General features: G+C 39.2%; 1 protein-coding gene across 1 annotated transcript; it reads right to left on the minus strand.

Moving 5' to 3' along the window:
- Positions 1-11,008: 11,008 nt before the first annotated feature.
- HAS2 (hyaluronan synthase 2) lies at positions 11,009-39,092 on the minus strand. Its single transcript, XM_023223072.1, has 4 exons — positions 38,800-39,092; positions 26,043-26,669; positions 14,159-14,260; positions 11,009-12,087 (listed from the first exon to the last, which is right to left on the minus strand). The coding sequence occupies exons 2-4, from the start codon at positions 26,667-26,669 to the stop codon at positions 11,158-11,160; spliced, it is 1,659 nt and encodes a 552-aa protein (XP_023078840.1). The 5' UTR covers positions 38,800-39,092; the 3' UTR covers positions 11,009-11,157.
- Between the last annotated feature and the right edge of the window lie 32,997 nt (positions 39,093-72,089).

The raw sequence follows: 72,089 nt of genomic DNA on the forward strand, positions 1-72,089 counted from the left end.
GGACTGAAATTCAACTAATGTCAACATCATGCTTTTCCTACTGACCTACCTACCATATTTTAGACATTCCAAAGCGTTTATTTTATCAGATGTAAAATTTTCTGTATTAAGTGTTATTCTGGATGTCAGAAGATACTAGACAATTAGATGAGTTTACCAGCTCTGTGTCTGAAGAGGGTGGTCTCCTATTCGGAAGAAAAAAAAAATATCTTAAGTATGTATAGAAGCCTAGAAATGGGTGACTTAACATGCAGTTTTGAGGCATGGGCACGGTGGCTTATGCCTGTAATCCCAGCACTTTGGGAGGCTGAGGCGGGCAAATCACGAGGTCAGGAGTTCGAGACCAGCCTGGCCAACATGGTGAAACCCCGTCTCTACTAAAAATACAAAAAATTAGCTGGGCGTAGTGGCGGGTGCCTGTAATCTCAGCTACTTGGGAGGCTGAGGTAGGAGAATCTCTTGAACCTGGGAGGTGGAGGTTGCAGTGAGCCTAGATCACACCACTGCACTCCAGCCCTGGCAACAGAATTAGAGTCCTTCTCAAAAAAAAAAAGCAGTTTTGAGAGGTAACATTCCTTAGTATTTGAGTTATATATCCAAGTCCTCAGTCTTGTGTTTTGATGAGTAAAGAAAGCATAGGAAGAAAGGAATATTAATGAAGTTAGTTGTTTATGAGAGAAGGAAAAAGTAAAATTTTGTTAAACTCGTATGACATGGTAAGTATTTTTGTTATGTATTTTTCATAGGATATTTTGATTACACAATAACTCTGAAAGGTGAGTGTCATTTCCTTTATTATTCAGATAAAGAAAATAAGGCTCAAAGTGGTGGTGTAGTTTTCTCAATTTATACAGCTGAAAAATAGCAGAGCCGCAGTTTGAATACAAGTCAATCTGCAACCAAAGCCCAAGTACACAATGAGTCAGAGCTCCAAACTTGTCTGGCCTTACACACTTCCAAAATGGGTAATATGGCAGCAATTTGTTTTGGAGCAAGAGCTTTAGAATCTCCACTTTTTTTATGTGTTATGATATTTCCTAATGGAGCTGAACATTTCAAGTACTGTGCTGTACTACTCAGAGTGGTCTTATATTTAAAATCTAAATATCAAAGACCTGTAATCCTGAAAGCGTATAATTTACAACTCCTTTTGAAGGGAATGGACTTCAGCATAGCCTCAATATGTCAGGTTTAAGATTAGAGAAGCTGCCCAGAAATGGCATATTAGGGGTTTTCTGCATTATAAAGCAGGCCTCAAACACTTATCTGGATGAAAGAGAGCCAGATGCTGGCTCCAGGGTATGTAACCCGTTGTGAAGCTAGAACCCAGGAGCTAAAATTCAAATGGATTGCAGGGTACTTACTTGAGATAAGGAGCTTGAACTTTTTCTGCTCTCTCTCTTTCTTTATACCTTGCTTCATTTCATTCCTGAAACATTTGAAGCAGCTGAATTGACCAAATGACTTTTAAGTTATCTATCTACGGTGATTCCACTAATAGCTTCATAAAACAGCCATTCATTTTTGATTCCCAGAGATCCTTCTTCCAGGATTTTTATTTTTGTAATACTTGCATCTATTTTTTTAAATTAGAGACACATTACACTTTGGAGAGACTAATTGTTTACTTAAATGACATACCAGTGCCTCCGTTCATTCTGAGAGTAAGGCATATATACTGTGATTCTAGCCTCACCTGGTAAAAAAAAAAAAGATTGTATTTGATTTTGTTACTCAATAATCAACACAATCTAAGAGAATAAAAAGCAAAATTTCCCTTGGTTTACAAAGCAATAGTGCTTCTTTTCCGTCAGTGCTCTCATAGATTGCCAGAGTTGTTTCAAAGACTAGCTAACCCACTAATTGTACATTTTCCCAACATATAAGGATTAAACTCCTTGTTGCCCTAAAAAGCAGAATTAAAACAAATCACTTAGGTTTGCCTAAGCCGTAGTGTGGAGAGCTTTCTGACAACAGGTGGGTACAGTGAACTCTTTAGAGAAGAGCCTGTTTCTGTAGCTGGTAGGCTAAGCCAAATGAACCTGAAGGTTTCTGTCTCTTCGCCCTGTGATCCCCACACCTGGAGCTGATTACTCAAATGAGAAGGTGGTTAAGCTCTGAGTGATGTTTCTAGAGGGTGAGTGGAAACAAATTCAACTTGTGATGTCAGAAAATACATGCCAGTGTCGCCTGAACTATGTTCTGCAGAATAATAATGTTAATCCAGATGTTAACCGACATCCCGGTGGAAAGAGTATCATAGTCATGTAAGTGTGGGGATTTCTGTATGTGATGGGCCTTTCTTGTAGATTCGTAAATCTCATCAGCATATTAAAAGTTTCTGAGAATTTCTACAGTGAAGAAATACGGTGTTTCTTCAACATGCCTGAGATTAGAACTCTTTTAATTAATGAATGGTCATTCAATACCTTGGAGCACTGATGTTGCAAGCACTCACTGAAGCAACAATTTTTCCTTTTCCAAGCACAAAACATATATATAGTAGACACCTAACAAATACTTGTTGAAGATTAAATAACTGCATGAATGAATGAAATCATATAAAGTAAGGATATATATGTATATGCATACACTTGTAAATCATTTTTTTCCTATAGAAACAAATTTAACATGATCCAACCCATGATTACTGAACTCCTGCTTTTGGGGAGATCCTATGCTAGGTGTGGGGGAGCCCAGGATCTAGGACAAGATGATGATCACACCATGTCATATGTGGAAGAGAGATCACCAGGGGTAAAGAAAACATGCTATGCAATACAGGTGGGAAAGGGGGTCAGGGAAGATTTCTGGTGAAAATGATATCGAATTGAGTCATAAATGACAAGGTAGAGTTAGCTATGTAAAGAGGTGATTCCATGAATGTATACGATATGCATGTATAAGAAAAGCTTCAGATGTACTGCATTGTAATACAGCTTGATAGCATATGAAATACACATTAGTATTTTATGATTTGAAGGTAAAACATTGTATCAGAAATGCCTTTGTTCAAGGAGAAGTCTAGGTATTCCAGGAAACCAGATAATAAGAGAACATGTGTCAACAGTACTTGTCCAAATTACATCAAAGAAAAACATGAACCATTAAACGATATAGGAAATGTAGTACTTAGCATTTAAATTAGTAAGTTAATAAAAAATAGTTTTTTAGGGAGGGATCTGTGCATCCTCATTATAGGAATTCTAGTGAAGTCTACTACTTCACCTTTCTCACAACTGAAGACCAGCCTCCTGCCCATACATTTTGCTTTCCCAACACTGATGCATTTCTGTTTCTAGCTTCTCTTCCTATCTTAAGTTATAAGTCGACCCAGGGATGAAGGAGTTCCTTATAGCCAAAAAGCTAAGATTTTGACTTAAAAGAAAAAAATAACTCTGACTCTGTGGGTGTTTCCCAACCTGTATTGGGAGCTTTATTTCCTCACGCTTTTATTCTGTTCACAAATTTATATTGAGTTCCTAACCTGTGACATACTATGTGCTCAGATCAGAGCATGCAGTGCTGATACGATTGAACACAGTTCCTTTCTTTGTTTCTTTTTTTGAGACGGAGTCTCGCTCTGTTGCCCAGGCTGGAGTGCCCTGGCGCGATCTCGGCTCACTGCAAACTCCGCCTCCCGGGTTCACGCCATTCTCCTGCCTCAGCCTCCCGAGTAGCTGGTGCTACAGGCACCCGTCATCACGCCTGGCTAATTTTTTTTTTTTTTTTTTTTTTTTTTTTTTTTTGCATCTTTAGTAGAGATGGGGTTTCACTGTGTTAGCCAGGATGGTCTTGATCTCCTGACCTCGTGATCCGCCCACCTCAGTCTCCCAAAGTGCTGGGATTACAGGCGTGAGCCACCGCGCCCAGGCTCACACAGTTCCTTTCATCATCCAGCTTATCCTTTACTGAAAGAGACAGATGTTGAACAAGGAGTCGTAGAAACAAAACTAAAAAAATAAGCACTAAGAAATTTCATAAGAGAGAAACAAACCTGGCAATGGTAGTCATGGAAGACAGGAAGTGAGGATTGAGCTGAGGCTGAAGGGTAGAATAGGAATTCACTATACAAAGGCTGCAGTGGGAGGAAGTGGGGTCAGGAAGAGCTTCTGGAAACGACCACAGTAAAGTAAGAGCATGGCTTACTTTGAGTTCCTTTAAGTAACTTTTTGAAGGAAAGTATAATTTCTTATTTCTGATATCCCAGCAAAGTCTGGCAAATCATCACTACTCAAAAACTGTTTGTCCAATGAATGCTTTAACTTGATAGACAGTGCCAAGGTACTCTTTTTTTTTTTTTGACAAAAGCATCAGCTCTCTGGCCAAAGCAAAAAAATGTGTAGCCCTCACACCCCAAAGCTCATCCTGCAGCAAAATGCCTGGAATACTATCAACTTTCCTAAAAGAAGATTTATTACTTGAATCCATCCATCCTTCCTGGTTCCTTCATGTGTCCATGTGCTCATTTACTTATTCACCTTTTTTTTTTTTTTTTTTTTTTTTTTGAGACTGAGTTGCTCTGTCACCCAAGCTGGAGTACAGTGTCATGATCTCGGCTCACTGCAACCTTTGCCTCCTGGGTTCAAGCCATTTTCCTGCCTCAGCTTCTCAAGTAACTTGGATTACAGGAGCCTGCCACCACACCTGGCTAATTTATTTTTTTTGTATTTTTAGTAGAGATGGGGTTTCACCAGATTGGCCAGCCTGGTCTTGAACTCCTGATCTCAAGTGATCTGCCTGCCTTGGCCTCCTAAAGTGCTGGGATTACAGGCGTGAACCACCACCTGGCCTATTAACCAAGTTTTAATGATCACATGACTATGCTAGTTACCATGGAGGATTCAAAAATGATAAAGATGAAGACTTAGCCTCAGAAACCTTTTCGTCTACCAGGTTGTTATCATGTGCACTAATATTCATGAAACAAGACAGAAGAAAGTCTGGACTGCATGACTGAGATAAAAATAGAACACTAAGAGTGAAGGTAAATAAATCATTTTAAATTGAGGTATTGGGTAAAGGATATGCTAGTAAAATGAAGAATATGGAAGAATTTTGACAAATATATATGGGAATGGGGGAAAGGTGAAAAGCCATTCAAGATTGAGAGCAAATACTAACAAAGGAGAAGGGCAAAGTGTGTTCAAGAGGGAGCAAAAAAATCTAGTTTAGTAGAACATGAAAAATAGTAGGAGAAAAGGACTGCAAGTGAGAAAATAGATAATCATCAGCCTTGAATAATTTCTTATATATTTAATGCTTTTATCTTGTTGACAATGAGGTGAAGTTAAATCTTTGTATTCAGAACTGGGCCTTACAATGGTAATTTTAACAGAAATGCAAAGAATTCATTGGATAAAACAGAAATGGAGAGTAGAAATGTAGTCAGGAGGTATTTTCTTTATTTTTTTATTTTTATTTTTATTTATTTATTTATTTATTTTGAGACAGAGTCTCACTCTGTGCCAGGCTGGAATGCAGTGGCATGATCTTGGCTCACTGCAATCTCTTCCTCCCTAGTTCAAGCGATTCTCCTGCCTCAGCCTCCCAAGTAGCTGGGACTACAGGTGCCACCATGCCCAGCTAATTTTTGTATTTTTAGTAGAGACTGGGTTTTGCCATGTTGGCCAGGCTGGTCTCGAACTCCTGAGCTCAGGTGATCTGCTCACCTCGGCCTCCCAAAGTGCTGGGATTACACCGCGCCCAGCCGTCAGGAGGTGTTTTCAACAGTTCAGCTAAGAGATTTTTAAAAGTCTTAACAAGGATGAGAGACGAATTTGAATGACATGGCAAAAGTGGGATCAAATGACTGTAATAACTAGCTGGTTACTGGCTTCTTATACCAAAACAAAAGTTGAAGAGAGTGCTTGGGTAATTGGCAAGAGGTGATGACCTGAGAATGTAAAGCAAGAGGCAGCCTGGGAAGAAATACAATGAATGTGGTCAGGTGCCTGGGAGAGCAATACCAGTTTATTAGAAGCATGCTCAGGCCAAATTGTAATTATAAACACAATTGTTTATGTGAGATCTTAGAAACCAAACCATCATAAAGTGCCTTATTTTATGACAATGTTAGAATCCTGTCCAAAAATTCCATGAGTGTGTCATCTATCAAAAGTAATGTAAATACCTCAGTCTAGTATTTCTCCCAGTTGTGTTATGGTCTTCTATCATCCATCTTCAAATTTACTTGCTTTTTTTTTTTTTTTTCCTGAGACAGAGTCTTGCTCTGCTGCCCAGGTTGGAGTGCGATGGCACAAACTCGGCTCACTGCAACTTCCGCCTCCTGGGTTCAAGTGATTCTCCGGCTTCAGCCTCCCGAGTAGCTGGGACTACAGGTGCCTGCCACCACGCCCAGCTAAGTTTTGTATTTTTACTAGAAACGGGGTTTCGCCACGTTGGCCAAGCTGGTCTCGAACTCCTGACCTCAGGTGATTCGCCTGCCTTGGCCTCCCAAAGTGCTGGGATTACAGGCATGAGCCACCACACCCGGCCTTCAAATTTACTATCTATAATCACATCCCACTTAACTACAACTTCCACTTTAATTAAATTTGTTAATTCTGTTTAAAGCACCACATATTAAAATCACACCACTATCGTTGTATTTATGTTATTTCTTTTACCTGAAAAATCCTAAATTTCCATCCAAGTTTGCACATCTTTAAAGAATCAACCTAAATCCCAGGCTGTCTTAAAACCTGCCGTTATGAGGATAATTGTACACGTTCACTTCCACTTTCTTTTTACATCCCATGCCACTCTTTATACCTCTATTATTCTGTTTTGCATCAAATCCTAGTGTAACTACCCTCTTACTTACAGTGTAAATATCCTTCTTACTCAATTGTAAGCTGTTTGAGTATAGACACAATGTACACCACTTCATTTCTTGCCCGTGACAGGAACTTTTTTTTTTGTTTATAGACAGAGTCTCACTCTGTTGCCTAGTCTGGAGTGCAATGGCATCATGTCCACTCACTGCAACCTCCACCTCCTGGGTTTAAATGATTCTCGTGCCTCAGCCTCCAGAGTAGCTGCGATTACAGGCATAAGCCCCCATGCCTGGCTAATTTTTGCATATTTAGTAGAGACAGGGTTTCACCATGTTGGCCAGGCTGGTCTCTAACTCCTGACCTCAGGTGATCCACCAGCCTCGGCCTCCCAAAGTGCTGGGATTACAGGCGTGAGCCACAGTGCCCAGCCTATAACAGGTACTTAATAGACTTAGTGAAAACCAGATATCTGCCAACACCCATAAATTATATTAAAGTAGAAAAGTTCAATGGGAGAATACAATATTTGAATGAATAACTATCTTAGAAATGGCACGCGGTTTGAAGGGAACAATATAAAATACTAGATTAGGACAATGCTCCTCAAACTTTAATGTGTGTAAAAGTCACCTGGGTGGGAATCTATTAAACAGATTCTCCAGAGAATTTGATTCAGTAGGCCTGGGGTAGGGCCGTGAACTTGCATGTCTAATAAATTCTCACATGCTGCTGATAGACAAAATACTGAGTAGCATTAGTTGAAGGGGCAAGCTTGATGTCATAATGCCTGGACCTAAATTCCACCACTACAATGTACTGGCTTTATAATATTAAGTTACCAAATTTCTTTAAACCTCACTCAGCTTCCTCGCTTAAAATGGCAATAATAATGGAACTTCTTGGGACTGACATAATAACTAATCCATAAAGCATGCTTCCGGTAGTGCCTAAAACGTAGTATGTGCCCAAAAATTAGGTGTCAGTGTGAGTACTTAATGGTACAAATAAGTCGACAGATTCCTAAAGAGAAGGGGTCATTAAACTATGGGCTGCAGGATGATCTGGGTTGTTGCCTGTTTTGGTAATGCTGGTGAATTAAGAATAGTTTTGTGGTTGTTTTTTGCTTTTTTTGTTTGTTTTTGTTTTTTGAGACAGTCTCACTTTATTGCCCAGGCTGCAGTGCAGTGGTGCAAACACAGCTCATTATAGCCTCCTTGACCTCTGGGGCTAAAGCAATCCTCCCACTTCAGCCTTCTGAGTAGTGACGACACCACACCGGGCTAATTAAAAAAAAAAAAATTGTTTGTAGAGACGGGGTCTTGCCATGTTGCCCAGGCTAGTCTCTAAATCCTGGCCTCAAGCAATCCTCCCACAGTGCTGGAGTTACAGGCGTGAGCCACTATGCCCAGTCCTAAAATGTATACTTTAAGGCTCTTTACATCAAAAGATTGTCACCAAGTGACTTCATCAGTGAATTATTAAGATTAGAACCATCAATATTTCTGACTTATCTGACAGTAATGTTCAGTGGCTGCAGTTTATAATGGAGCAGTACAAAAGTAATGAAGGATTCTTAGAAAACAGATAACACAAAAGAACTGGGAAATAAAATGAATTTGAGGGATAAGAGGTAAAATGAGGTAATTACTATCAAAGCTCCTCTGATCAGAAAATGCTGTTAGATGTCCCAACCCACTTTTTAAAAAGTCCATATTTATTGTCTTTTATTCTGATTATAAAAACATTTATAATATTTGGAAAATACAAAAACATACACAGAATATAAATCAGTCATTCCCAGTATTAGAGATAGTCATATTTAAACATCTTCACTTTTATAAAATTGGGACGTTACTGTACAAAATGGGTATTTTTTAAATGTGACGTTTCTCCAAAACCCATGTGTTCTCTGAGAACATTGTCTTCAATAGCTAAGGGTGTCCCATTTTATAGAAATGCCATGATTTATTTAATTATTGCCCTCATCATTTGATTTTAGGTTAAGGTTTTGTTATTATTTCTGAATAATGCTGAAATAAACAAGCTTGCTTATAATATTTCTGCATATCTGATTTTTTTCCTGCTATAAGTTACTATAATAAACAAAATTGTCTAAATTTGTGCTGCTTTCAAGGGAAGCAGAAGAGAAAATTATAGACAAGGGTAATGATAATTAAGCAGTCCCTCTCCTCTCTCTCTGGTTTTCCAGATTTCCAAACCACACCAATTTTGGGGATTTCTACCTAATAATAAGTAACATTAAATGACATATTCTTTTTTACCAACCATCATTTTTTTAAACCCCCCCTTCCTAAATTCATACCATTATAATCAGGAAAACAGAGTTCCCCCTTCCCTTAGAAAAATAGGCAATTATCTTATCAAAAATATTTTATTTACAAAAAATTAATTATACTATACATCCTATACTGGAAATACATTGAATAATTGCTAAAATAAATACAGGCAATTAATTCAACTTTTTATAAGAATGAGAGAATTTGACATTTGAATGTTATCAAAGCTTAACTTAGAACATAAATAGTTAAAAAGGCAAACTCAAGTTTTCGTCTCATTTATTGGCATGGTGTGATTGTTTCCCACAAGCTCTCCAATCAGTGAGAGTCTTGAGTTTCAGAAGATGTACCTTTTTGTACTCTGAAGGTAGAATGTGCAGCTTTTTCTTAGGCAGGATAGATGTAACATAGACGACTGCATAAAAAAGAGGCAGACAGGCAGGAAGCCCATTTTTTTTTTTTTTTTTTTTAACACTTCTCCATGTGTCTCTGCCTCACCATAATGCTGTTTATTCAATTATTCATATATTCCGTTCAACACAAGTCTACACAGCACCAGCTACAAGGCAAGGTCAATTGTGTAAAAACTAAAACTGGATAATGGAGGCCTTGTAGTAACTAAATTAGCCAAGTTCAGAGTATTTGGTTCAATAATTTTTATATGTGCCAATCATTGATATACTTATTAAACCTTGATGTCACTTCTACTGTGTAGACATTTTTATACCGGTCCAGAACAGGAAATAGGAAGTGATGATCTGTATAATTCAGAAAAACAAAATTCCTCATTTTAAAGTAAAAGAGGATAGATACTTGGTGATTCTATCTGCCAATTTTGAATTTATGTGTTTTATAATTTATCCAACTCACCTGTGTAAACATTATACTAACATGTAAAGTGAACTGGTAAGTTGAAAAAAAAAGACAGGCAAAACATGTTCAATGTATAGGTAGGACCTAGTAAATTCAGGCCACAGAACAAAACCTTTGATAAACTGCATTGTATGTGTCCAAATTATACAGATAATTTCTCCACTTTCCACTCGAGTTGGTCTGGGAAAACAATGCCAGAATCTCCAAAGATTATTCATCTTTGATACCCATGTTTCGTCCAGTGCTGGATGCCTACTGTTTTCTTTCAAAGACTATCATTCCCTTTTTAAAAAAATCTTATGAAAAAATTGCACTGCCTTTGGCCTTGATTTTCAATGATTTTTTTTTTTAACATACACACGAAAGTGTGTATTTTTACTTCCAAAGTGTGACAGGTATATTGGCCTTTTGTAAAAGAAATAAAAACAAAAAGTTAAAATGTTGAAAGTTTAAATACTTTTTTCACAGAAATAAACTATTCGATTTTAAAAGGTAGAGAGAGAGAAACATTTTATTCTTTCTATCATAAACATCAGTCAACCAAGCTTCACATTTTGGGCAGGATTTTTTAAGTATAAATTTTTTTAAGAACTTATTTTATTTTTAAAAAGGAAGAACAGGTTTATTTTGGCAGAGAAGTAAAATATAGAATATGCAAAATTTGTCTTTAAGATTGGCATACAAAATTTAAAAACACAGTACAATTATATCAAAATACAGCACAGCCAACGGCCTTTAAAACTTCCTTTGGCATTTCATTTGGTAAAGTTAAAAAGAAAATTCTTCCTAAAAAAAAAAAAAAAAAAAAAAATTATCTATCAAAACAGTCCATAAGTTAGGTTGTATAGGTTGAAAGAACTTTTCCTTGAGTTTCCAAAATCCTTTTCTTCCATGATAACCCACATAAAGCACGGCTAGTGAGGTATATAGGGCAAAACACTTTCAGGCGGATGCACAGTAAAGAAAAAGTGCATAAACAAAGAATTCATCCCATTTTCATAGAAATAACAGGTTAAATCTGAGTTTCTTCTTGTTGATGTATTGTTTTACTTTGGCAGAATGAAAATAAACCCACATAAATGTCTTTGTTCAAGTCCCAGCAGCAGTGATATGTCTCCTTTGGTGGCATTATCTGATGCCACAATACTGTACAGCCCCTAGAGGAACTAAGGTGTTGTGTGTGACTGCAAACGTCAAACCATGGAAGATCATACATCAAGCACCATGTCATACTGTTGTCCCTTCTTCCGCCTGCCACACTTGTTGATGAGAACAACATACAGCGTCAAAAGCATGACCCAATAGCATGCATAGAGCAACGTTCCAACAATGAGAACTGTCTGTTTGGATTCTGAAAATGGCCTTTTAGATTCCTTATAAATGGTGAAAATCACACCACCCAGGAGGATTGTAAACCAAACTGACACTGGAATGAGTCCTATGAAATTAACCACAATGGTTTTCCTTCCTGATGTGCCCCACCCAGCTTTGTTTATTGTTGCAATTGCAAACATCTTGGCGGGAAGTAAACTTGACATGTATAACACTGAGTAGAGAGACATGAAGACCATGACGATATTTCCTCTAAGGCAGCTGGCAAAAGATGATTTTATGAGACCTACTAGCTGGACAGTTAACAAGAAGAGGAGAATGTTCCAAATTTTACCCCGGTAGAAGAGCTGGATTACTGTGGCAATGAGAAAGAAAGGAAAGAATCCAGTGATAATCGCTTCATAGGTCATCCACAAGTGATGTTTGTGAAACCACATTGCATTGTACAGCCATTCTCGGAAGTAGGACTTGCTCCAACGGGTCTGCTGGTTTAGCCATCTGAGATATTCTATAGGTGTTTCAGTAAGGCACTTGGATCGAGCTGTGTATTTTGTTGCATAGCCCAGACTCAGCACCCGGTTCGTGAGATGCCTGTCATCACCAAAGCTACACTGGTTGCCCATAAATTCTTGATTGTACCAATCTTCCACAAACTCATGCAACAAGGAGTTTCTGTACATTCCCAGAGGTCCACTAATGCACTGGACACACCCAAAATAAGACTGACAGGCCCTTTCTATATTAAAAGCCATCCAGTATCTCACACTGCTGAGGAATGAGATCCAGGAATCATACTTGTTTAAAATCTGCAAGAAGAAAAACATAAGTAAAAGGTAAGCTTTAGCCAAAAATTCCAGCAAAACCTGTTCCATCCTGAGGTAACTACCTGGAGTAAGATTTGTTATTTTATCCTATTTTGGCTTCCTTCCTCTTTTTGGCGTGGTTATTTTATGTTTTCTCTGATTCTCTGATTCTGTTACTAATTTGTTACGTTGTATGCATGTGTTGCGATTCTTTGTTGGTGAATATTTTTTTCTACTTCATCCTCTATCCTCTTTCTGCTATTCTTATTCTGTTTGTTGTGTTACCATATTGAGATATTTATTTATTTAGAGATGGAGTCTCACTGTGTCACCCAGACTGGGGTGCAGTGGCGTGATCTCGGCTCACTGCAACCTCCACTTCCCTGGTTAAAGCGATTCTCCTGCCTCAGCCTCTCCGGTAGCTGAGGACTACAGGTGGGCGCCACCAGGCCTGGCTAATTTTTGTATTTTTAGTAGAGATGGGGTTTTGCCATGTTGGCCAGGCTCGTCTTGCTTCTGACCTCAGGTGATCTGCCCACCTCGGCCTCCCAAAGTGCTGGGATTACAGGCGTGAGCCACCGTGCGCGGCCAAATTGAGATTTTTTTTTTGGGCTTTAGTTCTCAATTCCTAAACTCTTTTCTCCCAGGCACTCTTTCATAACATCTAAGATATGAATGTTTTTAGGTCCCAGTTCCTCCTGTGCTGGTTAATTTCAAACTGATCCTATCCTTGGCTATTAATTTTCCTCTCCTTTATCCATGCTTTTTGGCAATACCAGCAATAGGAGAGTTTCCCACGGCCTTCCTGCAAAATTTGAATCGTGAAATAATGCTTTATATAAAGGCTATTGAAAATTATCAGCTTTTTTGGCAATATTTCTAAATTCTCTCCTCTGTCTCAATTTGGTTCAGTTTTCATCTGGATTTTGCAAGCTTCCTTTTCTTTAAAATCACCAGGCTATTTTTTTGTTCCTTCTAATGTAATTTCTTTGCCTTTGCTATCAAACTACATATCTAAAATGGGTTATACAGCCAGATAATATCTAAATTTTAAAGTCTATTTTCCATGTGCTTTCTTACCTTTTGCTAAAGTCTAACCTCATATTTGCAAGGCAATTTTATTTTAATCTTCACATATTTTCAGATATTCATTTTTCTAAATGTCAAATTACCTCCATTAATATTTGTTTCATTGTTTCTTCATCAATAACAAATGATGAACAATATTGGAAAACCACTTATCTGTTCTTTGCCTCTCTTACTAGTATAAATTTGAGTCGCTGTTTTTTTTTTTTTTATTTCTTTTTGACTCAGTTTTTTTTTTAATCAACCACATATTGATCATCCTTTAGGTATATAGGTATAAGATATATATCAATTTCTTACCATACTTCTGTTTCTTTTTTCTTTTTTTTTTGAGACCGAGTCTTACCCTGTCACGCAGGCTGAAGTGCAGGAGCATGATCTCGGCTCATTGCAACCTCTGCCTCCCAGGTCCAAGTAATTCTCCTGTCTCAGCCTCCCAAAGAGCTGGGACTACAGTCATACACCACCACGCCCAGCTAATTTTTGTATTTTTAGTAGGGATAGGGTTTCACCACATTGGTCAGGCTGGTCTCAAACTCCTGACCTCAGGTGATCCACCTGCCTTAGCCTCCCAAAGTGCTGGGATTACAGGTGTCAGCCACTGCATCTGGCTCATACTTCTATTTCTTAATCCTTGTAATGAAATAATTTTTAGCAGAACATGAAATATTAAGTTATAGCCCAAAGATATATGGTGGAAATCATTACACATTTATTTTAACTTGCATATAAGTTATCAGCTACTACAGAAATGGGTTATACCCCAGGACTAAGCAAGAAAGTTCTAAATTATTATTTCAATTTACGTAGGAAAAGAGGCAGTGAAGCAGATCCAAGGTACATTTCAATGTGTCTCAAGCACCAAGAACAACGCCTGGCACAGAGTTAGTGTTTCATAAATGTATGTTCAATGAGTCAACGAGTAAAAGTGCTCTTAAAAGTATTTCATGCAAAAAAAAAAAAAAAAAAAAAAAATGAAGCCATGTACCTGGACATCTCCCCCAACACCTCCAACCATAGGATCTTCTTCTAAAACTTTTACCATCTCCACAGATGAGGCTGGGTCAAGCATAGTATCTGAATCACAAACCTGCAAAGAAGAAAATGAAAAATGAGTTAAAGAACTATAAATACATGCCCTGTAGTCAAAATTTCGCATACATACTGTGTCCTCATCTTACTGTCACAAGGCCTCAGTAATAGAGATACGGTGGTGATAACAGAGGCCTTGTTATATCATGGCCAACACAAAGAGCCTATTTTTCAGCAAACTCAATATTTAAGTTAATGGCATTGCTGGGTAGAACAGCTGAAGTGATGTGCTAAGTATGACTTGTAGCGTGATCAACTTGTCCCAGTTTGCCATAGATGCTCCCCATTTTGTCAATGAAAGTCTCACATCCCAGGTAACCTCCAGTCCTGGCAAACTGTAATGGGTGGTCCCCCTAGAGGTCTGTTTAAGGGGAAAAAAATGTTTTTTAGTTACCTTCAATAAGGCTTTTAGGCTTTTTTGTCTTTCAGGTCTGAATGATAAGAAAATTCTATGACGTTATTGAAAGGGAGACGTATTTAATGATTTTACCTTTCATTTTAATATGGTAAATAAATGACAGGAGAGCAATTCTCCTACATAGGATTGTGTAATTCTAAAGCAATAGTATAGCTCTAAAGACTATATAGTTCTAAAGTTCATATGACCCGGGCTTAGCAAATGACATTGCATCAGGAAGGGGATTTGCAGGACCTTCAACATCTTTTTATTCTAAAGTATTATTAAGTGTTCATCTAGCCCTCTGAATTTAAAAGTGGATATAAATCACTTTAAGCTGTTCTGGAAATGCCCATTATTGTTTTTAAACACAATCTTTCTATGAGCCAAACAAAAGCAAGTCTGAAACCAGACCAACCACAACTTCAAGACAATTGTTGGAATTAGTTTATAACTGTGTATTCCTAATAGACATTTCTATTGGAGGCTCAAGGGCACAGGGCTATAAACTGTGCTTTTCTTTCCAGAGTGATTTCCAAATCCATTGAAAAATTAAACAGAAGAATAACAAAGCAAATGGAAAACCAAACTATTACCTGTACACTTACAAAGCTGATATGGAGAATAGGGCTTTATATGTGGAAAAGTGGGCTTCATAATTCTGTTTCCCAGAATTACTCAGTCCTGGAGACTTCACTCAGTCCCAGAGAGGCTCTCAGTGGGACTAGCCTCCTGCAGATACAGTGTATGTCCCTTCAAAAGGTACAGCTGATACCTGTTCCTGGGGGATTGTCCACTCCCAAAAGCCAGGGAGAAAGAGCTGGGCTTCCCCTTATTCCTTCCACACTCACTAATAAGATTAAGTCATTCCTTTTCTCTTAGGAAAGGAGTGAGACAGCTGGAAAAGGTTGGTGGGTTATACCTGCCAATGGAGCTTCCTCCATATGATCAGAGAAAAATCAGAAATAGAAAAAAAGTAGGAAAAAAAAAGTCCCCATCTCTCTATCCCTGCAACATTTACTAATTGGACATACTATTTTCTGCTGAATGCAGTGAAGTTCTAACAAATATAAATTGATCAGAATTGTCATGTGATTAATCAGCCTGACATCCCCATTCAGACAATGAATGGCATGATTGGCAGAGACTGAGTATTTATTATCTGCAATTCCCATTATTCTGCCATCAAGTCTGACTGTATTTGTCGGACTGAATCAAGATTTAGCCAATTTTTAAAATATCAAATAAATTATTTAACAGTTCTGCAAACCACTCTATAAACACAGTATTTCAGCCTGAGCAACAAAGTGAGGCCCTGTCTCACAGAAAATAGTGTTTGATATACCAGTTTTCAATAAAAAAAAAAAAAAAAGGAAATTAACCAATTAGTAGAAGCATAAAGTCTCAGAATTAAAGGAGACTCTAGATAATATAGCATGAGTCCCTCACATTAGTAACTAAGGAATCCCAGCATTTTTAAAAGCATCTAGGCTGGGTGCAGTGGCTAACACCTGTGTTAGGAAGAGAGCAGTGGGAAGCCAAGGCAGGGGGATTGTTTGAGCCCAGGAGTTTGAGACCAGCCTGGGCAACACAGCAAGACCCCATCTCAAAAAAATAATAAAATAAAATAAAAAATAAAAGTATCTACCTCAATTTTACTAATAGCTTTTTTATTTTTCTGAAAAGGTTTCATGTTAATGAAGAATGCTGGTGAAAACAGCAATTTAAATGCGTTATTGGAAATTATAATGTGTGGAGTATATGGGGCATCAGAAAGTGAACCTATCACCCTTCTAGGTTTAATTATAGCAATTGTGGCGTTAACTTCTGAATTTTTAAAACTTTATTCTCCTTATTTAGAAGCACTCATTTTCTAAATGAAACCCTATTGATTATTTTTGTCATTCCATTTAGGTTCAGCATAGTCTCACTTATTTTAAGAAAAAAAAAATCAGAAGCTAGGCATTCGTTTTTCATTATAAAAAAACAGGATTTTACTGACACTTGGGTTTGTATCCAAGCATCCCAAGTCTCCAGAACCTAGAATAATTCCCCCGAAAGTAATGTTTTGCCTCTCCCGTGCCCTGTCTATCCCTGGTTTGTATGTGGCTACGAGCTGGGCAGGAGGTCTGTGATGAGGCTAGAAAAAGGTGAAGGCAGAAAGTCTAACTCATCTTTAGCCTCCAGCATCCTGATTTTATGACCACACCCACCTCTGTTGACTCAAGCTGGAAAAGGTAAAACCAGGCTAAAATAAGACTAAAAACAACAGGAAGGGGGCAATCCAGAGTTAATGTTCAAATAACTCCCTCTGCTTGTGAGCACAAGCAAGCCAGGAGAACTGCCTCTTTGAAATGACTACACTGGAACCAAATTTATGAGGTTCTGCATATTTAAATTGGTTCCTGCCCCTCCCAATTTCCAATAGCAAAGTGCCAGAAGTTCTCTGAGAGAGATTGTTCACATGGTGAATGTAGCTGTATCAGAAAGAAAAGCTCAGAAATCTCTTGGGAAAGGGTTTATTATCGTGGGATTTAACAGCTTTAAAATTTTTCAACTTCTGGATGCTGTTTGGTGATAGAATGCCAGCTAGAAAGTCATGGTCTTTGACAGTTTGTGAAAGCATGTGTATTCACGGACACAAGGGAATTTACTCAGTAGGGTGTAAAGAGCATAACTTTTGCCCTTCTTAATTCCATACAGCAAGAACAGGCTTTCTAGCCATCTCCTCACTCATCAATAACAAGTATGTAGTTTCATGAATCTCAGCTAGTTAGTCCTGGATTAGAATCTGTGGGAGACATGCACCAGTTCAAGGAGAACTGAACCTCACATAAGGAAAAACTACAGGACAGGATTTGCACACAGGAAAGAGAACAAACTGAAACATCTTTCTGGCCACACCAAGTGCATCAGTGTAATTTGTTGAAACCACATGATCACTAGTTATAAGATTTCTCACTAGAAGATACAGAAATGAAGCAAGTCACCAACTTTTGAGTAAATGAAACATGTCAAGACAAGAACATATTATTTAGAAGAACCAGCCACCTCAGTCTTAACCACAGAATCATCCACTAAATTGCATAAGACCATCACTCTTCGTGCCTCACTACTCCAGCCAAGAGTTAATTCCCTCCATTTCCTCCCTATCTAAAACAGGGATTGGCAAACCAAGGCCTACTGGTCAAGTCTAGACTGCCACCGGTCTTGATATGGGTCATGGGCCAAGAATGGTTTTACATTATTCAATAGTTGAAAAAAAATCAAAAAGAATATTTTGTGACACATGGGAATTATATAAAATTAAAATTTTAGTGTCATAAATAAGCTTTTATTGGAATTCAGCCTTTCCTGTTCATTTACTTACTATTTATGGCTGCTTTTCATCCTGCAACAGCAAAATTGGCTAGTTACAACAGAGACCATATAGCCTGCAAAGCCTAATATTTACTATTTAGCCTTTTATAAGCAAAGTTTGCCAACACTGGGTTAATAACTGGTTACAGGGGGAAGGTTCTGCTTTCTTAAAAATAACAGTGAAGTTGAGATTAAATATGTTTGAAGCCCAATTTTAATTTAGTAGATTTTGCAAAAGCTGTCTCCATCTCCCTATGTTAGGAAAAGCCTGAAATACAGGATATTAATGAATTAGATTTTCTTCAGCCAAGAGTTTGCCTATTATAAGAGCAAGTACCCATGAAATCAAGAAGTCTTAATTAAAGTCTGAGGCCCTGTAACTTACTACTTCTATGACCTTGAACGAGCCATTTGCCATCATCATGGGACATTTGTGAGACACTGCAAATAAAAGTACCTTGTGAATTACAAAGGACTGTATTCCATTAGTATAAGGTAATAGTCTTCAATATTTTATACTTTCTAAGTAAACCCACACCTAAAGGATTATGTCAATTATGATCACAAATAGATGGCTCAGTAGCAACGATCACTAATAGGAACATAGGAATTGATTACATATAGAGAATCTCTTACCACAGGAACAAACTCAAATTTATCTGGAAGCCATCTATAGCATTCCTGTCTGTTCTAATTTATCTCACTAATCTTAGAGTTAATTTATCTCACAACAATCTAAATAAAAATCTCCTGCAGAAATACTATTATCTATTCCACCAGATGCCTTTCAAATTTTAAGATCCAAGTCTAAAATGCCAAATCTCCATGTTTTACTTTTAATGTCTTTTTTTTTTCAGACTGACGGATCTCCTCACTTCCTCCCATACCACTTCAAAGGGCATTGACAGCTAACACAGCAAGAGAGAAATCTTAATTACTCTGGCTGCCTTCAATGAGGAAACAGGTTGAAAATAAATCAAAACTTTTTCTTTGGCTACTGGCTTCACCTTTTTCCTGCTTGTAAGGCTTAACCCTTCATCTTAACCTTCACCCTTCATCTTAACCTTGACCCAGTGAGACTATCTCTAGAATGTGTAGAATTTGTTCTTGATTCCTCCCTCAACTTAACCCGAAAGTAAATAGAAATTTTGCATCCCCCCCCCCACCGCAGCCCAATTTCTCTAGTAAAAAGGGGTAATGGCAGGAACAAAAACTTCCACAAATACTTACTTAGTAAATACAAGATGTTACCATTCCCCCTGAACTCCTACCAGTACAACCTCAGAGCAAACACACTACTGAAACAAGCAACAAAAAAAGTACTATATAAGGCCTTGGAATCAAATTCATCTGGATCCCAATCCACATTAACCAGTTATGTAAACTTGGACTGGTTTCTTCACTACAGACTCCTTACCTCCTGAGCTTCCATTCTGTAGGTGAAAAATATGGTTAATCATACCTACCTCATAAGTTTGTTGTAATGGTTAGTTAATAAGATAATGTATGTAAAGCTCTTAATAATGGCTAGCTCACAGTAAATGCTCAATAAATGAAACTCATATATACTAAAAAGTAGGCCACAACACATGCAAGATTTGGGTGAAACAAAACAGTGAGGATAGAAGTTGACTTTACAAAGGTGGACTATTATACACAATTTAACATTTCTCATACAACCAAAAAAAAAAAAATCAATCCAAAGCTCTAGTGTATGTTCATTAATTATATTACAGCAAACTTCTAAGACTTTATCAAGATTGTATAACTTTTTTTAATCTTGATTTTCTATTTATATGAATTCTAGATGAACAGAATTTACATATAAACATGGCTAAGTTAAGCAGCCTCAGATTTTTTTTTTTTTTTTTTTTTTTTGAGATGGACTCTCGCTCTGTCACCCAGGCTGGAGTGCAGTGGCCGGATCTCAGCTCACTGCAAGCTCCGCCTCCCGGGTTTACGCCATTCTCCTGCCTCAGCCTCCCCAGTAGCTGGGACTACAGGCGTCTGCCATCTCGCCCGGCTAGTTTTTTGTATTTTTTTTTAGTAGAGACGGGGTTTCACCGTGTTAGCCAGGATGGTCTCGATCTCCTGACCTCGTGATCTCCTGACCTCGTGATCCGCCCGTCTCGGCCTCCCAAAGTGCTAGGATTACAAGCTTGAGCCATGCAGCCTCAGATTAAGCAGCAAATACAAAATCATAAAATCTAAACATTTCAGAGCTATAAATCTTTTTGAAATCAATGAATAAAACCATTGCAGGAAAAAAAGAGTCCTCAATGAAAACATCATCTTTCCTTTGTGTAGGGAACACGGGATGGGGAGGAGGTTCTTCTCTTATAGTAATTTGGTTTATGGTACAGGATCTCAAATCTAGCCAACAGAAAGCCTTTACATTATAGACACCTATGCAGTTTGGCACTTCTTTGTAATTCTTCTTAAAAGGAATTAGGAATATACAAGCATTCCTTAGTAGAATGAATTGTCCAAATTATTATAAAGTAATTCCTGCCTTCCGACAACCAATCTCTTCCAATTACTAAAGTGAAAAAAAAGGAGTCATTTGGTTATTCTCTTTTCCTTTCTAGGAAAGTTGAAAACGAGCGAAAGTTATAAAGGTGCAAAACAAAGGTGACGAGCCAGCTGGCAAAGTGAGAAACCAAATGCTGTCACCTCTAAGGCTTAAACCATGAAGGACCCTTATTCCAAATGTTTGGAATTCTCATTCTAAAGAAGAGAATCAGGAAAGCTCATAATGGTGCCCTTAAATCAAGATTTATATTCGAGAAGAAGCAATCTGGGGGAAAAAGGCAGATTAAAAGTGAGAGTGAGAAACATGACAGTAACTGACAAATGAAAATTCTGATATCGCTTTTTCTTTTGATCTTGCTCTAGCAGAGCTTCAGGATGTTGCCAGATATAATTAAGACGTCAGAAGAATTACACCAATACTGACTTAACAATCTTGAGCTGAAAGAGACCTTAGAGATCATCTGGTCTACTACCTCAATTGATGATTCATTAAGGCCATGACCATAGCAGGTAAACAACAAAGTTGGGTACAGAATTCAGATTTCCTCATTCCTATTTCAGCGAGCTCTTAGTCTTATCCTCCAAAATGAAAGACACAAATAAACTTACTATTCTCAATACTGGCCCGCAGAATATTTCAGTTGCTCAGGCTTTCTATACAGAACAGAACAGGAACCAGTCAAATGTTATACACAGTTGATTATCATTATTTATGGTAGTTATATTACATAAAGTTGCCAGGAACATTGAACTGGAAAATACTGAAAATGTGCTTCTAGCAGAAACACAGGGCTAGGTTCCTCCTAACCTCTGGCCACAACATTTTTGACAACACATAATCTTGTTTTACCTATGCTTCTGTTTATATGTATCTTATTTAATATACATATAGTTGGTTCATTAATATTGAACTCATGTCCAACAGCACGGTATCTCATGCCTAAAGGAAATTCATCTCCACGAGGTGTATCACAGTCTTCTTGTGCTTAGGAGCGCTAGATAGCATTTCAGCATTACAGTTCGAGGCCATGTTAAACAGCTATGCCGCCAAGGAAAAGCACAAAAAAGGGAAAAATGTGGCACTAAAGAGACCATGAAGAGGATAATTGTTTACAGTATAAAAGCTGAAACAAGAAGCCAAAGCATCACCTTGTTTGACCTCAGCTGGAACATGCACATTGGACGAATCAAATTTTTTGCCACTGTGTGCTTGTTAGCAAATGATCACCTAATGACTGCAATTATTGATTTTAGGGTTACAAGTACATTTTACCAAGTAGACAAATTTACAAATACAGAATCCAGTAATAATCACAGTCAACTCTACTTTTTTTTTTTTTTTGAGACGGAGTCTCGCTCTGTCGCCCAGGCTGGAGCGCAGTGGCCGGATCGCAGCTCACTGCAAGCTCCGCCTCCCGGGTTTACGCCATTCTCCTGCCTCAGCCTCCCGAGTGGCTGGGACTACAGGCGCCCGCCACCTCGCCCGGCTAGTTTTTTGTATTTTTAGTAGAGACGGGGTTTCACCGTGTTAGCCAGGGTGGTCTCCATCTCCTGACCTCGTGATCCGCCCGTCTCGGCCTCCCAAAGTGCTGGGATTACAGGCTTGAGCCACCGCGCCCGGCTCAACTCTACTGTTATCAATAATAAAGCCTTACTTTTTTTCTGACTCAAAGAATTCTGGATATGTAGAATGCTATGAGATTAAATCAATAATAACATTTCCTCCTATAATCTTCCAGCTTAGAAGATGTTCTTATTTGTTATATATTTTCTACCTAGAAAGTCCCTAATGCACACATCCGGGGATTTTTTTGTTTTCCTTTGTCTTATAGACTGGTGGCCACTTGAATTGTAATATGCATGTTCAGTAAGAGATAGGAATAAAGCAATTATATAATCAAGACATCAATATATTTTAAGTTTTCTGATAACATTACATTAAAAAAGATATAAAAAATTAACATAATCCCAAAGTGTTCTAAAAGCAAGGGAAAAATAGAAAAATATACATTGGAAAGTGTCAATTGGTTGGGTATTTGTTTAAGATAACTTTAATTTTGCTTATTGTACTTTTTTTTAATACTTTTGAAACATGCTGCCATAAGCCTGTGTTACTTTTGTAAATAAAAAAAGCCAATATAAACACTACATCAAAGAGGTATATCAAACTTTTGTCCAACATTAAGCCATACTCAGAACAGGTCAGAATCTACCCATTTTTTAAAACAAAGTTTCTCTAGAAAATACACTGACTATGAATTTTAAAAATCTTGCTCACTCTCCTTTAAAAAAAAAATTCATTCCCTTTAACTTTTTTTCCTTTTCTTGAGACAGGGTCTTGCTGTGTTACCCAGGCTGGCATGATAATGGCTCAGTATAGCCTTGACCTCCTGGACTCTAGTAATCCTTCCACCTCAGCCTCCCAAGTAGCTAGGACCAGAGATGTGTACCACCACGTCCAGATAATTTTTTTTTTTTTTTTTTTTTTTTGTAGAGATGAGTTCTCCCTATGTTGCCTAGGCTAGTCTGGAACTTCTGGGCTCAAGCAATCCTCCTGCTTTGGCCTCTTAAAGCACTGCCCTTATAGGCATGGGCCACCACACTGGCCCTCTTTAACTTCTTTTCTCAATTTATTTTTCCCTTCCTGTTTTCTATCTTCATCTCTGAAAGCACCCACGAGCATCATCAGATAAATTTGCTACCACACTGGGTTTCTCCTTGACTAGTGACTCCCTCACTGTTCTATGTCAGCATTAATTATTTGAACAGCTACAAGGCTGAGAGAGCAGTCAGTAGAGAAGACTAGAGATGAAAGCTGAGACAGATAGAGTTAGAGCTGGTAACTGAGAAAGCTTTATTCCCAAGGAGACAAGAGGAAGCTGGTCCAGTGGTCTCAAGGGCATAGATCAAAAGTATAACCTTGAAACAAGAAGTGAGGTTGGATACTCTTGAAACAGTTTAAGAAGAGAGTAAAGATGATCTTGACAGCATTCAGAATCAGTACTTTTGACTTTCTCCTTAATAGGAGGCAAGGTCATCTGTTAGTAGTTAAGCAGAGAGGAGTTTGGATAGGGTTTTGGGAAAGTGGTGAAGGTATGAAATAATAGGCTATGAGAGCAATAAGCAAGACATCTATTCAAGACCAAGTGAAAAGAGTGCTGAAGAGTGCCAAGGATTTGGCTGCAACTGGAAACCAATTCTTTTGGCCATCTCTCTCCACAGTTAAGCGGAATTCTCCAGCAAGTTTGTGAGCATGGTCAATTTCTCGCCCAGCCCCCATTTTCTCTTGCCTATTACCACCTGAACTTCACTTCCTTCTTTCCCTAACCAGCCTGCACTCCAAGTTCCATCACTTGTAATGCTTAGCAGCCAACATCCTCAAACCCTTTTCCCCTTATTTGTCTTTCTTTGGTTTCTGCTTTGTAATGCTCAAACCCTGGGTCAGTCAGAATACAAGATGGGAGTGTTTAGTGTTGTGGATTGAACCTTAGGAAATTGCCATTTTTACAGGTCAAACATGGTTAAATATCGGGGGATTTACTGAGGGATGGAAAGATGGAATTACCAGTTTCAGAATGCTAAGACATTTGTACTCCTGTGTGAGTGCTTGGAACTGGCTGAGAGGGGTTCCTCCTGTAGTCCCAGGAGGCATCAGGGCCCAGTTAAGAGCCGCTGGTCGGGTCAGTATATCTGGAGACTTCCCCTATCTCAGCCTGGAGGAAGAAAAGTTCTCAAGCCTAACTAGGGCTCTAGCAGGAGGCCTACTCTAATATTTCATATTTTGTATTATTTTTTTCCTGGACAGGCACAGCATAAAGTTGTCAAGGATACAAACAAAATTCAAAACAAAAATGATGGGAGAAGAGGGTTTGGGAGGAGCAGGTTTAAAGAAAAGTAAGAAAAAACCCGTACAACGAGGCCTTGATTAGAAATGACAAATGTGGCAATTGTTTTAACTAAAAGACAAAATATCAAAACAGATGTTTTCTCATTTAAAGCCCAGAACTTCATTTATCATATCCTCTATAAGTTCCCATCATCCTTTCCCGTTGAAAATAGGCTATAATCCTCTCATCCAAGCCCAAAGTTATACTATGCAAATACCAATGTCCAAAGATAACTGAAACTACCTTAACTTGAAAGTTTTACCTTTGAGAAATTAGGAGAAACTTGACAGAGAAATGCTCCCAACTGTCTAGAAGGGAGATTAACATAATGTCTAAAATCTTCAGATATCAACTGAAATTAGTCATATGGTGGCAACTAACAGGTACTATAATTTGAGTAAGGACTAAATGATAATAAATAACAATATTAATATAAAAAGCTTTCATTCTATCAATGATAATATCATAACTAACTTTTGCCAAACTCTTGGCATACATTAATTTATTCTATCCAGAAAACTGAGACTCAGAGAGGTGGTCTGGCCCGTGGTCAACCAGCTAGTAATCTCTATGATTAGAACTCTGGTCAATTGACTCTAAAGCCAATGTCCATTCCTATCTCACTACGTGACAACCACTAGGCATGACTCTGTGGCCGTAAAGGACCCTAAAGAATAGGATGGGTTTTCTAAAAACTAGAATTTCACTAGAAATTCTTGAGGAGAGGAAGACCATCCCAGTGCCTTTCTTAAACCAGAGACATTTTTCCCCTCTCAATACCACCATGGCCAAAATCTAATTATTACAAAGTATCTGCAGAAAATTAAAACTAGAAACTCACAGGGACCTACTAATGTTCTAAAGAAGGAAGCTTCAGTGAGAACCAGGAGAGGAGAACCCGTGTAGTGAGCTGTCAGGAAATTAATGGGAGACACAGCCTGCCTAATTTTCATGCAGGCAAACACCATCACAAATGCTTTCAAAGGTCAAGTTGCAGTGAGTGAGGTAATGCTGTTTGGAGAGTGAAATAAACATTACTTTGCCTTTGCTCTAAGATTTTTTTTCCCATTTTTTGTTTTCCTTTTCCTTCTCTCAATTTTATTTTATTTTTTTTGTTCTTTTAAATCAAAATTGTTCTCACCACCCGTATTTTGCCCAGTCTCTGCGAAAAACATTTTATAGCCTCCCTTCAGCCTGCAGATTTTCTCAAGACCCTTCTGCTCAGGCAGACACTATATTCTTACAAAGCTGGAGAGTTTCAGAGTGTGGAAAATGACGTTGGATTTGACTTGGCAGAACCAAGAGGGCAAAGAAGGTAAGAGAGGGGGAGAGAAGGGAAGGAAGGGTCTCCTGTCAAAATAATCCTGATTTTTAACCAATAACATGGCACAAATTAACCATTTTCATAGATAGTCTCAACAGTTTTACAAGTTTTTTTTTCTCTTTTTCAAAATGTGCTTTCAACAGTCATGCTATTTTCAAATGAACTGAAAGAAGTACTGTGTTCAGAAGGGACAAGGATGGGCTATAGCATATGACTGGACAGATACAAAAGCTGCTTTATTTAAATGTATGTTTGCCCTGGCAGGAATTTGGAGACCTACCTGTACATAATCCACACTTCGTCCCAGTGCTCTGAAGGCTGTGTACATGACTTCTCTTTTTCCACCCCATTTTTGCATGATGCAGATACTTTTGTTGGACAAGACCAATTGCGTTACGTGTTGAGAGCTTTCTTTATGTGACTCATCCGTCTCACCGGGACCCTTTTCGTGGAAGTTGTTCTTCCAGATATAAGTGGCTGATTTGTCTCTGCCCATGACTTCACTGAAGATGTCCATCATGTAAAGGTCATCTTCTGAGTTCCCATCTATGACCATGACAACTTTAATCCCAGGGTAGGTTAGCCTTTTCACAGATTGCAAACATTTTCTTAAGTAGTCTGGATCTTCTTGATAGGCAGCGATGCAAAGGGCAACTGTTTTGTTCAACTTTATGGGGGTTTCTAGGGATTTTTTCATTTTCCGGTGCTCCAAAAAGGCAAACAGGCTTTGGATGATGAGGTGTGATGCCAAAAAGGCACCATACAGTCCAAAAGAGAAATAGTAATTATCCGTTTGGATAAACTGGTAGCCAACAATATAAGCAGCTGTGATTCCAAGGAGGAGAGAGACTCCAAAGAGTGTGGTTCCAATTATCCTCAGGATACATAGAAACCTCTCACAATGCATCTGTAACATAATCAAATGATACTTTGGTTAACCATGATTGTCCCACACTTGTTATATACCTAGTATCACAGGGAGAGTGTTGGACTAGAAGCATTCAGGAGTTTTAACACTCAGTTTTTCACCCAACTCATTGTGTGACTTTCTGCACTTCAGTTTGCTCATCTGCAAAATAGCGATAAGGATGCCCTTCTAGCATACCTCAGGGAGTTATTTCAAGGGTCAAATGAGATGATGTACAGGATACTACTGAAAACCAATGTATTAAACGAATACTGCATACATTGCTTTAATGTGTTAGATCACTTGCCTAAGGCTGTACTCTATATATGTGGTCATAGCCAGGCGTGGACCCTGAAGTTTCTAACACCCAAAGCAGTCATTCTTCTATATAGTCCCCTCACCCCTTGATACTGGCCAGTGAAAAACATCCACTGGAGATTTTGCTAAATTTCTCATGTGTAATTTAATCTCACCTCCAAAGCGTATTCCTCAACTTAAATCTTTTCCATGCAGCCAGCTGAGATTGGAGATCAGGATACTGGATTCTAGTACTAGCTCATTAACTAACTGTGTGACCTTGGGTGAGTCCCCATACCTCTCTGGGTCTCAGTTATTGTTTTGTAAAAAGAACTGTTAAATGAGGATTTTAGAATTGATTATTTCTGAAGTTCCCACTGATGCTAAAAATCTTCCATCCCTAAGTACCTTGCATAGATATCTATCAAAGCCCTCATAATTCTGAATTGTACTCCTTTGTTCCAATGTCTATCTCCTCCATCCACCATCACCAATACTAGATGATTAGATCCTGAGCATCACGAACCTTACTGGAACACAGTAAACACAATAAATGTTTATGGAAATAGTCAACACATTAAAGGACAAATAACATCATGATTTATTGCAGCAAGTGAGTTTCCATCCTGTTAAAAGCTATAGTACATTAGACCTGAAACACATTTCCATTCAATAATAGTCAGTTTTATAGTCATCCCTAAATTTTGTCTATCTCCTGAAAAAAGTTTTAAACAACTCAGGGACAAAAGGACCATTTTTCCTAAAACATTTGTATTTCTCAAAGGATTTGTATTCCCCAAAGCATTTCTGATGCTTACATTAAAGGGGTGGTTGGCAACCCTTTTTATTTTATTTGTTTCCTCCTGGAGTTTTATTTTCCTCCTTTTCCAAGGATGAACTATCAAAGAAGATATAATTGGTATAAATGTAACATCTTCACCTTTAGTCATTTGCATCCATTTTTGGGCTTTTCTCATATTTACACATATTTAGTGTTTAATCTTTTTCTTTAATTAATTTTTAAAAGCAAAATAAATTTATTTTAAATAGAAACTTAGACTAAGCAATTACCTTTGCAAAATCTTTTGCTTGATGTGCTATTTATAATTTCCCAATCCACATGCAAACTTAACACTGACTGTTCACACAGTATCCTCTAGGCTATTAACAGCTGCATGGCCACCACGTTGCTCAGCTCCAAGAGGCACCATTCACCTGCTATTCCCGGCAATTGTACATTGAGACGATCCTGAGGGGATCTGCACTGTACTTTTGGGAAACCTTAGTGTGGCTTCTTACCAATTGTGTTACCTTTCCTTCCTGAGCATAGACTTGGTGTGGCCAAGGCATTCCAGGCTTTGGAAATCTGAGATGTGCCACTTCCAGCGAGATCTTTTCAGAAAGATAATATACCCCTTCTCATCTCTCTGGCCCTTCAACAGGCTTGATACACATGTCAACAATGTTTTAGGGAATTGGAAAGCCCCAAGATAGATGGAGCTTGGTCCTTGGACTGCCATATGAAAGGGAGCCACCCACCAAACAGGAATACCTGCCATGGGCGCTTACATTAGCACCAAATAATTTCTAGATTTTTGTTTGTCCATTATGCATTTGGGGCTCAGTGTATTCAACTAGTAATAACTTAAATAATGCAAAGCACCCTGGAGATCAGGATTCTAGCTCGCGGACGTCACTTTTTTATTGTTGTTAAATGGAAATAACAGAACTTGTCAAAGACCCCACAGGGCTGTGGTGAGGAGCAAAATGGAACAGTGTTTATGAAAGTGTTTTTAAAAACCAGAAATGCATTGCAGCTTAAAGGATCAGTTAACTAGGAAGCGAAAAAGCAAACATAACAAAAAGAAAACTGGTGTTCCACTTCTAGCAACTATGTGGGACACCATAGCGTGTAATGTTGGAGTCTGATAAATGTAACCTTAACCCAAGTGGAAAGTTTAAACTGTTGGGGAATGGTGAAATGCTGAGTTTTCAGTGAAAGGCAGGCAAGTACAGCATCTCTTGTTAATTAACACAGCTGAGGGGATGCTGAAAACTCCCACGTGGTACATTAACCAATGCCTAAAGGTGCTGGGAGCACCAGACTTGGAACTTGTCATTTCCAAGACGTGAGTCATTCTCACAAGAGTGAAAAATTTCAAGGGGACTAAATCACTTTGCCAGGGAGAAGCTTAAGTGTGTATTTAGCTTGTGTTTAAAATCACCATAGCCAGCAAAAGAACTGCCTGCCATTCTTTTCCATTATTCACATTTTCCTTGCTTTTATCAGCACACGTGGACACAGAGAGTGTTGACATAGCATCTGCTGGCCACAGCTGAAGTGGGAACACCCTCTTACATCATAAGACTCTACAGAATGTCCTTTTAAAGCTTGGGAAAAGTACTTTACTAGCATACTACAGCAACGTGGCTAGAAGTGAACCTTTATATTTCTGTGAGATATCTCAGTGTTGTCTAGTATTGCACACACAGCATCTTGATACAGGCCAAAGGGCAAAAGGCATGTTTTAGAGCCAGCTTTGCTGAGGGAATACATTGATCTCAGGGAATGACACACAGGACGTGTTTCTAATTTCCCCTGGGCAACTGCATTGATATGGGCACCATATGTGTTAGACTTTCTGAGACAATCCCCAATTCAAATACTGTTTCATAAGCATACTCTCATTGTCAGACATATGGCTTTATAGTTAAATTGGAAAATAGTTCAAGCCTAAATTATAAGTACTTGCTACTAGGTAGAAAGATGATTTAGAAATCTATACTCTCTAAATATTTAAAATTAAAAACTCAGATTTTTTTCCCCCAGTATGAGACTTCGGCCTATTAATTGATACCAAATATTTACTAACTTGTATTCTCCAGAGAATTAGGCCAAGCCAAGTATTAAAGAACAGCTTGCTATACTATAATGCATATCATTATATATATCTCCAAAAAGTCAGTGGAGATAATCTGTTTTCACTAAAGTGTCCCAAGGACATAAAACACTGCCCGGCTTATAGCTGGTGTTCAGTAAATATTTGTTGAATGCATGAGTGCAAATGTATTCATCATCATCTTCATTATTATCATTATTATAATGGCAGCTAACATTTATTCATCATTTATTAGGTTTCAGGCAGTGGGGCAAGTTTTTTTTTTTTTTTAAGCATAATCTTATTTACTCTTAATGACTTTGGGTGGTAAGCACATTATTAATCTCATGTTACATATAACTATGCATGTAATAAAGATACCAAGACTCTGGGTATTTAATTAACTTGTCATAGTCAAAAAACTAGGAGTTGGATCCACACAGTGGCATAATGCCAGATAATTATTCTCAATAAATTTGCTGAATATATTTGAATCCTCATGACAAAATAGGTGGCATTCTTTTGTTTTTGGCTAATAAAATGTCATCATATAAGGAAAGATTAGAAACAAACTTTGAACATTGTTTCCCTACTTTTTTTTTTTTTTTTTTTTTGAGATGGAATCTCGCTCTGTCACCCAGGTTTCCAGACTGGAGTGCAGTGGTGCAATCTCGGCTCACTGCAACCTCCCCTTTGCGAGTTCAATCGATTCTCCTGCCTCAGCCTCCCGAGTAGCTGGGACTATAGACATGCACCACCATGCCTGTGTTAATTTTTGTATTTTCAGTAGAGATGAGTTTCACCATGTTGGCCAGGCTGGTCTTGAACTCCTGACCTCAGGTGATCTGCCTGCCTCGGCCTTCCAAAGTGCTGGGATTACAGGCGTGAGCCACTGCACCCGGCCCGAAAATTATTTCCCTACTGTGATAGAAAATGGGAAAGTGGCACTCACTCAAGTACAGACACAAGGCTAGCCAACACTGAGATTTCGGGCTCATATATTTTCTATGTGGGAACAACCTAAAGAGACATGAAAAGTGGTTGTTTCAAAGGAAGAGCCTGGTTCCATCTATGCAACAGCAATTCTGCTCCTCATGCCAGCAGCCAAAATCCTGTCTTACCATAGAAAAGGCACTGGTGGGCCGGGAGCGGTGGCTCGAGCCTGTAATCCCAGCACTTTGGGAGGCCATCATGGGCGGATCACGAGGTCAAGAGATCGAGACCATCCTAGCTAACATGGTGAAACCCCGTCTCTACTAAAAAAAAAAAAAAAATACAAAAAACTAGCCGGGCGAGGTGGCGGGCGCTTGTAGTCCCAGCTACTCAGGAGACTGAGGCAGGAGAATGGCGTGAACCCGGGAGGCGGAGCTTGCAGTGAGCTGAGATCCGGCCACTGTATTCCAGCCTGGGTGACAGAGCGACACTCCATCTCAAAAAAAAAAAAAAAAGAAAAGAAAAGAAAAGGCACTGGTGTTCCCACTTCTTCAACCTGTGGAGCAGATACACAGCCTTGCTGTTGGCTCATATACCCCTGTGGGACTCTACAGGTCACTAGACCTCGAAGCCATTTCCTCTCACTTGACCTTTTTGTATTAAGCAGAGAGCGAAATGCTGAATGAAAGGAGAATAACATCTACTCTCACTGCCCCAGTTCAACAGTGAGAATTGAGTTCAATGGAGTTACCCTAGTTTTCTTTTTCTTTCTTTTTTTTTTTTTTGGTTGAGATGGAGTTTCGCTCTGTCGCCCAGGCTGGAGTACAATGGCACGATCTCGGCTCACAGCAACCTCCGCCTCCCGGGTTCAAGTGATTCTCCTACCTAAGCCTCCCGAGTAGCTGGGATTACAGGCACGCACCACCACACCCGGCTAATTTTGTATTTGTAGTAGAGACAGGGTTTCTCCATGTTGGTCAGGCTGGTCTCAAACTCGCGACCTCAGGTGATCCACCCGCCTCGGCCTCCCAAAGTGCTGGGATTACAGGCATGAGCAACCGTGCCCGGCAGGAGTTACCCTAGTTTTCATAAAATGGTCCTTCCATTTTGGATCTGGGAGAAGCTAAAATGAATTCAAATTTATTGAGTCAACATCTGGGAAAGAATACAATTAGGTCTGATGATACCTCTTCTGGGAGGCCTTAGCTTATCTGTCCTTCTAAAGCAACTCCTCCACCCTTGCCCTCTCTTCACCCCCTGCCATGCTCTCTCCCCTTAACCTGCTTGATTTTCTAAGTAGTATATACATATATATATGGTCATAGAGTATATATGTACATACTCTGTGGCCTTGGGGGCTTGTGTAGTTCAATGATTTCATTTGTCCTTGCATGAAAACCAGGGCTTGGCTCATAGCAGGGACTCAATAAATACATTTTCAATAAATAAATAAGCCCATCTGGACTCAGGCAGTCAATGTAGATTGACAGATACAGGTCCTACCCCAATCTTTACTGCAGACGCAGTGAATATGTGATAGAGACAACCAAACCCTTAAGGGTACCCCTCAAATAGTCTTTTTTTTTTTTTTTTTTTAAGAAATCATCTCTATAATTTTTCACCCAGATGTCTAAAGGCAATGGTTACAGGGATTCCCAGACCAGGTCTAGAAGGCCTTTGGAAAGCAAAGATAGAAAAGGCAGATGGTCCCCAAGAGCATTTACAGGGATTGTGAGTTGCAGTCTGAGCTATCTTATGAGCTCAGGGGTCAAGTTTGGGGCATCAACTTTTAGTATCTTGAATTCCAGTACCCTTACACTGTTTATTGTCCATTAATCCATATGCTGCTCTATATTTTGGCTCTAATGACTTGTGAGCATGTGTGCATGTATGTCTTGTCTATTCAACTAAATAAATTATCTAGTATTAACCAGATTAGCAAATATTTTGAAATCAGTTATACTAGTATTCAAATCCCAGCTCTGCCATCTACTATCAATTTCAGAGAATTTGACCTCTGGAACCAGACTGAGTTGGGATAGAATCCTGGCTCTTCCTTTTAGTGGCTGGATGACCTCGAGCAAGTTATACAATACTTGTCATATTCAGTTTCTCCATCTATAAAATGGAGCTAATCATATTGACTCATAAAATGGATAAGATTTTGAAAAGGAATCTAAGTACATATTTTAAAAAGAAATTATCGGGCCGGGCGCGGTGGCTCAAGCCTGTAATCCCAGCACTTTGGGAGGCCGAGACGGGCGGATCACGAGGTCAGGAGATCGAGACCATCCTGGCTAACACGGTGAAACCCCGTCTCTACTAAAAAAAATACAAAAAACTAGCCGGGCGAGGTGGCAGGAGCCTGAAGTTCCAGCTACTCGGGAGGCTGAGGCAGGAGAATGGCGTGAACCCGGGAGGCGGAGCTTGCAGTGAGCTGAGATCTGGCCACTGCACTCCAGCCTGGGCAACAGAGCGAGACTCCGTCTCAAAAAAAAAAAAAAAAGAAATTATCAACAATTAGATCTTAGTGATGTTAGCTTCCTGCCAGTAACTACCTAATAACCTTGACTCTCCTTGCATTTAACTCATTCATTACTTATGGGTTAACAAGTAGTAACTATGGCATGATGAAAAGGAGGACTGGGAATCAGAAGAAATGGATTCAAGTCTGCACTCTGCCTTATATTAGCAACCTGGCTCAGACAAACCACTTGAAGTTTCTATGAATAAGTCATGTGTCCTTGGACAATTCAATTAGTATCTTTGAACCTAAGTTGTAAAGTACACTTGCATCTCTTCATCATTATATTTGAAAATCCACTCAAGACTAGGTTCAGTGTCTTTTTAACTTATAGCCAAGTATTTAAACACACAAAGGCACAAAAGATGATGCAACATTCAAAGAATGTTTCTCTAATGAAGGCGTGAACTGGTTCTAAAACAGGCTGTCTTTATGCATAAACTCATGTTGTATGGGAGAAGGGGCAACAGGCCCTAAATCATATGCATGATAATTAGAATAGGGAATATTAATCTAGGCTGGTGACACTAGCAGGGATAATAGAGATCTGCTTCTAAGCAGACATACTCAGGTCAGGTGGTAGCTATCCGCTGGCTAAGAGTGGATTAGGAAGGTATGGTGAACAGAAGGTTAAAAAGTAGTGGTTCCCAAATTTTGCTATATATGCAGATTACCCACAAATCCATAAAATTTACAGATCTGTGGCTCCCACATTTTGAGTTCATTGATATGGGCTGTGCCCAGGTCATCACAAGTTTTAAAATCTCCTCTGGTAATTCAACTATGTAACAAAGTTTGGCAACCACTAGGTTAAAGTAAAATAAGACTTTCATGACCTCATTCACATTGATACCCATCCCTGATGTGTATTCCCTCTGCTACTGTCCCTAAGTAGAAATCTGAGACAGGAGGACCCAAATGAAGTCTCCCCCCAGCAGTCTTCACATTTCAACACATTCCCCCCTGGAACATAAAGGATAAACCTTCCCAACTCCCCCTCCCAACCTCCCTTCTCCCCTTCTGACCTTCTCTTCTTCTCTAGCTTTGAAGTCTGCCTTTTTCTCTCCAGTCCCACGGCAGTTATCCTAGCAAAGACCCTTGAGCCAAGCTTCCAGGGTTATGATACAAGCCTTTGTTACAGGACTTGTCACCCCAGCGGTGTCTGGGTTCAGAACTGTAGGTTTCAGATTTCTTTTCCTTTGTACCATCTGTATTAATCAACTCTTTCTAGGATGTGTATTCTTCCAACTGCTCTACTGGTTCCTGAACTTCACCATCCTAAACTTAGTTCACAGTGTAGGGGGAAAAAATTACCAAATGACATGGAATCTTAGTTTTATACGTACCTGCATTGGCTCCTGGGAATTATATCTATAGGTCAAAACCCTACTTACAGAGCCAAATGTAGCACAAATGCCAAGTCTCTTTAGGAAATCTTTACTGATCTCTCTCAATCAGATGTGATTTCTCAATATGAACCCCCATAAAACTTGACTAGTGCAGCTACAGCATAAATTAGCATGAATTCAATTCAAGGGCATTATATTCCAAGAATTCTTGAATTAAATTCCATCCACACGTCTTACTAATTAATTTACTTTGAGTGAATTGCTTAACTTTTCTGAGGCAAAGTTCTTTTACTTACAAAACTTTTTTTGCAGATTAGGATCAGATAGATGTATGTAAACCATCTAGTTGAGTGCCTGAAACATACTAGACATGTGATAAACAATAGCTGTTGTTTCTTATGGGCCAGATCATATTTTGTCTTACAGTATATTTTAAAATTTCATTAAATAAACTTTTAATTAATTTTTAAATTATCTGCAGCATAGATGTATTCAGTTAAGAGGCATTCATCAATAAATTTATTTAATTTAAATAAGAAAATATTTAACAGTGTGACCTTGTTATATTTGAGTCTCATCAGTAACATTCTCCTAGATTGTGGGAAAGGCAGCATATATATGAACTCCACATGACTACCATTCAAAATATACTTTTATTTTTTTTGAGATAGAGCCTCCCTCTGTCGCCTAGGCTGGAGTGTAGTGGTGAGATTCAGCTCACTACAACCTCCACCTCCTGAATTCAAGAAATTCTCCTGCCTCAGCCTTCCTCAGCTGGGATTACAGGTGGCCACCACCACACCTGGTTAATTTTTGTATTTTTAGTAGAGACAGGGTTTCACCATGTTGGCCAGGCTAGTCTCGAACTCCTGACCTCAGGTGATCTGCCCTCCTCAGCCTCCCAAGGTGCTGGGATTACAGGAGTGAGCAAAATATACTTAAATAATTTAAGGCTGTATGCAGTAGGATAATACTTACTCTACATAGATCCCTGCTAGAGGGGAAAGGATAAAACAACAAGTTGGGGTGATGGAAATTAGTTTTCTCTACAGGTAGCTGTCCCTCCACTCCGTTGATATACCAGCTGCCACCAACTCTGTCACTGACAGGAACACAGCCTGGGTTTGCATGGATACAGAGGAGAACCCAGAAGGAGACATAGGGGTTATGCTCTGTCCTCCCGTAACTTTAACTCAGGGATCACACTTCATACAAGAGCCAGGAAGCTACTGATGCAACAAACTACTTGTTCTTAGACTTTGAAAGTAACTGTGTAATATAACGTTGAAAAAGGGTATGTCTACCTTGATCCATTGACAAAGGACTTCCCCCAGAGTGCCAACAACAGGAAATAAATGAACGAGTGAGAAGTGTTTAAAAATTCAAGAAAAAAAAATATTAAAAAAAAATCTTACCTGGTAAGGAAATCATGTATGGGAAAGTACTTATGAAATTCAATACTATGGGACTATATTCCACAGACCTAACAAAAACGAGTGGTTCCAACTAACTTACTTTCTAGTAACAGTTTCTTACTCGCTTGTTGCACAATTCCCCATTTCCAGGAAGGTAGCTGACTAAATATCTTTGCTCTGTGGAGAGTGACATTAGAATTTAATGCTAGTCACTGATTTGTTAAGTCCTTGAATTTTTATAAACTGCGTAACTTTCTTTGATAAAGGGATTCGACTCTGGGTACAGTACAAGCAACTCTGGTAATATGCATTTATCAGCAAGTCTACAGTATATTTTTCTATTTACCAGACTCAGGTGATATCTAAGAAAAAAGAAATAGGGGGGATGATACTTTAGCTATAATATTTTATTCTAGAAATGTCCACTGAGAAATCAGAATTATCTGTCCCAGAATTGGAAACACATACAAGACATAATATATCAACGCAATAGGTACCTTAAAGGGTTAAATTGTCATTGAAAATGTAAAAGAATCCTGAAACTATTGGGAAAACTTTTGGTGGAGTATGATGGGTACTCAAAATACGGTACCAGCTGTGCTGTAATCTTATTAAGCTCTAGAAAAATGTGGTGAAAACTAATTTAATGAATGAGTCAACTTGCACACATTGGAAGGAAATAAAAATTTAGAATTTAAAAGTTCTTTTCAATTCAGTAGTCACAGAACTATAAAACTTAAAATTGTATCTACAAAGAGGTTGACGGACTTGGATCTATAGAAATACATATTTTAATTTTAAATCTAGTATCGTGAATGTAAATATATGTTGACGGTTAAAAACTTTATTCTTAAAATAACCTTTTTAAAAAATAATAACCTGACTTAATACCGCCAGAAGTACTTATCATATGCCTTAACCGCAGTGAGAAATCTGAGCCAAAGTCTTGGAATGTACAATGAGCGGTGAAGTTGTCTTCCTCTTAACAAGAGGCCTCACTCCTTCAGCAAAGGCCATCTACCAACTTCCTTCGCTTTATTCTAACACTGAGCTGATGGTCTATATATACTCAGGCCTCCAGTTGGGGGAAGCCCTTGGTGGCCAATCGGGGCTTCCCTATCTATTGCGTCACACCTCCCCCCCTGCGTGTGACGTCAAAGGCAATCCCAGCCCAGACACGTGGGTTGGAGCAGCGTCGCGTTTCTGGGCAATTGCTCCCGAGACCCAACAGGCAGCAACGGTCCCAAGGGTGAGGAAGTGGGCAGGGAGGAGCTGATGGGGCTTCTACACGTTCCCTCCCGGAGCGCGGCTGCAGCAGCTCGTTCGCCCCAGAGGCGCGCGGTGTCTCTGAATCTAAGTACTCAGCGCGGACGTTTCGGGGACGTAGGGAGCGGAACTGGGGGAAACTGGCACCTAAGACTGTGTAATAGGACCTGGGTCTTGCAAGCCCTCCTCCCCAGGCACCGCCCCTGTGCTCCCAGTGCCTCTTTGCAGCCTTAATTATCCTTTTAGCGCCGTTCCCCCGCGGCTGCGTTTCCGTGGTCAGAGCAAAAAGGCTTTCTCGCCTCCCGCTTCTCACCCTCATACAGACCCTCCTTTCAGACCCGCCCTCCTGTTCACAGGGACCCATTTCGGAGCCCTGGCTCACGCTGGGCGGGAACTGGCGTGACGAATTCCGCCCAAGGTGTTGATTATCCATCCCAACCCAGCCTCTAGCTTCCCTCCCACCTCCACCCCAGCTCCCGCAGGCCCCTCGCCCCCTTCCTGGGCTGGGCGCTCGAGACGGCGCCCCCAGATCTCCCACCGGGCAGTGTCCCCAGCTGCAACTGAGGAGAGAAGCGCCGGCGTGCGCTGTGCCACGTCGGAATTGGCTCTGGGGACGTTGCAGCTGCCGAAGCGCAGCGCGCGGTCCCCACGCACGCCCTGCCCCCGGGCGGCCGGAGGGTGGCCCGGCGCGGAGAGGAAGGATGCGCGCCCTCCTCTCGCTCCCATCTGCGGGTGCCACTGCCTGCGTCAGGGACCCCTGGCCCGAGTAAAGCTTCCGGAGCCGAGCTGAGCCCAGACTGACGAGCCTGACACTTTAATGGGGTGCGGGAAGTGCAAAGGAGGGGAGGCCCGGGAAAGGGGGGAGTGGCTGAGAGGGGGCCGGTAGCTGCGAGGAGGTAGAGAAGGACCCTCCTTCTCCAGGGTCCCAGCTTGTCCGAGCTGGAAGCCCAGATTGCTTAACCCTTTGCATTCCCAGCAAGAAGCGAGTTTCTCACTTAAAAGTAAAACGCGGTGGGCTATTTCAGTTTTTCTCCCCACAGTGTGTGTGGTGGGGGAAAAAAGGAAGGGAAGGGGTGGGGGCGGCTGTGCAGAATGCATTTTCCTTACACATTGGGAATTCTTGTTTCCTAACTCAGGAGCCCCTCTGCTGCTCCGGAAGATGCAAAATGGAAAAGTACATCTGGGGACGTGCAGCCTTCCCCAGGCAGAGAGGTTACCTGTGTCCCCAGAAAGGCAGCGGATTTCTAGCGAGAGCCGCAGAGATGGGAAAAGAGGGCTATGCTGCTAAGCCTGACAGTGACCTGAAATATTCCCTGATCTTCAGTCTGTTGGAAATTTTTAAACTTCCAACTTTTCTATCGAAACTGGCTTAAATTTTTTTAAAACAATTATATGGATAATTTCTTCCTTCTCCCTGGCCTATTTGAGGACCTTCATCCTTCACCAAAACGCGCCAGTGTAACATACCTTGTTCAGCTCTTGGTCATAAAGTCGTCCTCAGCCTGTCTGTGTGGTCCTGGAGGGTCGGTGGCGGGCAGTTTCCAAAATTGAGGTAATAAGAGATCAGATGAATTTGAGACGACCGGCCAAAAAAAATAAGAAATTTAAAAACAACATTTAAAAAGGATAGGGGAGTCTTAAATGTTTGATTCTCCCCCACTTTAAAAAATAATTTCACTAATATTCTCTTTATTTTTCCGTTGCACTTCAGTCTAATTCTTTAAAAAAAATTATGCTTTAAAAATAAATTAACTTTTCTTTTTTTTTTTTCTGCCCCCGATAACAGAAAATCTCTTTTTCGTCTTACAGAAAAAAAAAAAAAAAAAAAAAAAGACTGTGGAAGACTCAGCAGAACCCAGGAAGCGCAGAATCGGGAGAAAAGTCTTTGGCTGGGGCTGTTTCAAGCCTCTGGTTCAATGGGCTGCTCGAAGCCAGGACTGGGTAATTCTTTCCAGACGTCTTGACTTCTCCTTCCTCGCCGTTGTTGCCTTTCTGCCTCCTCCAACTTAAGGGGGTCTTAACAAGTGAGCTGGTGGGTGTTTTAATAGGGCGGCGGAGGGAGTGGGGGGGTGAGGGAAGTGGAGAGGGAGGTGTGGACTGGGGAACCCTGAGGGGAGGGAACTGGGAGCGCGGGCGGGCGGGCGGGCGGGAGGCGGGGAGGGGGAGAGGGGAGAGAGAAATTGGCCATTCAAAGCCTTCTCCGAGCTAGAGGCCCGTTCTAAACTCCAATGAATTCAATTAACTTGATTGCTAACGTGTGCAGAGAAATGCAAGACACATAGGGGGCCACCACCTGATTCCCTGCTCTCCTCTGGCGGCGGAGGTGGGAGCCCTCGCCTCTTGGATTTCCCTGAACTCCCGCGTTACAAGTTCCCTCCAAGCGATAAACTCCCTGTTGCGCTTAAGTAATTTGTTTTAAAGCCAAATGGTGCCCTTCAGCTAAGTAACCGACCCGAGGAGGAACAGTAGGGAGGGGTGTGTGCACGTGTGTGTAAGTGTGCGCACGCGTGTGTGTGTGTGTGTGTGTGTGTACCTGGAGCCTTCGACAGCCGGCTGGGACTCTAAATAAAGACCGCGCTGGTCCACCACTTGTTAACCCTTTCTTCCCGCCAACTCAAAAAGTTTCTGAGCTGACGTCAAGTGTCAAAGCCTTTCTCATAAAGAGGTTTCTACCGTGGGTGGGCGGAAAAAAATAGAAAAATAATTATATGTATATTTTTGCTCAACCTGGTCCCCTAACGTAAAAGTACTCAAACAGCGCGCATTAAAAATACAATAATAAAAATTGTTTTCTGGATGACTTGTATTTAGCCATCTCGAAGGAAATGGCTTAAATGGCTTTTGGTTCTTGCAAGCCTTCTGCAAAGTTAACGAGTAAAAATACGTCTTGCGTGGAGATGGCCTTTCCTCGTCGTTTTCACAATGCCCCAAGGCTGGGTAGAGTTCGTTTTTTGGTTACTCCTCCCCCCCCCCCCGCCCCCTTTCTTTCCCTTGGTCCTTGCCAACAAGCCTGCTGATGACTTAAATTGGACAGTAGGTGGCACTGTTTAGGAAAAAATGAGAGTGAGTTTACAAATGAACCAACTTGGTCTTCGGAGATTGCGCTGAAACTGTTACAGGATAAAACAGATTTTTCTTTCTTTTTTCCTTCTTCCCCTTCCAAGGATCTTCTGAGGGTTGGACTTCTTTGGAACTCGATAGGACCTTGAAGACTGGGTTTTTAGTCCTTATCACATATATGGGCTATAATAATGAATAAGTCGAAACAGAAAAGTCGAATAAACTGGAAATGATGCTTTCAGCACGTCGCACAAGATGTAGTGTTGGGGCATGTGATTAGAGGTCAAGCATTTTACTGCAATACCAGGTAGTCAGCCATCCCAGTCCCCAGGGGCTGACCTGCAAAGTACTGTGCGTTTCCGCCCCCCGCCTACCCCCACACACAGCGGTTACACCTCTGGGAAGCATTACCTTGGCCTGATGACTTCACGCTGCTCAGGGGAACCCACTGATTTCCCCCAGCAAACTTTCACGCTTCAGCCTTTGTTTGAATTCTGTCTTAGGTGGTTCAACTCTTCAAGAGACTGGCTTAAATTTCAGAGCACAATTTCATACCACTTCATCAGACTTGAGCTTCCTGATTCAGTTTGTCGGTAGTTTTCAAATGGTAAATTATAATTTTAAATATATCACCTAACTTCTGTACTCTGACGTATAACGTGGTTTAAACTGATTTAGAGGCAGAGTGGAAATTGTGGGGTGCCAAGTGTCTAGCTGTGAGACCCCAGGGGGACACTTAACCTTCCAGCTCTAAACTTTCATGAATATGATACATAATGCGGGAATACCTATTATTGCTTACTAGCATTTAACTGTGGCTGTGCTAATAGTTCAAGCAAGAAGCACATTTGCTAAAACTGGTTTTCTTTTTTTTTTTTTTTTTGAGACGGAGTCTCGCTCTGTCGCCCAGGCTGGAGTGCAGTGGCCGGATCTCAGCTCACTGCAAGCTCCGCCTCCCGGGTTCACGCCATTCTCCTGCCTCAGCCTCCCTAGTAGCTGGGACTACAGGCGCCTGCCACCTCGCCCGGCTCGTTTCTTGTATTTTTTAGTAGAGACGGGGTTTCACTGTGTTAGCCAGGATGGTCTCGATCTCCTGACCTCGTGATCCGCCTGTCTCGGCCTCCCAAAGTGCTGGGATTACAGGCTTGAGCTACTGCGCCCGGCCTGGTTTTCTTTATTATAGAAAAACACATTTGTTGTTTCTCGCCTCTTACTTGTAATTCATTACCCATAAAACAAAAGTAAAATGTTCTCCGAATGCAAATGGATGAAAAGCTGATTATACAGCTAGGCATTTCTGTCCTCCTCCCATCTCCACCCCAAAGAGGTAAGAGACTAATACAATGTGAAGCCAGAGGTGAAAGGTATTTGAAAGCAAACTTTCAAGTTTGAGAGAGACTTTACATTCAAATCCTATCTTTGATGTTTGCTGTTTGTGAGATCCTAGAAGCCTATTTCACCTCTCTGGATCTTCATTTCCTGGTTGATAAATGGAGAAAATAGCTACAAAGTGGTTTTGATGATATAATGTGTTAAATTATATTAAGAGCTTAGCTCAGTGCCTGCAACATTGTGGGTATTCAGACAAACATTAGTACTGCACTCTTTTCCTGGCCTTCTATTCCTTAAATTATTCTTGGTGAGCATTAACCGTGGCTTCATTCTAGGTTCCCTTATTTGACCTACTTCAGCTTTCTACTGTCCCCTCACTCTTTTATTTTTGTTTTTTATAGAGATGGAGTCTCACTATGTTGCCCAGACTGGTCTCGAACTCCTGGGCTCAAGCAATTCTTCTTATTCTACCTTCCAAAGTGCTGGGATTATAGATCTGAGCCACTTTGCCTGACCCCTTCACTCTTTTAGATTGACTTAGTCAGTGCCCATGAATATATCCCAGACATTCCCATTTAATGCAACTTCTTTTCTGAGTCTCAGGCCAAACTGTCGGTCATGGAGTTCTGATTCACAAACACCAAATTAAGAGACGTAAGATCCAGTTTCACAAATAAGCTATGGCACCAACCAATTGAATAACATTGGATAATTCACCCTCAGCTTTCTATCTTACAGCAGCTGTTTAGATCAGAAGATGACATCCTTTCAGCCATCCCTTTCAGGTTTTGACATCCTAAAATATACCTTATGGAACACATACCTGTTATGCTTTCACCTGTACAAGGTAACAGAGAAAACATGGTAGGCTTTACTTGAGTAGATGTGACTTAGCAGTATATTGTTGCTGACTTCCATCCCACAGCACAAAACGTGTGTTTATATATCTGAGAGACAAAGTATCCAGAACAAGGATTTAGTACCTTCATAATCCTCTGTATATGTGGTTCTAGAACTTTTGGTAAAGAAACTCTTTATACTCTCAATAATTATTGAGAACCTCAAAAACAGTTTATATATTATGTCTATCAATATTTACCACATTAGACTTTAAAGCTGACTTAAAAAGTTTTAAAATACTTAAGTCATTTAAAGTAATAATAAATGCAGTTACATACCAACTTAATAACATTTTGTGAAAATAGCTGTTTTTCAAAACCAAAAGTGAGAAGTGTCATTATTTTCCATTTTTGTAAATCTCTTTGCTGTCTAGCTGATAGAAGACAGCTGGATTCTCCTATTTGCTTGTGCATTCAATTGTTGTTCTGATTGAAGTATAAGAAAAAAATCTTGTGTCATACACATATATAATTTAAAAATGGAAGAGTATTTACATAGGCTTTTTTAAGTATTCCTCCTTTATACTACATCAAAACTTGGTAAGTTGCAATGTGAATTGGCCCAGGGCTTGGCCCTCTGAAGATTTGCTGAAAATCACTGACATGAAGTAGATTAACAGGAGAAAAGGCATATACATTTATTTAATGTGTATACATACAAGGGGCTTTTAGAATGAAGACCCAAAGATCCAGAAGAAATTGTCTGTTTTTATGCTTAAGTTTAACAAAGAGTGGGCAGCCGTGTAGAAATAGGACAAGACAAAAAGCGCATAATCTAATGCTAGCTGAGTGAGTGAGGAAGCCCAGCAAGGCCTGTCAGTGTGTACTCAGTATGAGTGAATTTTGTGTACTCTGATAATACATTAAAATCTGTTGTTCTATCTTATACTGTAAATGCATCTTTTATAACCATTTATGAATTTGTAATGTGTATTGATTATCTAAAAAATACAGGTCCAATGAGTTATTTTATTTTTATTTTTTTGAGACAAGAGTCTTGCTCTGTTGCCCAGGCTGGAGTGCAGTGGTGCAATCTCTGCTCGCTGCAAGCTCCACCTACTGGGTTCAGGCCATTCTCCTGCCTCAGCCTCCCGAGTAGCTGGGACTACAGGTGCCCACCACCACACCTGGCTAATATTTTTGTATTTTTAGTAGAGATGGGGTTTCACCGTGTTAGCCAGGATTGTCTCGATCTCCTAACCTCGTGTTCTGCCCGCCTCAGCCTCCCAAAGTGCTGGAATTACAGGCGTGAGCCACTGTGCCCAGCCAGGTCCAATGAGTTATGCAGATTTTCTAAATGTTGACACATTTCATTTTTGATAACACAAAAGATCACAATCATTAATATTACCACCAATCCCATCCAGAGTCTTCAGATATTAAGAATCTGTCATGTCCATGGTGGCAAATACAAGTTTCCCAAAATTCTAGTTTTCTCTTGAAAGCTCACATATTATCATTAGCAATAAATACTGTCAGTTGCTTGCATTGTAGTGACAGGTTCACTTCGTTCAATTAAAAACAAAAAATAGGCTTCCGAATGCCCACACTTGAATAATAGTAGTTTGTCTGTTATTCTTTCAAGTAAAAGTTATGTTCCATGATAAAAGTGGCCAGCGAGGCTTGCAACTCAATCACATGAAAGCTTTTCCTCCAGATAACCAGGGTGACTTGGTGTGTCCTTTCTATTTCTTCACACAGAATGTTAAAAAGCCAAATACCGAAGGATTAAAATTTAATAAAATTAAAACTATTGCTGGGCACAGTGGCTCACACCTGTAATCCCAGCATTTTGGGAGGCTAAAGTGGGCGGATCACCTGAGCTCGGGAGTTTGAGACCAGCGTGACCAACATGGAGAAGCCCTGTCTCTACTGAAAATACCAAGTTAGCTGGGCATGGTGGCGCATGCCTATAATCCCAGCTATTCTGGAGGCTGAGGCAGGAGAATCGCTTGAACCTGGGAGGTGGAGGTTGTGATGAGCCAAGATTGTGCCATTGCACTCCAGCCTGGGCAACAAGAACGGAAATCTATCTCAAAAAAAAAAAAAAAAAAAAAAAAAGAAAGAAAAAGAAAAAGAAAAAAAGCAAAAAACAACTATTTAGTGCTTTATCAAGGATCTTCTTAAATGAAACTTGCTATTTATTTCCTAGTGACGGCTTGGAGGGTAAAGCATGTGAGAATGACTGCTAGTACAGTTTGCTCCTACTGTTTTCCAGCTAAGGCACTATCAGTTTTGCCCATCATTGTCTCTGCATCATCAATATAAATGTCAACAAAGTGAAAGATGAAAATGCCTTAGAATTAATATTAAAATCACTTTGGTGCCCTGAAAGGGCTTCAGGGTCCCCCAAATACCTACAAACCACATAGAAAATACTGGTTTGTATTAAGCATACCAAATGCGGTAGTGTACAAATCTTTTACTTTGAGAATATAGACAAACTTTTGCACATTGAGAAGATACCTAGCAATAAGAACAGGAATATTGATAGCAACTCTGTTTCATGATGCATGGCTGTAGGAATTAGTAATGCTTAGTGTGACACAGAAGATTCAGAGGACGCAAGAGACACTGGGAAACTTACATGCCTTGGAAACACATATGAGCTTTAGCACATACCCTATGATCCCAAGACTGTATACCACTGGGGATTAAAACACATTATATTTCAGTTCCACAAATGATGGAATTTCTTAAGAGTCTGACTGTGTAAAGATGGGAAAGAATTAACCTGAGATTTAGTTTTTTATTTCCAGTTTGCGTGAGGCAAAGGAATTTCCAGCATCTCATAGAAATTGGACTACTTGCCTTTTAATGTTAATTCCAAGTCTGAACTCCCATGGCTCTATAATTAATGCAAAGAAAATTTTGAAGATGCTATGGCTGTGTTAATGATGATCACTAGATTTTAAAATGTGAAGAGACGGAGATCTAAGCATTTATAAGACATTCAAGAAATTGGAATGAACAGATTGGAAGAGATTAAAATACTCATTGATTGATTGATATAGGTAGAGGAAGATCATATTATTTATCCTTGTAGTTTTTGAAGGTTTCACTATATCAGAGTAGTAATTTGTCAATCTTTGATCCTTTCAAATTAGACTCTGAATATTATTTGAGTTGTTTGTTTGTTTGTTTTCAATTTGAGATGGAGTTTCACTCTTTTTGCCCAGGCTGGAGTGCAATGGCGCAATCTCGGCTCACGGCAACCTCTGCCTACCGGGTGCAAGTGATTCTCCTGCCTCAGCCTCCCAAGTAGCTGGGATTACAGGCATGTGCCACCACACCTGGCTAATTTTGTATTTTTTAGTAGAGACAGGGTTTCTCCATGTTGGCCAGGCTGGTCTCGAACTCCCGACCTAAGGTGATCCGCCCACCTCAACCTCCGAAAGTACTGGGATTACAGGGGTGAGTCACCGCGCCTGGCTTGAGTTACTTTTTAAGGATTACCAAAGTGAAAATGAAAGGAACAAAAACCAAAAGTCATAGAAAACTCTTTATAATCATCTCTCAATAGGCCTTTCCACAGATGAGGAAATTAGTTTTAAAATATTATATGACTAAAGCTGTACCCTAAAGAGTAGGTAGGTATTCAAAAGTATTTAAGGTCAAAAATTGTGATCTGATTGGCAACAAAATCATCAAATATAGCCATCTGGATCACTTATTGAAAAAGAAAGTCATGTATTTTTGAACTTTACATTAGATCACTGAATAATTATATAGGAGCAAAGTTTCATATTATTGAACTATTTAAATTTTAAGAATTATCTCCAGATTCATGTGTGTTTCAGATCTAAGGGTAGAAAGTTATTTACATAGCCTAAATAACATGTTTATCACTTGCATTTTTCCGGACCCAGATTATAGAAAAGGACAAAACTATCCTTAATTTAAATGTTAGCAACTTCTGTCAAGAAAAGTTTGTGCTTTACAGCACAAATCAACAATAGCAGAAAGTGCTATTCAGGGGGAAGGTTTGTAATCTAATCGTCCTTTGATATTTTAATGGCCTTAATTGTAATCTCTAAAGATAAGATTTTAAAATGTGTGTGTGTGTGTCCATAGCAATTGCTAATAATCTTGATGGGAGAAACAGATTAAGTATCTACATTATAGAAATAATCTTCCTTGGAAACTGCATGGCATTTTATCTTATTCCTGAAAAGCTGAACAAACTTACCAGCTATTTATCTATTTATTTATTTAAATTTTTTTGAGATGGAGTTTCACTCTTGTTGCCCAGGCTGAAGTGCAATGGCGCGATCTCGGCTCACCACAACCTCCGCCTCCCAGGTTCAAGCCATTCTCCTGCCTCAGCCTCTTTAGTACCTGGGATTACAGGCACCTACCATCATGCCCAGCTATTTTTTTTTTTTTTTCGGTACTTTTGTAGAGATGGGGTTTCACCATGTTAGACAGGCTGGTCTAGAACCCCTGACCTCAGGTGATCCGCCTGCCTCGGCCTCCCAAAGTGCTGGGATTGCAGGTGTGAGCCACTGTGGCTGGCCTTCAGCTTTTTTAACCGCCCAAAAAATGTGCTTAATTTCTGGAAACTGATTTGTTTCTTATTAGAGGATGTAGTTGCTAAGCTTTTCTGGGTAAAAGAATCTTCTCTGATAATTTGGGATAAAAAGTGACTCTGTTGCCAAATTAACAAATATGTATTTGAACATTTTCTCACAACTTTGGGGACATTACAAACTGCTATCCCTCAGGCATGTTCATGGACAGATTAAAAAGCCTCTTGTCCGACAGAAATATTGTGCGGTCTTTGGAAAGACTAAAAAATTCAAAATCTTCCTAGTTAATTACAAAGTAAAAAGCTTAGGAAACTTGTATTTTCATCTACAACGTCCCTAAAGGAGAAGTTCCCAAGCTTCAAAGTACTTATAAATTTAAAAAGAAGACAAAGGGAGAAAAAAGTTAAGCCAACTTTAATTTTTTCTAATGATTTACACCAATTTTCTTTTGAAGCATCAATTGAGAGAGAAAATCTCAAACTAAAGAAATCTTAGTCATTTGGGAGAAAGCTCAGAAACTGGGAATATAAGATTTTTAAACAATCCATTACATTTCCCTTTTTGACCAGGTGTCAAAATCAGGTATTGACACCTGATTTTATATTTTTAGGAGAATAAGGAAATCCAAATTCTATTCCAAGTTTTCAAATTAAGGAGCCTGCGTTCACACACACAGGTGGCTGAAATCCTTGTCAGGGTGGAGGGGACCTAAAGCAATTCAGTCAATTGAGACTTCCTACCTTTATCCAAGAGAGGTGTTAGGCTCCAAGACCCAGTTAGTAGAATTATCATTCCAATTGCAAATCCAGGGCTCGTTCTGTCGCTCTCAGTCCTAATAATGCAATTATTCCAATTCAAGGGCTGGTACTGTCACTAGCAGTCCCAATAATGCCATTAAGAAATGTGACTCCAGGTATTAGTCACATCCTGCCTACCCTGGAAGCCAAAGCAGGGTAACTTGAGGATGAAAGCCAGCAATTGAGAAGCTTACCAAATAAATTATATTTTTGTGAATTATAGGTGTGTTCTCTGTCATAGCATTTTCTTTCTAGCATTTTAGGGTTTCCAAGTTCAAACCAGATTAGTGCGGGATTGAGAACGTAGTGTTCAGTGGTTCTAGCTATATATTATGTGTAGGCAGAGAACCAGGACCTAGTTTGATTTTGTTCCTGACTCATCTCTTGCAGACAGCACCTGTTGTTTGTTCACACCAAATTCATCAGGCTTCTAATTAAGCAATTTTTTGTTTTGAAAAGCCAGGTGGCCTCAAGAATCAGCGGTGAAAAGTAATGTAAAGCTGTACTTCTCAAAGTGGTCTGAGAGTGGCCTCCACTGCAGTGAGTTGGCTGCTGTTAAAAATACAAATTTTGTGTCCAAACCCCAGACCTAGCTCCTCAGAATTTATAGTAATGGGTTCTGGGCATATGTCTGCTTTGAAAAAACTTCCCCAGGTCATTCTTATATAAGCTCTGAAGCTTGGGACTTCTACTTTGGGGGATGTTGTAGATGAAAACACAAGTTTCCTAAGCTTTTTACACATGACTCTTTACAGTTATATTTGTGTCCTTAACTCTAATTGGATAACAAAAAAGTAACAATGCCTATTTTTGCAGAATAGGATTGTAAATTCCAAATGTTTTTCTCTTTAATGACAGTATGTTTGTCTTGAACACCCTGAGGCTTATATAATCACTAGGTCATCTGCTGCCACATTAATCCAGTGATTTCTATCACAGGTGAGACAATATCAAGTATAAAATAGAGGGTTTTAGAATTGAACTACCGATTTGGGGCACCCTCACACTTCTGTCTGCATGGTCTTGGGAAAATTGCTCAATCTTTCTAAGCCTCAGTTTCTCTATATTTATATTCTCTGTATATAAAATAGACATGGTAGTAAGATCTTACTTAGAGTTCATTGTGGGGAGTAAATAAAATTATCCTTTGAAAGCTCTAATAAGCAAGAAATAAATGTTTGCATAATTATGGGTGTTGTTGAAAACACTGTTAGGTTGAAAGATGACACATGTACTCATCCCTGAGAACTTGCTGCTTGGTTACAATGAAGATTTTCAATTTCCCCTGTTCTGGTAAGTTTCCTGCTATTGTATACTTCTAGATTATGCTCAGAATTTAAAAATGTAAAAAGTTGGTCAAGACTTTTTGAAGGCTTAAAAGCTACAAATGTTATTTTTAATTCCTAAAGAAAATCCCTTTAAAGTACTAATTAAGTATCAGGCATAAGTATGTCGTTTAGAAGGAATTTACTATAGGCGTTATTCACCATGTCTACTTAAATAATAGGAAACTCCATGTTCAAAAAGGCTTAAAAGACAAGTTTAAAATACTTCTTTTAAATAGTTGTTTTTGGCCGGGCGCGGTGGCTCAAGCCTGTACTCCCAGCACTTTGGGAGGCTGAGGCGGGCGGAGCACGAGGTCAGGCGATCGAGACCATCTTGGCTCACACGGTGAAACCCCGTCTCTACTAAAAATACAAAAAAATTAGCCGGGCGAGGTGGCGGGCGCCTGTAGTCCCAGCTACTAGGGAGGCTGAGGCAGGAGAATGGCGTGAACCCGGGAGGCGGAGCTTGCAGTGAGCTGAGATTGCGCCACTGCACTCCAGCCTGGGCGTCAGAGCGAAAGTCCGTCTCAAAAAAAAAAGAAAGAAAGAAAGAAAGAAAGAAATAGTTGTTTTCTTTCTTCCCTATTGTAATTTACCCAGTGAAATTAACAGAGTTCTCATCTGGTTTTCCGCACACCGTTGCTTCATCGCATGCCTCCAGCTGAACGATCTGAGGTGCGAGGAGGTCAAGCGACCCCTCCAGGTAACACACAGTAAGTCAGAGATTCAGGCCAAATTCAATTTTTGTGCCAGGGCTTTTGACAAGTTTCTAGGAGTGTCTGAGAATAAATAGTTAGCTAAAACTGAGTCTTTACACCTTTGTTTTAGAGCAAAGACAAAGGATACCTTTTTTCTTATTGATGTTTTCATTCAATTCAAATTTCTAAATAAAATAAAAAATATTTCTAAATATAATAATTCAGATATGACTTATTAACTCTCTTCCAAATAACTGAATTTATACTGCTATCACATTAGAACCCTACCAGAAGACTTTACCTCTTGGAATTTCTGGCCAATTTGATCTACTTTTGGCCGTCTCTCCTTATTTTGAGCCATCATGTTCACTGTTGCTGCATATTCATTCACCAAAAGTTTATTAAGCATCTACTATAGTCCAGGCACAAGTCTTGTCATTAGCATTTACAGGACTCTGCACAAGAATACTTATAGTGGCTCATATGCCATATGTCTACATGCCTACTAGTTATAAAACAAGTTGGCGAAATATTTGCTAAAATTAGTTCTTTCTACCTTGACAAAAAACCTTGCAAGGCCAATTTGAAATTTAGAATTCTCAAATGCTTCAGGATACTATGCCAGAACCACAGTGCAAGGAGAACATACTAAGAGCCACCAGCACCCAGGTGCCAGTCTCCTGCATCTGGCCCTCAGTCCATCCCTCTTTTTTCTCCACTTATGGCCACATCCCATAACGTGATGGACTTTGCACACATGCCTTGGATATCCTAGCTTGCACATTGAAGCTCAGCCACAACTCCATCTATCAGGCCCCCTTGCACCATTCTTTGTGGACCTCTGTCCTCCAAACTCTTTAGTCTGATCTGATCTTAAACTTTCCAACCTAATTGCAAACTTCTTTGTTTACAGTACATTATATTAAACAAGTTAGTGCACATTTTCATTGCAATACCTCTCAGTCCCAAACTACTCTTTCTTCCTAAACTACTTTTTTCCATCTCTGTCCACTTCAGTATTCTAACTCATCTCTCCATCTCTTAGCTCTGACAGTACTCCATGACTTTCACATCATAGTCCTCATCTTTTATGTGTATGTATGTATATGTATGTATATATGTATATCATTTTGCAATTGTGTATGTATATATATGTCATATATACATATATACACAATCATATATGTCAAGTTTGCAATTGGGTTGATGTGTGTATATATATATATGTCAAGTTTGCAGCATATGTGCATGTGTGTGTGTATGTGTATATATACACATATACATAAATACATATATGTACACGCACACACATATCTATGTACACACACATATATTAAAACATATATATACACATACCATGCACAGTGGCTCATGCCTGTAATCCCAGCACTTTGGGAGACTGAGGTGGATGGATCACCTGAGGTCAGGAGTTCAAGACCAGCCTGGCCAACATGGCAATACTCTGTCTCTACTAAAAGTACAAAAATTAGCCGGGCATGGTGGCACACACTTGTAATCCCAGCTACTTGGGAGGCTGAGGCAGAAGAATTGCTTGAACCCGGGAGGTGGAGGTTGTAGTGAGTCGAGATCGTGCCACTGCACTCCAGCTTGGGCGACAGAGTGAGACTCTGTCTCAAACACATGAAAAGTAAAACAAAAAATACACACACACACACACACACACACATGTACGTATATATATTTAGAGACAGGGTCTCGCTCTGTTGCCTGGGTTGGAGTGCAGTGATGTGGTCATAGCTCATTGTAATTCCAAATTCCCACAGAGAGGGCCCTGAAGGGACAGTACTTGTATAGAGAGGAATGGGATATTTGGTGTAACTTTACTTCATTTATTTTATGGTGCCAACTTTTACTAAGTTTTCCCAGCTGGAGATTAGCTTCTCGTCTGCTACTTCCCTCATTCAATTACCAATCAAATCATTTTAATTTTACCTTTAAATATTTTTCAAATCCAGTCTCATTTCAAATATCATTCTTTTGTTTCAGTCATCAGTATTTATAAACAGGTCTTCTGGTCATAAATTCATTTCAAATGAGCCATCAATATGAGGTATGTGAATTGCACAAATCTAAAATGTAATTTTTGTTTCCACAAATATAATTGTATGATAAATAGAATATATGAAACCAGAAGGTAAAAGTAAATCCAATTATAATGGCAGTTACAATGAATATAAATGTGTCCAGCTTACTTGGAAACAAGAGACAGAATTTCATTCTGACTAACACAAATACAACACACTCATGAGTCTATTTTTTTTTTTTTTTTTTTTTTTGCTAAACATTTTTTTTAAGCCAAGCAAAAAATAATGAATTAAGAAAAAACTAGTAGAAATTTGGAAATGATAGGTAATATACACCAAGGGAAATCCAGGATAGTAATTTGATATCATTGTTACCTTATTCTACCACTGCTACTACATAGTAGAGGCTTATATGTTTCTTATACTTATTGATTTGTTATTCACTTGCCAATTAGCAACATCTTTTTTTTGTCTCACAGTCATATACAGTCGCAAACTAGTAGTAGTAGAATGAAATAGCAACTAGGATTATAAGACCATATATATCAGAAAACCTGGCCGGGCGCGGTGGCTCAAGCCTGTAATCCCAGCACTTTGGGAGGCCGAGACGGGTGGATCAGGAGGTCAGGAGATCGAGACCATCCTGGTCTACACGGTGAAACCCCGTCTCTACTAAAAAATACAAAAAACTAGCTGGGCGAGATGGCGGGCGCCTGTAGTCCCAGCTACTTGGGAGGCTGAGGCAGGAGAATGGCGTAAACCCGGGAGGCGGAGCTTGCAGTGAGCCGAGATTGCGCCACTGCACTCCAGCCTGGGCGACAGAGCGAGACTCCGTCTCAAAAAAAAAAAAAAAAAAAAGAAAAGAAAACCTAAGTTAATAGCAGGTAGGTATTTTTTAAAACTCTCATAGCTTTTTAGACATTTCCCCTTTTCTGATATAAGTATGTAGCCCAAAAATTTCCCTCTCAGCACTGTTTTAGCTATATCCCACATATCTTGATATGCTGGGATTTTTTTTGTTTTGTTTTGTTTTCATTCAGTTCAGTGTGTTTTTACGTGTACTTTAATACTTTCTCTTTGACCCATGGATTATTTTAAAATGTAAGAGTTTAATTTCCATATGTGTGGTGACTTTCTGCCCTTTCTGTTATCAATTTCTAGTTTGATTTCATTGTGGTCAGAAAACACATTCTTTATAATTTAAATTCCTTTAAATTTTTTGAGGTTTGTTTTATGAACCATGATATGTCTTTCTAGGTGTTTTTTGTTTTGTTTTGTTTTTGTTGTTTTTTTACTATGTTGCCCAGGCTGGAGTGCAGTGGCCTGACCTTGGCTCACTGCAACCTCCGCCTCCCAGGTTCAAGCGTTTCTCCTGCCTCAGCTTCCAGAATAGCTGGGATTATAGGCATGCACCACCATGGCCAACTAATTTTTGTATTTTTAGTAGAGATGGGGGTATTGCCATGTTGGCCAGGCTGGTCTCGAACTCCTGACCTCAGGTGATCCACCCGCCTCAGCCTCCCAAAGTGCTGGGATTACAGGCGCGAGCCACCACCCCCGGCTCTAGGTGTATGTTCTGTGGGTACTTGAATGTATTCTGTTCCTACTGGATGGAGTGTTCTATAAATGTTGATTAGAGCCTGTTGGTTAATGATGTTTTTGAGTTCTATTATTTTGATGTTTTTTAGTTCTATTATTTTGCTGATTTTTTTCTCTAGTTGTTTTCTCAATTGTTGAGAGAGATATGTTGAAGTTCTAACTATAATTATGAATTTGTCTGTTTCTCCTTTCAATTCTGCCAGTTTTGCCTTCACAGATTTTACAGTTCTGTTGTTTGATGCATGCACATTTAGAATTATTGTTTTCGCCAGGCGTGGTGGCTCACACCTGTAATCCCAGCACTTTGGGAGGCTGAGGCGGGTGGATCACCTGAGGTCGGGAGTTCAAGACCAGCATGACCAACATGGAGAAACCCCGTCTCTACTAAAAATACAAAATTAGCCAGGCATGGTGGTGCATGCCTGTAATCCCAGCTACTTGGGAGGCTGAGGCAGGAGAATCACTTGAACCCGGGAGGCAGAGGTTGCAGTAAGCCGAGATCATGCCATTGCACTCCAGCCTGGGCAAAAAGAGTGAAACTCTGTCTCAAAAAAGAAAAAAAAAGAATTATTGTTTACTTGGTACATTGACCTTTATGTTATTATATAATGTACTTCTTGGTGTATGATAATTTTCATTGCTCTGGAATCTATTTTAGGTAATATTAATACAGTCACTCCTGTTTTCTTTCAATGTTTGCATGGTATATCTTTTTCCATCCTGTTATTTTCAACATGCCTGTATCATTATATTTGAAATGAGTTTCTTACAGACTACATATACTTGTGTCATGTTTTTTATTCAAATGTGCTTATCTGTGTCTTTTAATCATTGTATTTAGACCATTTATATTTAATGTTATTATTATATTAGGGCTTTAGCCTGCCATTTAAATTCTTGTTTTCTTCTTGTTCTCTCTGATTTCTATTTCTATATTTTTTTCCTTGCTTCTGATGGGATGCTTAAACATTTTTAAAAATTTCATCTATAATTTTTTTTCAGTCTATCTCTTGTATATACATATACCTCTTATATAATGTATATATTTCATTATATATACCTAACTTATCACAGGGACTACTAGTGTTGAGAGTTGATCAACTTGAGTAAAATGTAAAAACCTTACGTCCCTTTAACTCCCTTTAGCCTCCACCTTTTATAATCGTCTTAAAAATTTCTTCTCCATATATTTAGAATCATATCATATAAGTTGTAACTTTTATTTCCACTATCAAACATAATTTAGAAAAACCCAAGCAGAAAAAGAAAATGCATTGCACTTGCTCATGTCTTTACTCTTTCTCTTGTTCTTTCTTCCTTCCAGATTTTCTAAGATTCCTTCTTTTATTATTAGTTTTCTGTTTAGATAACATCTTTTGCCCATTTTTTTCGGGTAGGTCTGCTTGGTGACAAATTCTCTAAAATATTTTGTTCTAAATGGACTAAGAGTGCTAATATCTTGTCTAACTTCCTTTTTTTTTTTTTTTGTCTGTTGAGACAGGGTTTTACTCTGTTGCACAGGCTGTTGCCCAGGCTGGAGCAGTGGCACAATCACAGTCAGTGCAGCTTCAAATTCCTGGGCTCAAAGGATCCTCCCACCTTGGCCCCCTGAGTGCTTGAGACTACAGACATGCATCACCACATCTGTCTAATAAAAAGCAACAAAAACAACAAAAAGCAATTTATAGAGATGGGGTCTCACTGCATTGCCTAGGCTGGTTTCAAACTCCTGGGCTCAAGTGATCCTCCCACCTTGGGTTCCCAGAGTGCTGGGATTATGGGCATGAGCCACTGTGCCTGGCCAAAATTCTGATTTTAATTCTTTTGGATAAATACCCAATAGAAAGATTGTTGAAATACATTAAAGTTTTATTTTTTATTTTTTGCAAAATCTCCATATTACTTTTCACAGTGGCTGCAACATTTTTCATTCCCAACAACAGTGTGCAAAGATTCCAATTTCTCCACACCTTTGCAGTACTTGTTTTTTGTTGTTTTGATAATAGCCATCCTGACAGGTATGAGATGCTATTGTATAGTTTTGATTTGCATTTCCCTGGAGAATGGTGATGTTGAACATTTTTTTCATATCCTTGTTAGCCTGTGTGTCTTTGGAAAAATGTCTATTCAAGTCCTTAGCTAATATTTTAATTGGCATTTTAGTTTTTTACTAATGAGTTGTAGAAGTTCTCTCTCTATTTTGAAGATTGACCCATTATCAGATATTTGGTTTGGGAATATTTTTTCCTATTCTACAAGTTGCCTTTTCACTGTGTTAGTTTCCTTTGCTATGAAGAAGCTTTTTAGTTTGATGTAATTCTATATGTTTATTATTATTATTTTTACCTGTGCTTTCAGTGCTATATCCATGATATCCTCAAAACTAAGCTTTTTCTCTAAATTTCCTTCCAGTTTTATAGTTTTGGGTCTTACATTTGAATTTTTAACCCATTTTCAGTATAGTTTTGTGTATGGTGTAAGAGTCCAATTTCTTTCTTATATATGTGGATATCCAGTTTTCCCAGTACCATTTGCTAAAGAAACTGTCTTTTCCCCATTATGTATTTTTAACCCCTTTATTGAAAATCAGTTGACTGTGTTTGTGTGAATTTGTTTCTGAGCTCTTTATTCTGTTCCATTGGTCTATATGTCTGTCTTTATGTCAGTTTTGTTATGTAACTTGGTAATATATTTTGAAATCAGGAAGTGTGATGACTCCAAGTTTGTCCTTCTCCCTCAAGATTGATTTGGCTATTTGTGGTCTTTCATGGTTCCATATGAATTTTAGGATCCTTTTTTTTTCTCTTTCTGTGACTATGCCGTTTGGGATTTTGATTGGATTGCATTAAATCTGTCGAACATTTCGGGAAGTATGGGCATTTTAATTATAGTAAGTCTTCCAGTCCAAGAATACAAGATGCCTTCTCATTTGTTTGTTATCTTTTAAATTCATTTCATCAATGTTTTGTAGTTTTCAGTATACAGATTTTTCACCTCTTTAGTTAAGTTTATTCCTAGATATTTTATTCTTTTTTTTTTTTTTTTTTTTTAGCATCTCGCTCTGTTGCCCGGGCCTGGAATGCAGTGTGGCATGATCATGGTAGCCTTGACCTCCTGGGCTCAAGCAACTCTCCTGCCCCAGCCTCCCAAGTAGCTGGAACCACAGGGGCACACCACAATTCCCTGCTAATTTAAAAAAAAAAATTTTAAGTGGAGACAAGATCTTGCTATGTTGCCCAGACTGGTCTCAAACCCCTGGGTTCAAGTGATCCTCCTGCCTCAGCCTCCCAAAGTCCTGGGATTATAAGCATGAGCCAGTATGCCTGGTTATTTTATTTTTTGGTACTATTTGAAATATGTATTTCAGATTTCCCTTATTTCCTTTTCCTTTTTTTTTTTTGAGATGGAGTCTCACTCTATCACCTAGGCTGGAGTGCAGTGGCGCAATCTCAACTCACTGCAACCTCCAAGCAATTCTCCTGCCTCAGCCTCCTGAGTAGCTGGGATTACAGGCGCATGCCACCTCGCCCGGCTAATTTTTTTTTTTTGGTATTTTTGTTAGAGATGGGGTTTCACCATCTTGGCCAGGCTGGTCTTGAACTCCTGACCTCGTGATCCACCTACCTCGGCCTCCCAAAGGGCTGGGATTACAGGCGTGAGCCACTGCACCCAGCCCCATCAATTTACTTTTCACATAATGCATTGGTAGTATATTGGACAACTGATTTTTTGCTGTTCATTTTATATCCTGCAACTATATTAAATTTATGTATTAGTTTTAACAGATTTTTTAATGGAGGTTTTAGTTTGTATATATAAGACCATATAATCTGCAAACAGGAAAATTTTACTTCTTCCTTTCTGATTTGTATTTTTTTCATTTATTTTATTTTAGATTCGGGGGTATATGTGCAGGTTTGTTATACAGGAAAACTCATGTCACAAGGGTTTGTTGTATAAATTATTTTGTCACCCAGATACCAAGCCTGGTACCCCATAGTTATATTATTTTTTCTGGTTTCCTCCTTCCTTCCTACCCTCTACCCTCAGGTGGGCCCCAGTGTCCATTGTTCCCCACTTTGTGTCCATAAATTCTCATCGTTTAGCTCCCATTTGTGTCTTTGTTGACTAATTGCTCTGGCTAGGACTTGTAGTACTATTTTAAGTAGGAGTGGTAAGAGCAGTCATCCTTGGCTTGCTCCTGATCTCATGATCTTAGAAGAAAAGTTTTCAGTTTTTCACCTGTGAGTATGGTGATAGCGTGGGTTTTTCATAAATGTCCTTTATTAAGTTGAAGTAATTTCCTCCTGGTTTGACTTTGTTGAGACTTATTATTGTGAAAGGGTGTTGAATTTTGCCAGACATTTGTTCTGAATCTGTTGAGATGATGTGATTGATCTCATGTGTTTTCTTTTCTGTATTCTGTTAATGTATATCACATTAATTGATTTTTGTATGTTGGGCTATCCTTGAATCCCAGGGATAAATCCTACTTTATCATGGTATATAATCTTTTAAATTTGTTTTTGGATTCGGTTTGCTGTGTTTTTTTGTTTTTGTTTTTGTTTTTTTGAGACAGAGTAGAGTGCAGTGGCGTGACTTCGGCTCACTGAAGATGCTGCCTCCCAGGTTCAAGTGATTCTCCTGCCTCAGCCTCGCGAGTAGCTGGGATTGCAGGTGCACGCCTGCACGCCCGGCTAATTTTTGTGTTTTTAGTAGAGACGAGGTTTCGCTATGTTGGCCAGGCTGGCCTCGAACTCCTGACTTAAGGTGTTCCACCTGCCTCGACCTCCCAAAGTGCAGGGATTACACGCCTGGCTGGTTTGCTATGTTTTGTTGGAGATTTTAGCATCTATATTCATCAAGGATATTTGTTTATAGTTGTTCTTGTTTTTCTTGTGATTCCTTTATGTTTGGTATCAGAGTAATGCCTCACAAAATGAGCTTGAAGGTGTTCCCTTCTCTTCAATTTATTAGAAGAGTTTCAGAAGAACTGGCATTAATCTATCTTTAAATATTTGAAATAAATCACCACTGGAGCTGTCCAGCCCTGGGCTTTTAATAAAGAAATAGAGGTCTTAAATAGCACTATAGATTAAATGGACCTAAATGACATGTACAGAACATTACACCCAATAGCAGCAGAATACACATTCTTCTCATGTGCTCACAGATCTTTTACCAAGATATACTACATGTTAGGTCATAAAACAAGTCTTTATAAATGGAAAAAGGCTAAAGTCATATCAAATATCATTTATGAATACAATGGAATGAAACTGGAAATTAATAGAAGAAAGAAAACTTGGTCGGGCACAGTGGCTCACGCCTGTAATCCCAGCACTTTGAGAGGCCAAGGTGGGCGGATCATGAGGTCAGGAGATCGAGGCCATCCTGGCTAACACGGTGAAACCCCGTCTCTACTAAGAATACAGAAAATTAGCCTGGCGTGGTCACAGGCGCCTGTGGTCCCAGCTACTCGGGAGGCTGAGGCAGGAGAATGGCGTGAATCCAGGAGGTGGAGCTGGAGAATGCACCACTGCACTCCAGCCTGGGTGACAGAGTGAGCTTCTGTCTCAAAAAAAAAAAAAAAAAAAAAAAAAGAAGAAGAAGAAAGAAAACTGGAAGATTTACAAATATGTATAAATTAAGCAACACAGTCTACAATAATCGTTGGGTCAAATAATAAATCAAAAAGAAAATTAGAAAATATCTTGAGACCCATGAAAAGAAACTACAACTTACCAAAACTTACGGGATACAGCAAAAGGAATACTACTAGAGAAGTTCATAGTAATAAATGTCTACATTATAACAGAAGAAAGGTCACAAATAAATGACGTAACCTTATACCTTAAAAAACAAAAAAAAGGTACTGACAAATTAATGCCTACATATAACATATAAAGTTGTATAATATATATAAAGTTATATATGTTATATATTTATATATGTTATATAAAGTTATATATGTTATATATTATATATAAAGTTATATGCGCTATATATAACATATAATGTATATGTTATATATAATATATAAAGTTATGTGTTATATATTTATATATAATATACATGACATTATATGTGCTATATATTTATATATAATATATAACGTTATATATGTTATATATTTTATATATATTATATATTTGTATATTATATATGACATATTATATATTATATAATATATTATATTGTATATTATATAATTATATATTATATAATAGATTATATTGTATATTATATAATTATATATTATATAATAGATTATCTTATATATTATATATATATATAAAGTTGAAATTAAAATATGGGGCTGGGGGCGGTGGCTCAGTTCTGTAATCCCAGCACTTTGGGAGGCCAAGGCAGGTTGATATCTTGAGGCCAGGAGTTCAAGACCAGCCTGGCCAACATGAAGAAACCCATCTCTACTAAAAATACAAAATTAGCCAGGTGTGGTGGCACATGCCTGTAATCCCAGCTACTCTTGAGGCTGAGACACAAGAATCACTTGAACCTGGGAGGTGGAGGTTGCAGTGAGCTGAGACAGCACCGTTGCACTCCATCCTGGGCTGGGGCGACAGAGTGAGACTCTGTCTCAAAAAAATAAATAAATAAAAATAAAATATGGTATTTATCATTATTTTTATAATATTCGAATGGAACTTTTAAAAACCTTGACTGAGAAAGAGAAGAGATATAAGCATCTTCTATATGCTGCTTAAATCTGACTTCCCACTATTAAATCTATTTCTTTCAAGTAGCTGAACTGGTAAAGTGAAGTTGTCCACTGGAAAGTTTTCATTTTCTACAATAGGACCCAGATCATTATTGACTGAACTCTAAATGGTTTTTGACAGATAACTGAGAAAAATCCACCTGAAGACAATTTTAGCTTAATAAGTCTCAGTATATTTGCAAGTTAGTTAAAAACATGAAATTTTTTGAGACCTGGTCCTTATTTTGTACACATGCACACATACAGACACAAGACATATTTGTGTAATATGCTTTATAAAACAAAACTATATCCTTGCACCTGCAACTTCTGGGTGGCAGTAACTTGACATTCAAAGCCATGTGATAGAGATGTTAATTTTCTACTCTCTTTGGACACTGGAACAGATGCTGTCTTAAACTTCAAAGGGATTTGACTACTTTTTGAGTTTCATTAATGAACAACAACTTTTCACAGCCTGCTTTTTTGTTTCTTTTTCAGAAAAAAACAACTAACAAAACATACAAAGGAAAAAGACCAATGAGGAATTCGTCAGTATTTTCTTTCCGAAGTAATTTTAGGGATAGAGAGGAAGTCAAATTCAAAACATTTTATCTTTCCCAGGAAACTGGACTGTAGTATATTTATTGCCTTTTAAATCTGATGGTTCATCTTGTGGCTTCTCATTGTGGCAAAGGACCCAACTGGATCATGCTAAGATAGGCCTTGGGAGATAATTTGCTAAAGTGCCTTATAAAAAGAAAAAAACGGAATTAATGATAAACACTTTTGTTTTCTTTTGTGTGTGTTTTCTTTACTAGCTTATCTATTTCTGACTTTTGTTTAGTTCACATATTAATAACACAATTCTTACTGTTTAAAGAGAATAAAGAAAAATAATAATAATTCAATAGTTTTGAGTATTCCTTTAGAACAGGTAGGTTCTGAAGAGAAGAAAGTAAATCAAATAATGTTCTGACCCCCCAAACTGAAAATATTTCCAACTCTATTAGAAAATTTTACATGTCTGTACCATTGACTAATTTATAACAGAGAATTTTTTAAATCAAGATGACTTATTTGTTAATATTATACTCGCAATTGCAAATATCTTCAAGACAAGCAGATAAAGTTTTGGGTTCTAAGTCAGCTAGACATAGATTGAAATACCAGCTCCACTGTTTGATAGCCACGTCATTTTATTATTTTTTCTTTTCTTTTGGAGACAGGGTCTCACTCTGTCACCCAGGCTGTAGTGCGGTGGTGCAGTCGTGGCTTTCTGCAACCTCTGCCTCCTGGACTCAAGAGATCCTCTCACCTCAGCCTCCTGAGTAGCTGGGACCATAGACGCACACCACTGCATCCAGCTACTTTTTGTATTTTTGTAGATACAGATTTTGCCATGTTGCCCAGGCTGGTCTTGAACTCCTGAGCTCAGGCAATACCCCACCTTGGCCTCCCAAAGTGCTGGGATTATAGGCATGAGTCACCACACTCAGTCACTGCTGTGTCATTTTAAACAAGTAACTTAAAATTTCCAGCTTTTGGTTTCTACTTTTATAAAACCATGTGATAATAATGACCTATCATTCCTTAATCAAAACTATTGGAGCTCAGATATGTTTTGGAATTTAGAAGAAAAACATTTTTATGTACAAACTTTTATTGAGACAATGGTTCAATATAATTTAGATGTTTATTAAACTCCTATTTATGCATTTTTAGGCACTATGAATAATGCAAAAATGAATACAAATTTTCTTTGCTGTCTAGGGTAAGCCCCTATTCTGTATAATAGATGCAGATGACTGGAATGAGTTATTCAATTTCATTATAGAGATATACAATTCTGTGTATATCAGAATAGAGTGGGATAACTCAGGGAAAAGTAGGAAAGAGATGATATTTGGACTTTCGCCATCTTATGCCATTTTGTTTCTTCAGTTTCATGAATTTTTCACGTTCCTTTTACTATTCTTTTTAGAATATTTGTCTTTTCTTCTCTCTTTTGTGAAAATTGTAACAGTAGTCCCATTCATGTCATTATAAATTCAAACCCTGGATGGATGGCACTAAAGTATTTGAATCGGCTAAGACCTACTTCAGGCTAAAAACATTAAACATCACAGTCAGTGGTAATATTAAACTTGAAAGGTTACAAGTGTACCTGATTAACCTTATTATTCTTAATAATTATATATGCTTTCCAATTTAATGGCCTCATGAAGATAGCATTAAGGTATAGTTTACATACCATAAAATGTATTTGTTTTAAGTTGATCTTTAGTAAATTTACAGATATATAGCTATCAGCACAACCGAGTTATTAAACATTTCCCTCATTCTAAAAAGAGAGAATGTAGAAGTTTTTTGTTTGTTTTTGAGGCAGAGCCTCGCTCTGTCGCCCAGGCTGGAGTGCAGTGGCGCGATCTTGGCTCACTGCAAGCTCCGCCTCCCGGGTTCAAGCAATTCTCCTGCCTCAGCCTCCTGAGTAGCTGGGACGACAGGCGCCTGCTGCCATGCCCGGCTAATTTTTTTGTATTTTTAATAGAGATGGGGTTTCACCATGTTAGCCAGGATGGTCTTGATATCTTGACCTCGTGATCTGCCCGCCTCGGGCTCCCAAAGTGCTGGGATTACAGGCGTGAGCCACCTCGTCCGGCCTGAGAATGTAGAAGTTTTGAAAGATAGAAAGTCAATGAGGTGCAAACACTGTATATTATCTGTATCCGTCCATTCTTACCTTGCTGAAAAGAAATGCCTGAGACTGGGTAATTTATAAAGAAAAGAAGTTTAATTGGCTCCTGATTCAGCAGGCTATACAGGAAGCATAATGCTGGCATTTGCTTAGCTTCTGAGGAGACCTCAGGAAACTTACAATCGTGGTGGAAGGTAAAGTGGGAGCAGCCACATCACACGGCTGGAGCAGAAGCAAGAGAGAGAGAGGTGGGGAAGTGCTACACATTTTTCAAAACCCAGATCTCATGAGAACTCACTCATTATCACAAGAACAGCACCAAAAGGATGGTGCTAAGTCATTCATGTGAAACTGCCTCTGTGATCCAGTCACCTCCTACCAGACCCTACCTCCAACATTGGATTTTACAACTGAACATGAAATTTGGGTGGGGACACAGATCCAAATCATATAATTATCTAACAATGTAATAATGCATATTAACATTATCAGGTGATTTGGGACAGTATTGCATTATAAAGGATACTGCTCTCATCTGTAATTCCAGCTACTCCAGAAGCTGGGGAGGTAGGAGGATGGCTTGAGACCAGGAGTTCAAGACCAGCCTGGGTAACATGGCAAGACCCTCTCTCTAAGAAAATTTTAAAAAAGAAATTAGTATGGCATGGTGACCTGCAGCTGTAGTCCCAGCTACTCAGGAAGCTGAGGCAGGAGGATCGCTTGAGGTGAGGAGTTCGAGCCAGCAGTTATGATTGTGCCACTGCACTCCAGCCTGGGCAACAGAGCGAGGCTCCTATTTCTAAAGAAAGACAACCAAATATATCATTCATAATATTTCTATAGTGAATCATATGAATATTCACACTAAATGGAATAAAGTATGTCTACAAATAGCTTTATGTCAATCAAGGCAGATTTTGCCTCTAGGAGAGTTTAAGTCATCCAATAAATTTTGAAGTATTTTTGGTGTTTGGAGCTTCTTTGATTTTGAAATTGCACCTAAAGTAGCGTGGACCTGTAATATTCACATTAAAATCATTGTGAGAGTTAAAGAGTAAAGTGCGGCGGGGCGCAGTGGCTCAAGCCTGTAATCCCAGCACTTTGGGAGGCCGAGACGGGCGGATCATGAGGTCAGGAGATTGAGAACATCCTGGCTAACACGGTGAAACCCCGTCTCTACTAAAAAAAATACAAAAAATTAGCCGGGCGAGGTGGCCGGCGCCTGTGGTCCCAGCTACTGGGGAGGCTGAGGCAGGAGAATGGCGTGAACCCGGGAGGCGGAGGTTGCAGTGAACTGAGATCCAGCCACTGTACTCCAGCCTGGGTGACAGAGCAAGACTGTCTCTCAAAAAAAAAAAAAAAAAAAAAAAGAAAAGAAAAAAAAAAAGAGTAAAGTGCTTAGCATAGTGCTGCATACATAGGAGGCTCAATCTCCCTGTATGTATGTATATGTTTGTAATTAATTAAACCACCATATTGGAGAGCATGTGGTATAGTTTCGAAAGCACTATCTGTGTGGTGAGGAGACTAAGTTCCAGGACCTGCTGTCTTATAAACTGGTGTGAGATATCAGGGTAAGATGAAACCTAACATTTAATACTTATGAATGAATCAGCACTTTGCATGTGTTATTTAATCTTTATATGAAGATCATATGCCATAGATATGCATTATTATTCCCATTTTATAGATAACGAAACAGAGGCACAGAAAGTTTAAACAACTTGCCTAAAATCATAGAGCAAGTGATGGAGGAGAAACTGCAGCCTAGGCGTTCTGATTCCAGAGCCCATCTCTAAAATGCCAGGCTCTATTTGCTAAGGCCCATTAACATCGCTGAAATTCTCTGAGCCCTGGTCTTCTAACTCTTGAAATAAAGAGGTAACAAAAATGCAGATTTTAATTTACTTAATGCTACAAACTCATAGGGTTCTGGAACTGAAAGGGGTCACATGGCATATGTAGTCCAAATTAACATTTTAGGCGAATGAAACTAAGGTCTAAATATTAAGCAGCCTCCTCATGGTGACACAATTAATGAACAACCTAAATCCTAGGTCCTCTGGTTTCTTGGAAGACAATCTTTATTGAATCTCTAAAACATCATCTAATAAGGATATACATATTAACATGGTCAGATACAATAGTCCTGCTTTCATGTGAGGCCAGGTGCGGTGGCTCACACCTGTAGACCCAGCACCTTAGGAGGCCGAGGCAGGCGGATCAGCTGAGGTCAGAAGTTCGAGACCAGCCTGGCCAACATGGTGAAACCCCGACTCTACTAAAAATACAAAAATTAGCCAGGTATGGTGGCAAACACCTGTAATACCAGCTACTCAGGAGGCTAAGGCATGAGAATTGCTTGAACCCTGGAGGCGGAGGTTGCAGTTAGTTGAGATTGCACCACTGCACTCCAGTCTGGGTGACAGAGTGAGACTCTGTTTCAGAAAAATAAAAAATAAAGAGCACATTAACCTGTATACTAATAGAGGCATATTATAGATGGAAGTAGGTATAGAATAGATATAGTTGATATATAGTAGATGAAGGTCTAGAGTGCAGGAGGTAAGGAGTAGTATATAGTAGATAGAGATAGAGAGTAGGTTCAGAGTAGATAATACAGAAATATTAAGAGAGCGCAGTGGAAACACTGAGACAGGGTCATTCATCCTCCTGAACGTGTGTGGGGCAAATAGAAAACACAGGAAGTAACTTTTGAACTCTTGCAAAATAAATAGAAGTGGCTTTGAAGACAAAGAAGCAGATCAATTGAGACAGTGAAAACTGGTTGTTCAAGTTGCAGATCCAGGATAGCCAACTCAAAGCCACTGTCCACCCTCCTGGTTGATAACCTTTAGGCCACCTCAATGCCAAGCTGGAAGTTTATGTGATCAATGTAAGACTCCAAACTCCATTTGGGAATTAGAATCGTTAGCCTTTTAAGTGTCAAAATTAATAGAATGTTTTGGTTAATTGCAGTTTCAGAAACATAACAATTTTTATTTGCTTTGAGTGGCCAACTTTCTGCCATCAGTAGTTAGAAGGTATTTTTAATTTTTCCAGGTTTTTGGTTTCTTCTAAATAAAGGAGGAGAAAGGATGGCACCCATTTCTTATCTTTACATCAAGAAAAGAGTGGAAACTTAACATTTTTTTTAGCAATAAAAAGAAATGTTTATTGAGTATTTGTAGGAATCAGGCACTGTGCTAAACCTTTTATGTGCATTTTTTTTTTTTTTTTTTTTTTTTGAGACTGAATCTCACTCTGTCACCAAGCTGGAGTGGTGCAGTGGCATGATCTCACTGCAACCTTCGCTTCCTGGGTTCAAGCGATTCCCCTCCCTCAGCCTCCCGAGAGCTGGGACTACAGGCATGCACCACCACACCTGGCTAATTTTTTGTATTTTGAGACACCTGAGAATGTCTCAATCACCTGAGGATGGTCTCAATCTCCTATCCTCGTGATCTGCTCGCCTTGGCCTCCCAAAGTGCTGGGATTACAGGCGTGAGCCACTGCACCAGGCCTCATTTTCTATTTTAATTCTCATGTCCACTTTATGAGAGAGGTACCAATAGTATCCCAGTTAATTGGGAAGCACAGAGAGACTGAGAATACGTTCAGTTGTGTAACCCTGAGAGGTTGCTTAATTTTTAGACCTCAAAAGAGGCACAGACTCATGCAGTGCACTAGCTGATATGGTTCAGCTGTGTCCTCACCCAAATCTCACCTTGAATTGTAATAATCCCCACATGGCAAGGAAGCAGCCAGGTGGAGATAATTGAATCGGTGGGTGGTTTCCCCCATACTGCTCTCCTGGCAGTAAGTAAGTCTCACGAGATCTGAGGCTTTTATAAGTGGGAGTTCCCTATACAAGCTCTCTTGCCTGCCACCACGTAAGACACGACTTTGTCCCTCATTTACCTTCTACCATGATTGTGAGGCCTCCCCAGCCATGTGGAAATGTGAGTCAGTTAAATCTCTTCCCTTTATAAATTACCTAGTCTTAGGTATGTTTTTATTAGAAGTGTAAGAACAGACTAATGCACTGGTCTTCAAAACATGGGGCATTTTCAAAATATGAGTTCATTTACAATTATTCACACAATGTTAATATGGCTCATTTTCTCATTGTAACATGTATGTTATGTCAATTGAAGTATTTCAAAATACTACTTTATATAGAATAAGAGTGTTTATTTTCAAGACATTAAAAATCAGAAAGAGGTCCATGTGCTTTTCAAAAAAAGTTAAAATATAACACCAATGTGCATGGAGTTTTGTTTTGAGACAGAATCTCGCTCTGTCACCTGGGCTGGAGTGCAGCTCACTGCAACCTCTGCCTCCTGAGTTCAAGGCATCCATGCCTCAGTCTTCTGAGTAGCTGGGATTACACCTGCATACCACCACACCTTGCTAATTTTTGTATTTTTCCTAGAGGCGGGGTTTCACCATGTTGGCCAGGCTGGTCTTGAACTGCCTGCCTTGGCCTCCCAAAGTGCTGGGATTACAGGTGTGAGCCACTTCACCCAGCCCACATGGAGATATTTTAATTGTGCAAATATTTTTTAGAAATGTAATGAGAGGGCCGGGCATGGTGGTTCACACCTATAATCCCAGCACTTTGGGAGGCCGAGGGGTGGATCACCAGGTCAGGAGTTTAAGACCACCAACCTGGCCAACATGGTGAAACCCTGTCTCTACTAAAAATACAAAAATTAGCTAGGCATGGTGGTGGGTGCCTGTAATCCCAGCTACTCGGGAGGCTGAGGCAGAGTAATCGCTTGAACCCAGGAGACAGAGCTTGCAGGGAGCCGAGACTGCGCCACTGCACTCCAGCCTGGGTGACAGTGAGACTCTGGGGGGGGAAAAAAAAAGAAATGGGAGGCTTTTTTCGCTAAGATTTTTTAAAATCATTAAACATTTTCTTTTAAGTATTACTTTTACAAAAGAGTTATATTAAAAGGTTTGTTTTTTTTAAAAGTTCTTTAAAACTTTTAAGTGCACATAAACTAAAGCACATGTGAACAACACAGACTTATTTCCATTCTGCTTGCTTTCAAATCCATACTTATGGAAAAGGCTAAGCTCTCCCAGAAGATGCTTTCAGAATTAAAGGCATCCATAAAATTAGGGGAGTTCATGCATATTCCAGGCAGCTTGTTAATTACACCAAAACTTGTGTTCAGTTCATCAGCTCCTAAAAAAGAATAGAGACTTTACAAGGTGAGGTGGAATCTTAGTACTGATTTGCATGTCTCTACAATACTGCTTTTAAAACCCTTTATAATCACTCTTAAGTCAGCCCCACCCCATTCAATCCTATTTATTGTTTTAATTACAAATTTCTAGAAATGAAACTGACCATACACTTCCAGTAAGATGTAATCAGAGTAAATTGTCAAATTAACAAGGCAATGAGACACAGCAGAGGCAAATGATTTCACAAACTGCTGTCAATTCCAACTTAATCAATCCAATGTATCCAATGGAATGGAACAGAGGCCTGCTGTGTTCTCTACTCTGGGAGATAAACAATGAAGATGACTTGGCTGGCAGGAAGTCTCTAATCTAATAGAGATAAGCCATAGAAGCCAGCCAAGTGGTTATATTCAGTGCTGCCAGGGAGGTGTGAGCAGGTTGTCACAGAATAGTGGAAGTTGGGGAGATGGGGAGACTTGCGTATTTTGAAGGGAGAGAAGGGGACTGTGGGAGGCAGGTGGCTGAAGAATCCAGGAAGACACGATGATGATCTGTGTATTCAGTTTGAATCTTGAAAGGAAGATAGGATTTCTGAAAGTTGAAAAGGAAGTGGCATTCAAAATGAAATAAAGTGCCTGTACAAACGCATTGTTATAACAGGAAAGTGTGGTTTGCCTGGGGTGCCCTTTTGTAAAGGGTCAGAGGAGGGAGCTGTCCATCTAACCCTCTTTGTAAAAGCCTTGAGCTAGTTGTTCCTCTAATCCTTGATCTAGAGGGTAAATAATATCAGATTACCTATGCATTTTCTGCCAATTATGTGTGATACTTTAACAGTTATTTAGTTGTAATGACTATAAATATGTAAAATTTTTACATATGCAACCTAAGCATTTTGTATTTTATCTTATTTAAAAAAAAATGTGTGGCTGGGCGCAGTGGCTCAGCCTGTAATCCCAGCACTTTGGGAGGCCGAGACGGGCGGATCACGAAGTCAGGAGATCGAGACCATCCTGGCTAACATGGTGAAACCTCGTCTCTACTAAAAAAATACAAAAAACTAGCCGGGCGAGGTGGCGGGTGCCTGTAGTCCCAGCTACTCGGGAGGCTGAGGCAGGAGAATGGCGTAAACCCGGGAGGTGGAGCTTGCAGTGAGCTGAGATCCGGCCACTGCACTCCAGCCTGGGCGACAGAGCGAGACTCCATCTCAAAAGAATATAAAAATAAAAATAAAAAAAAAAAACTAAAAAAAAAAAAAGTGGGCATGGTGGCTCATGCCTTTAATCCCAGCACTCTGGGAGGCCGAAGTGGGAGGATCACTTGAGCCCAGGAGTTCGAGACCTATCTCTACAAAAAATTTAAAAATTAGCCAGGCATGGTGGCACGTGCCTGTAGCCCCAGGTAATTTTGAGGCTGAGGTTGGAGGATTAGTTGAACCTGGGAGCTAGTGGCTGCAATGAGTAGTGATCATGCCACTACACTCCAGCCTGGGTGACAGAGTAAGACCCCATCTCAAAAAAAAAAAGAGAGAGAAAAAAAACTACACACATAAAATTTCAACAAATTGAATTTAAAGATCTAGTTGGCCTTTGTTAGCTATTTATGCACTGGCAGCATTTCATCTAAAGATTTAGATAAGGAACTCCTATGGCCTTGGCAGAATGGCTGGTTTTTATCAGATAGCTTGAGCAGGAATAAAGAAATGCATAATACAAAAAGCAGATTGGCTGACATCAGGTTGTTTCTGGTAATTTTCCTTATTAGTGTTAAAGCAGAGGGGATTTCCTCATTCATACTGGCTAAAACTGGCCTGTGTGGGAATTTGACTATGATCTGTCTCCTGATTTCTCAGAAGAGCAGATAACAATGTGGTTTTGGTTTGGTGATGTGGAATCTTAGCGTAAGTGGCTCCATTTTGATTTTGTCCGTTCTGTTGGGGCTCAGCCCAAAATAATGACCTCCCATAAATTTCAGTTCACAATCCTCAACACAGCAGGGAGGAAAGTTCCATCCTTCTCTATTTTCCAGATAAGGAAATCGAGATGAAAAAGGTTAAGTAACTTGTCTGAAGTCCAAAGGTAGCAAGAAGATTTCAGATTCTAAAGTCACATGCCTAACTCTTGATACATACTGAATGCCTATTACATGTCTGGCTTTTTGCTCAACAGTGGAATTATGTAAATGACTAAGACTGACAGTCTGTCCTCTCTGGGATCTTTTCTTGCGTACCTAATGATTTAGCAGTTTAGTTCAGGTGATGTAATAAAGAGAAATAAAACCAGTAACAAAAAACCAGTAATAAAAGGAATCTTACTGTTTGCTAATTACAACTGATTAAGTAGTTAAAAAGGAGAGGGGGAAAAAAACCTGCTTGGAAAGACAGCAGAGAAAAGTAAAAATATCTGTGTGTCTATGATAGGATGAGTTAACCAGACTAATGGTAATGTAGTGTTTATGATAGAACATCCTGGGGAATAAAGAATAATCATATGTATTAAATACCTGATACACTGAAAGCTACATGTTACAACATGTATTAGTTTTTGTAATTCTCATGACAAACTCATGAAGTGGGCATATAATGGTCCTATTTTATAAATATGAAGAACATGAAGTGGGTATATAATGATTCCATTTTATAAATAAGAAAAATATAAGGTTTGATTGGTAATTTGTGACCAAATACAAAACAGTAAAATCTGTCACGATCATGTCTCTTCCCTCCCTTTAACTAGTAAACTTAGTTCAAACTTTCTGCTGCAGATTAGAAATAAGTATTTGAAACCATGGCAACCCCAGAAACATTTAGAACACAATAAATGTATGTGGGATGCAAGTGTATCCAAGAACACAGTGTAATTCAGGACAAGAAGGCTTGAGCAGCATTTCATTGGAGGATTCAAGAGCTTAAGTGAAGGATTGAATATGAGCTCCCAGGTAGACAAGCTAGGGTTTCTTCAAAAATGGAAAAAACAGTTTCTCTGTAAAGTTGGCAATCTGTACAGAAAGGATTCAGCCAGTTACCCTCTCAACTTCAATTTGGCAATTTGTCTTTCTGGTACGTAACAACAACAACAATAATTACTATTTATTGAGCACAAACAGGGCAAAACGCTATGTTGACTTCTTTTCATACCTCATCTGGAATCCTTTCAATTCAGGTGAGAATTATCTTCTGTTTTGTAGATGAAAAAGCTGTGACTCAGAGGCTTTATGTGGCTTGCCCAATTTGCTAAAGGTTAATAGAGCCAAGATTAAAGTCATATTTTTTCTTCCATTAGACCATCTTATATTCATCTGATTCTTATTTCGTCTTACCGTGAGAAACTAATGGACCATGCTGAGCTGATGTGATTCCAGTCAAAAGCAGATAAACTGTGTGTCAGTTGACATGCAGCCTTGTTTATGCTAAAAGTGGCAATAAATAACTGAGTTTCCTGAGGTACTGAAATTGGTGTTGGATCTCTGTCCTTCTCCATTAGTGATTTGTATTGGGACTAGATTTTAAACATTTCTCTGTGTCCTGATTTCATCATCTGTAACACAAGAATGTTGGATTAGAAATCTAAAATCCGTGACAGCTCTGTGATGGTTTGATGGTTAGCTTCTGTCTTCTGTTTCCTACAGGACTAAACACCTCAACCGCCTAGGTGTTACGGATTTTAAGTTCTGAGCTGGTGATTTTTGGAGACCTACCTAAAGAAAAGAGCATCTTCTGTTCTTAAGGGCAGCTTGTCTCTTTCCTCCTTCAAGATGTGGTGCTTTAAGTGTTTCTCATGCTGAAGAGATGAATGAGCAACTCCTGGTTATCTTTAGGTTACCTGACTTTGTGAGCTTATCAGTTTGTCCTGTTTGATA

This window comes from Piliocolobus tephrosceles, chromosome 7 (genome assembly GCF_002776525.5).
Source record: "Piliocolobus tephrosceles isolate RC106 chromosome 7, ASM277652v3, whole genome shotgun sequence".
NCBI classification, from domain to species: Eukaryota; Metazoa; Chordata; class Mammalia; order Primates; family Cercopithecidae; genus Piliocolobus; species Piliocolobus tephrosceles.

Excerpts from the sequence above, each read along its gene's own strand:
- HAS2 (XM_023223072.1), bottom strand. The coding sequence starts at position 26,669 with ATGCATTGTGAGAGGTTTCTATGTATCCTGAGGATAATTGGAACCACA. Across the intron at positions 14,261-26,042 it reads GAAGTGTGGATTATGTACAG|GTTTGTGATTCAGATACTAT; the intron begins GTAGGTCTCCAA and ends TCTTCTTTGCAG. Across the intron at positions 12,088-14,158 it reads GTGTTGGGGGAGATGTCCAG|ATTTTAAACAAGTATGATTC; the intron begins GTACATGGCTTC and ends TTCTTCTTGCAG.